Source organism: Brachyistius frenatus, unplaced genomic scaffold (genome assembly GCF_029030835.1).
Source record: "Brachyistius frenatus isolate BFR_SWC_R1_liver_20210118 unplaced genomic scaffold, ASM2903083v1 Contig_40, whole genome shotgun sequence".
Taxonomy (NCBI): Eukaryota; Metazoa; Chordata; class Actinopteri; family Embiotocidae; genus Brachyistius; species Brachyistius frenatus.
Window position 1 is genome coordinate 2,632,391 of NW_027210639.1, and position 72,089 is coordinate 2,704,479.

A 72,089-nucleotide genomic window follows, 5' to 3' on the forward strand; every position below is an offset into this window, starting at 1 on the left:
GGACCAGGACCGGTTTACAAACTGGTTGTGATGCCACAGTTGTCGCTGAGTTCAGCAAAGCTTTCCGCTTTCAGCAGGACAATTTGAAAACAGGCGTCTGAACAGGCATCACTCTGCACACTAAAGCTCAAACATCAGAGTAACACTGACTTAAACATTTTTTGAGTGAAGGATCTGAATACTTCTACCACAGCTGCATCTACTCCTACCATACGTCCAATATCAGTCTGCAGCAGGGAACTGCTTGCGCACACGCACACGCACACACACTGCCCAGAGTTTTATATCTGTTCATTTACACAGAGCCTTGCCAATGGGCAGAACTGTTATCTGCAAGTTCGTGATATTTCTAGTAGCATGACTTGCAGTGACATGGAGTCAGTGCTTTTTAAATGTCAGGAAGAGAGTGACCCTCCCATTAGAAATCTTTATTTATTAAGTCACATCAATATGGAATGACACAGCATCTTCACTTTGTCCTTAAGGACTCACATGAAATGTTAAAAGTCATCAAAGCTGCTCTTTATATACAAATAAGTAAAATTAAATACAGTAGCTTTTGAAAAGTAAAATAATCATTATAAATACAAAAAATGTACAAACTATTTCCCCCTTTTTCTATTCCCTGTTAGTTACTGAATGTACAAGTTGAGGTTTTTCACTAGTGTTGATCAGTTGTGTGTTAATCTCCTCCCCCGGTTGTGTTCTCACGTCTTGATCAGGCCCTCCAGAAAGTCTTTCTCCACCATCTCCTCGATGTTCTGCCGCGCTCGACTCCAGAACACCTTCTGGCTCTCCAGCTTGTGGCCCTCCTTGTGGCCGGGGAAGGAGGCGTCTGTGGGGTTGTGGGCGTAGGCGGGACCTGAGCGGCAGCTGGCCTTGCTGTTGAACACCTGGCTGAGCAGGTTGAAGAAGGGCAGCAGCTGCTCCATGCTGCGGATCACGTAGAGGGTGAGCATCAGGTGACCCGGCTCCCAGGACAGGGTTCTGGTGGAGCAGTCCTCCTCTGGGTTTTTCTATGGGAGGAGGAAACAAATACCATTTCAGTGAAGTAGAAAAGGTTCTTTAATGAGCGTATCCCTGAACGCACTCTTTGTGAGAGGCAGTCATGTGTCTCCATCATGTAATGACCTCATGCAGACGGAGGGCGGGTGAGATACCTTGGCTCGTTTCCTCAGTAGCTTCACTAGTCGGACCACGTAGGGCTTAAACTCTCTCTGATGAGTCCCCTGGCGTCGCACTTCCAACCCTGAATCGTCTGAAGCCTCTGGGATGAAGGCCCAGCGGTACCTGTAATGAGGCAGGGCTCGGTCACAAAGAGCACCCTTTTCATCTATTTATATAAACAATATGCCTGAGAACAAGCGATTCGTCTTAAAACTGTTATCACAGTGTAGCCACACATCCCAAGAAATAGCACACGGTCATGTCGGTTAGTGACTCTCTGACCCTCTCATCCCTATCACATGCAGCCTGTTGTGACCCCGGTTTATCTGCACTGACATCTGGAACTGAGGCAGGCTCTCGGGAGGCAGGGCCAACGCCAGATCCAGCAGCTTGCAGGCGGAGAGATAGAGGTTGAGCCAGCGCTGGCTGTTGTAGGAGGTGGAGAAGCCGTTCCCTCCAGAGTAGGTGGTCTCCAACCCAGCCACAGACGGCCCCGACGTCCTGGAGGAGAACGGGGAGGAGGAACCATTAAAGGAAGACAGGAGGGAGTCGTTGATGATGTTCATTTATCGCTTGGATTCGATTTCAACGCATAATGTACCTTGATATGTCTTCATCTGCTGTCAGCTCCTGCTCCATCAGTAGAAACACTTGAACCTGGAGGTATGAGTGAAGAGTGTCAGTGGGTCACAAAGAAAGAAACACATGTACTGTGAGAAAGAGTCTGTCGATGGATCGCGTGGCGCTCACCAGCTCGGTGATCATGGTGGGCCACAGGGAGGTGAGGTGCTGAGGTGACATGCGCAGCAGCAGCACTCTGAAGAACAGGAACACCTGAGCGTGAAGGATGGGCACCTGAGGCAGACGCAGGCTCTCCACCAGACGCTCTGAACACGCACAAATAAAAACCTGCTTGATTAAAGTGTTAAAACATGCAGGATATACTACAACTGCTGTAAGAACTTGCTCTGTCAGTGTGGCTGCGTGATACGAGGCTGTCAGGTGGTGGATATGATGTGAGCAGCGACTGAGTAGAGCCATCAAACCTCGTCCACACCTGATCCAGGTGATCAGGTTTTTCTGGGTTAAATGGTCTCCCGAAGCCACAATGTCACCTGAGGCTGCATGTCTGTGTAAAATGATCCCCGCTGTGTGTGTGTGTGTGTGTGTGTGTGTGTGTGTGTGTGTGTGTGTGTGTGTGTGTGTGTGTGTGTGTGTGTGTGTGTGTGTGTGTGTGTACCTTGGATGTCTGGCAGGTATTTCTGGTACTGGTCGACCTCACTGCTGTAGATGGTGAAGGCCAGGCGTTTGAGCAGCATGGCCCTCTGCTCCAGCTCAGCGTCTCTGTTGGTGAACAGACTCAGAGAGCTGCTCTGGGCGACAGCCACCCGGGCTGAAGGGAGAAACACACACACACACACACACACACACACACACACACACACACACACACACACACACACACACACACACACACACACACACACACACACACACACACACACACACACACACACACACACACACACACACGTTATTAGTCTACTTGCCACTGTCTTTTACCTTTCAATATCTGTATCATTAAAGCATTTTTTTTTGCAAGTTAAGAGGGATACAGACTTAATCTGGGTGAAACTGTAAGCCGACAATGATAAAAAAAAATTTAAAAAAAAGACTTTGCTGGATGCAGGTTTAATTCTGCCTGAGAATAAAGATGGAGCTCTGTGAGTGTCAGCTCGGAAAAACTCATCCGGTAAATGATCTGTGGCCGCAGCCAGAGTCTTTTAATAAATCAAACTTTAATAAGGAATCGTGAAGCTCACTCATGAGGTCTCTGAATGTGGTCTTGTCATGAGTCATCAGGTGGTCAATGATCGCTCTCCAGCTGGAAAAGGAGGAACATAATGTTAGACTTACACTCCATAAACAGAGACAAATTAACAAACTCAGCCCTCATATGTCCCTGAAGTTCTCTTTCAACGACTGTTAGAGGACTCTTGACTATTAATATACTTTACTTTAAAATGGACAGCAAACACAGTGTGGCTTCTTTTCATGCACATATATAAAAATACAATTTGATCAAAGACATTAACATTTCAACTTTTCATTGGACAACAAATGGCTGGATTTGTAGGTGTTACAACATTAAACCAAAAGCTAGAGAAAAATAAAAGGAAATACTGTTGATGAGTGTGATTTTCTTCTATATAAAATACTTTTTTTGTGTGGTTCAGTTGTTTGCAAGAAAAAAATACAACTGCAGTCTCTAACTGCTTTGGATGGTGTTGCCAACTTCACTTCTGCTGAAACCAAACTATAGCAGACGTAATCGCTGACTTTTCATTTTGGGGTGAAGTACTGCTTTAAAACGTAGTTTTTACTTCCAACTGTGAAACTGGTGCGAGTGTCGGGGTCTTCAGCGCATCTTGAGTTACTGTGTTTTGATCTCCGTCTCATCCTTTGCTGTAAATGTTCCTCCACACACACACTGAAGTGTCCTCATCTACTCACTGGCTGACGCAGGACGAGTCCATCTGGAAGAAGGTGTGGTCCATGAAGAGGTCGAAGGCCTCCTTCTTCCAGGCACGCCGGGTGTATTGGTACCCACTTAGACTGCTCAGCAGTTGGATACAGGCCCGGTAGCTGGGGGCGTTGTGAGCGCTGCCCGGAGAAACAGGAAGCAGAACACTTTCGTGTAAAACACACAGACACAGCTCAGTTTCACACTTAATCATTAATAATCCTTTTTAAAATAATAAGTTGAATTTGTTTTGATTTACTTGACATTTTAATGTGGTTTACTTCATATTTCATTTTTTGCAAAGTGAAGAGAAACATACAGAAGGATCGTTTGTTTATTACCGTCATTCCAGAGTTTAAATGTCACTGAGAACAAAGAGGTTCATTCACACCTGTGGTTGCGGAGGTAGGGCACGACGTAGTGCATGATATTAACCAGCAGTGGGATGACCTTCTCCTTCTCGTCACTGTAGAACACCATGTCCAACAGATGAGCCAGCACCTGACGAGGAAGTCCGCGTTCATGATGTCACACTTACGTCACATGGTTTCAGTAAACATGGCAACCGTGAGAGACGTTCTTCAAAAATTCAAATTAGTCCTGAAATATTAGGCTTCATTGATTCCACTGCACAGAGCAACGGTTTGACAAACAGCACTGCAGCATAAAACCCATTACTCTACAAGCACAGGCAACATCTGCATAATTAGCTCCAACACTGAGCAAAAACAGGCGAGATGGAAGAAGGCTGCCGCTGATTCATTTGTCCACTTCTACCACAGAACAACACTACAGCCACCAGATGGATTTATTGGTTTACTAATAATGACAGAGGACTTAGTGGACAGGGAGTTAGTGGACTGTCGGGTAAACACTGCTGGTCAGTGTGAGTGAGAGCAGCTTGAGACATAATCCAGAGGGACAATAGAAATAAGTGGGCGAGCCACTGACGGAGGGGTGTTTTACCTCGGCCAGCAGTGTGAGGGCGTGAACGCTGTATACTGATGGAGTGAAGCTGGAGGCCTCCATCACTGTGAGCATTAAATCTACAAAACACACATAAACCAACATTAGCAGCAGCTTCATCACAGATTATTAGACTGCCATGCTGGAGCATCCAAAACCTATTCAGAGGTCACATGCATTTTTTTTTGGAGCAGCTGGTATGTAAACAGAAGAATCAAAGTGCCCTTTTTTTTTTTTAACTGTGTTGCACCTAAATTTAGTGTCTAACATTCAGATTAAAGGTGGACTATGTTAATCCCTGACAGTGACAATGAGATTTGACCTTGAAATGGTCCATATGGCCTTCAGTCAGCTGCTAAGCATTTGTGTCATTAGGTGCTTTTACGACTGGGCTACGTGTGATTTCACTGTTATCACGCAGAAAGGAAGGTGACAAAATGTGTCACATGACACTAAATAAATCATAAATGTTACATGCGGAGCCTAAAATTAGCCGTCAGATTAGTATCAACAAGCTTTTGTACAGCAAAATCCAGCGACGCTGCTATCAGCCTTTACAGGCACTTTTTACAGTGCAGTTATAAAGTTCAAGCAGTGAGTTTGTGTATGCAGCGCACCTTCTACGTCAGCTTCCAGGTTGGCTCCATCCACGACGATCTGAGGAGAAGCCTTCACCTCCAGGTTTCTCCTCAGCCACGTGGTTTGCTCCAAAGAAGAGCCAGCGATCGTCCCGATGGCCTCCACCACTTTATGGGTCACGTCCTGAATACACACATCATGTTACTCCAGCATGATATCGTGTCCAATGTAATCATTTTACTGCGGTTCATTTTATCATCCTGCATGGCTGCAATGTATGAACCTAAAGTTAAACGTGTCATTGAGATGACAAATTTACACAATAACCAACAGAAAGGACGACATAATAGAAACAGTTGAGAGTTGAACAGGAGTCAAGAGTGTTTACAGTAACTACCTGCAGCTCTCGCTGGTCCTTCTTACTCTCCAGATTGGGATTCTTTAAAATAAACTCATTCAGAACTCTGGAGAGAAAAACAAAGGAAGAGTCATGATAAATGTGGAAGTGGGAGAGGGTGAAGTCGGACTGACTTATTCAGATCCACTAACATCCATCAACTGACAAATGCAAGTTTCACTGCGTTTCCCCTGATGTTGTGAGGATAAACAGATGCCTGTATGTTAATGACAGAAAGAGAAAGAAGAGAAACCAACCCCAGTATGAGAAACTGTCCCGGGGCAGGAAGGCCTAACTGAACAGCGTCCTTCAGCAGCGCCAGCAGCGACGGCCAGCTATCAACTAAACTGGAAACAGGGATCCTAGGAGGGAGGGAGGGAGAGACAGGGAGAGAGAGAGGGGGGGGGGGGCATCATCATAAATACAGAAAGGTGGCTGTAAGGTTCTGCACAAAGAGGACCTTGATAGAAAGCTTTGCATTAAATCGTAAAAGCTCTGTATTGTAAATATAAAGTGATGTTGGGAAGCAGCGCTCTCACCTCTGGACGTATGCGTAGAAGAACTGCAGCATGCAGACCTCCAGAGACAGGTGCTTCTGCAGAACAGTGAAAATATAATATCAATGTAATGAAGAACTGTGGACACCATCGTTGAATAAAAATCAAAGGACTACAATCAAACATGAATTATAATGCATTTAAAGAGGGAACGCATGACAACAGCCAACATATATTTCAGGTAACCGTTTCCTGTTTTCTTAAATGAATCATGGTCATGATATTGATGATTGTGTTCTCGTCCTTGCATTGTAATGCAAAATCAAAACCTGGTGCTTTGGTTTTGTTGTGATGTCATCATAAACAGACAGCAACTCTTACAGCCTTTCAGTGTGTTACGCTGAGGGAGAAGAAGATGAAGATAAAACCGTTTAAGCTAATGAATAATCAAGAATAGAATTAAAAATTATTTTTGCTGACTTATAAAGCTCTTCATGACCAGGCTCCATCGTATCTCGGAGATCTTATAGAACCATATAACCCTGACAGATCTTATAGAACCACATCATCCTGACAGAGATCTTCTCTCTCAGCCTGCTTGTGGTTCCCAGAGTTTAAAGAAGTAGAATGGGAGGCAGAGCTTCAGTTTTCAGGCTCCTCCCCTGTGGAACCAACCAGCTCCCAGTTTGTGTTCGAGGAGCAGAAACCCTCTCTAGCTTTAAGGTTAGACTCAAAACTTTTCTTTTTGATAAAGCTTATAGTTAGGGCTGCTCAGGTGGACCTGAACCAACCTGCAGTTATGCTGTTAAAAGCCGAGGCTGCTGGGGGACCTCGTGATGTGCTGAGCTTCTTATCTCTCAATCTTTAACTCTCTATAGACTCATATCTCACCATCACATCTCATTAACTTCATGCTTTTTCTCTCATAGTTTATGCTTATTGTCTGTTGCCTCTACATTCAGTTCTCTCGCTCACGTAGTTTCTGTTCTTTCTTTTGCAGATGGATCTGCATGTCTCTGCTCTGTGATTGTTGGCCCCACCAGCAGTTCTTCTCTTGTATCTCTATGCTGTCCTTTTCTCTCTCTGCTCACCCCAGTCTGAGCCTGGTTCTGTCGGAGGTTTCTTCCTGTTAAAGGGAGTTTTTCCTTCCCTCTGCTGGAGGTTTTTCTCCCGTCTGGCTTATGTGGGAATTGTTGAATTGTTGGGTTTCTCTATATAAAATTGTAAAGTCTTGCTGTAAGGACTTTAAATGTGTTAAGTGCCATGAAATAACCTTTGTTGTGACTTGGCCGCTATATAAATAAAATTGAATTGAATTGAATGGACTTCAGCAGCAGACACGTAAACACCAACCTTGTCCTTGGCGATGGCAGGCGGCTGTTTCAGGACCTCTTTGACTGTCTGCATCACAGTCTCGGTGCGCATGGCGCTCACCGACCGAACCAGCTCCACCAGCAGCAGCTGCTCTTCACTAGCGACAGGAATCACCTGAGAGACATCATCAACACTCAATAAGAGAAATACAAAGATTTACTATTTATTTATTGCACTCAAACGGAGACAAACTGCAGTCCGGGGATCTCCTGAAAGAAACGCAAAGAGAGAGACCAGAAATGTGGCATCATGTTTTACTAACAACACATTTATGCTCTGATTGCTTCTAGAAATGACTGCAACTGGCTGCTCACTATATTGAACAGAATGTAAACAAAGTATGGTTTAAACAATGAATGCAGGCATCGAGGCAGTAACAGATAAAAACAATCAAACTGTGTGTGGACTCTTTATTTTAATTTTTTTTTTACCTTATTTCTGACTGGAGTCTTGACCTGTTTCCTCTCATTCCAAACATAAGCTATTGCTGCCATGAAATGAGCCCCGTGGTTCATGGAGATCGGACCGAGCAGCTCCAGGATTTGCTGTCGGAGGTTCTGCAGAACCGATGGAAGCAAAGAAGGAAGATCAACTGACTAATCATGCAAGTAATTGAATCCATACTGTCACTAACGTCATACAGCAAGTAAAGGTAAACACCTTTCAGTGTTGTGTTAGCAACAACACAACTGCATGTAAGAAATAAATAAAATAGTGTTATTTCCAAAAACGTTTGGGGAGACATTTCATTCTCAGATATACAGTATGTCACATTTAACATATTAAGTGACACAAATAAATTGTCAGACAACATTTGATCAGGTTTAGTACAGCTCTTAATTATGACAGTAAATACAGTACTGAGTCTTTGATGGAAGAACTGTGATGTAACACTGATGTACCTTAGTGGAGCCCAGGTTGATGTTGGAGGTGGAGGCAGCAGAAGCAGCAGCTGGTTTGTCAGAGCTGTCGGCCTGGTGGAGGACGCTCCACAGCAGGGTGACAGAAGACATGATGGTGTGGAGGATGGACAGGATGCCTGAGCGAGCATCAGCCAGGTGCTTCTGGTCAACACTCACTTGTAACTGAATAGCAGAAGATGCAACGAGACACTCAGAACAGGTGTACGGGTAAGTATTGTACTAAACTGAAAATAATCCAATATATTAAAATATAGATCAACCTTACAAACGTATCAAATGAAGATGTACATGTCTAACATACAACCCGAGGCCTACATTTAGAATTGGTGCATATGAACAGGTGTATTTAAAGGACTGTGGACATTCATTGAGGTGTGAAAATGCAATCTGCTGCAATTGTGTGGTTCACAGCGCCCTCACCTGGTGGTACTGGGAAGTAGGATCCAGCAGACAGTAATGGATGATGGCTGTTACCCCCTCCAGCACAGTCAGAATGAGGTCAGGAGGGATGCACAGAGCCATCCACTGTGGCCTAGAAGATAGACGGAGAAGATGTAGCTTAAACGATACACATTTTTGAATGTATATATATATTTCATCATGTCAACGTAAACATGAATAATTTTACACTCTAAGCATGCTTGGCACATTAGGCGGCAGAATGATGTAGGAGTATGCCATTTCATCTGATGGTCAAGGGTGCCCTCTGGTGACCAAGCCTTGCTATGTCATCTCATTACACTGTACTGTCAGAGTGTTCAGTTTTTAATCAGATCCATGCCGACATTAATACCTGGTGTCAATTATCCCGGACTCGTAGCGGTACTGCTGGAGAAGATTATCCAGGTTCCTGCAGAGCTGCAGAGTGACTGAGGCCACCACCCTCCTCAGCACTCGGCCCATGTACGGCAGGGTGGCTGTGATGAGTCCGATCCACTGGGGATGCATCTTACACGCATGGTGCTGATGCAGCGCCCTGATCACTGCACACAGGAACATTCCCTGTGCCGTTAGCGGCTGTCCGTGGAGGTACTGCAGTGATGTCATTGGCTGCTGAGGGTTGACGTGCTCCACTTCCCCACCCAGGATCTCGAACCCTGCCCCAGGGCCGCCGCCTCCCGTCCCTCCACCTCCCGCCCCTCCTCCCACAGGACCTCCTTCTCCTCCCTCGTCGGCCGGCACCAGGACCCTGTGCTCCAGTACGACGAGACTCTGCAGCAGTCTGAGCAACTGAGACTGGACGGCGCTGCAGCTGTCGATCTGGTCCTCTGACAGGTTGATGACACTGTCCTCTGAGAGACCCTCCTCCACCGAGGCCACGTTGACGCCCGCCACCCGTTGCTCGTGCCACTTCTGGGCGCTGAATATGGAAGACAGCAGGCAGTGAAGAACCACCTTCTGAACTTTGCACTTGGAGAGGACATCGCTGATGAAACTAGCGAAGCCCTTAGCTGAGCCCCCGGTGGCTTTGGCGAGCTCACTGAAAAGGAGAGTCAAGACCTCGACACTGGTCAGCTGCATGGCCCGGTTCCCCGCCAAGTCCTGAGGGCCTGCTGCCACATGCACAGAGTAGTAGCTTCTCAGGAAGTAGAGGCAGAGCGAGATGATGATCTCCAGGTACATGGCGCTGCGGAACGAGTGGGAGTGGGAGTCCTGGGGGATGGGGCAGTAAAAGTCTTTTCCCATGACGGAGACCCTGTGACGGGCCAGGAGGTTCTGGAGCAGAGACAGCTGTGGAGTGTAGGTGTTGTTGATGCTGGTGGTGGAGATAGCACTGACAAACCCTGAGGGAGCTGCTCTGAGCATGGCTGCGATGGCTGACAGGGCGTGGAGGGAGCGGGAGGAGTCGTACAGCTGGAGGTAGAGCAGGACGTGCTGGTAGAGCGGATGGATGTTAAAGCGAGGCGGCGAAGAGGATGACCTGCATCCCGTGACACTGACACCCCCGACAGTCCCTCCAGAGCCCCCGCTGGGTGAGCCCGTGTCACTCTCGATCTCCGATACCTCACCTTCGCCGCAGCTGTACCAGTTCTCCAGATCCAGACTGTCCCCGAAGAAAATACTGGGTGGCCGCAGTTTGTTCGCTTGAATTGCTGCCTTTCTCTGCCTCTCCTCCTCTTTCCTCTTCGTCTTTTTGATCTTGGGCTTTGCCCCTGGAGACTTGTCTGCCAGCCTCTCCAAGATCTTCCCTTTAAGGCTGAGCTGGGTGCTGCTATGGCTACGTTTGCGGGCCTGAGGGTCGTCCACCTGCAGGTTGTGGTCTGGGGTGGCTGGGTCGGAGCTGTCTGGCAACGTGACGATGGAAGGTGATGAACTATGGCGGGTGATGCCCTCTTTGTGCTCCTCCTCTGCTGCCATATCAGCCGGTGTGACAGAGAAGAACTCCAGCGTGCCTCCGGCTAATATCTCCGGCACAGTCTGGTGGTTGGAAATATGAGGAGGGCCGATATCCAGCCGGGGAGCGGTGGAGTTATCTGAGGACATGCTGTCAGTGTCCGTTTGGGGCCAGTTTTCAGGTGGAAATGAGACCTCAAGAGCTCCCTCATCCACTAAACTCAGAACCCTGTCGATGAGCTCTTTTATAACACTGGACACAACTTCCTCTATAGATTCCTCCGACAAGTCATCTGAGGAACCAGGCTGTCGCTCTGAGCCATTTACGGTGCTGCTGACCCCCTCTGGTTCCTCGAAGCTGCCATTTTCCACTGGAGATGAATGGGAACCACTGGAGTCTGAGCTCTGGGGCTCCCCCTTCTGGTCAGCTGGCTGATATTCACCAGCTAGTTGCAAGTTCTCACTGCTCAGGCTCAGTATAGACAGGCTGTCACTCAAGGGGTTAACAGTCAGGCAGAACGGCTCCATGTCGCCCAGTGCAAGACCTCGGAGCTCCTCCCGTCCAACCCTGTCACCTGGGATCTGACTGAAGTCTAATGAAAAGAAAGAGGAGAGAAGAAATGTTTATATGAAGTGATGCAAAACATGTTCTTACCATAATTATTCTAAGTCACAAGAGAGTTAATGCAAGTGCTCACTGTCTGAGAAGCCACAGTCTCTGGTGTAGATGGGTTCTGATGGGTCCTGTTCATGCGGGTCAGGGAAGACCTGGGCCCAGTGGCGCTGTGCCTGGACCCTCTGAATGGAGACTCTGTGGGTCTTGGGGTGAAGCAAAAGGAGGAGGAGAGGTTCGAGGACCCGGGCGATGTCGTGTCTCTGCAGGACCTGATTCAGCCAAGCCCGACCAACCGCACTCGTACACGGGTCCCAATAACTCAGGCTGTCTAGCATGATGAAAAGAGATCTGGGGGACAAAGTGAGAGGAGGTGTGGAGAGGCGAACAGTGTGGATAACAGAAGGGGGAAATTAAAAATCAAGGGAAAAGACAGTTGATGGTAACAACTTTAGTAATGGTGAAACCCGAAGAAAACATTTCCACATGCTCGACAGATCCCAACATACCTGTCAAATGTGCGACTAAAAGGGGAAGACTTGGTGATGTTCAGATCTCGTGTTAAATGCCACAGCACAGAAAACTTGACGTGGGCCTCCAGACGAATTCTCTGAAGGAAAAATGTACTTTATCAGGGATTTCATGGAGAGTTTATGTGCGTTAACTAAAAAAAGTCGGTGAGTTCTTGTATGATTCTGTCTTAAGAGGGACGGTGTCTGCTTTGCTGACCTTGTCACTATGCATGAGTTGCTGGCTGATGACGTCCTCACAGATGCTGGAGGAGGGACCCAGGTTGTGAAGCTGATAGAAGAGCTCCACGCTGCGCTGATGGTGCTGAGGGGTTCCCTCACTTAGTTGGTCCCACAAGATAAGAGCCACACTCTGAGCGAGAGGTTGGAGATCAAACAAGGTCAAGAGTGTTGAATAAATGTTTTGAACAATATCTCTGCGGTGCCCTGAATCAACATCTCTACCTTGAAGAAGTCTGTCTTGTCAGCGATGTACTTCAGGATTCCCTGGGTGAGTGGTGGCCTGATGACCACAGCCACTCGACCCTGGCTGGGGCTCATTGGCTGGGCGGACTCCGAGCTGCCGCCAGATGCCTCACTCTCTGCGGTCACCATGGCAACTGACTGGGTAAGTCCCACTAGGTCCATGAGCAGGGAGATGGCTACACCCTGCAGGCTGAAGTCACTGGCCAGGCAACAGGAGTCCATCAGGGTCTGAAGCCACACTGGAGGTCTGACCTGCTCACTGTCTGTATGGAGGCAGACGGGTGTAAAGCAGGACATCTTTATTATGCTCTTAGAGGGTTTAAACAAACTCCAAATATTCAAATGATATCTCAAGTACTCACAGCAATAACACGCATATTGTAAAGGACTTGGTGAAAGACAGAGGTTGCCTTCATCACTTACCAGATGGCTCCTCCTGTGTGGGGGAGGACTTGAGGTTGCCCTCTGCGATGTAGACGGGGAAACTGGAACACTCTAGGAAAAGCTGGCAGGTAGCAGTGAAGGCAGCAACACACTCTCTCTGGACCATCCCGGATCCTGAGCACGATGACTCCTGATGATCACTGTGCTGGGGATCCTCTGGAACCAGGGTCCCCGAGTGCAGGACCTCTCCTCTCGGGCCCTCGGCTTTGTCCACCGGCCCAGGGACAATGTACAAGGTGATGAGGCGGGAGAGGAACTGCTGGAAGTGCTCCAGGCAGCACTGCATGACCGGTTTGTCCAGAGGTTTGGTCTGGGATGGGCCCGAGGAGCGACGGCCCGTTTTGAGCGCAGGGTGGGGATGAGGGGGCCGTTCGGTGTCCTCTGGCCCGTCTCCCTGGTACTGGACAAATTCTGTGAAGCCGCTTTCAGAGGAACGACCGCTGGGAGGATTCTCTCCATCCTCGAACACATCCCCGCTGCCAGGTACCTCCAGAGTGGAAGGGAGAGTCTGTCAAGCAGAGTGGAGAAGGCAAAGAGGAAAAAAATAAAATGATGTGTTGCTCAATGCAATGAAAATATAGCAAGTATGCAGATTTTGTACATTTAAAAAAAAAAATGTCTCTGTTGCCACTGTTTTTCTGAGTCTGACTTTTAGTTTCCAAATGCTTTTTAAACAGAACACAGTAACAACACGCTGCATCCTTAACTGAAGTGCAAGTGTGGTTCTACTAATACTAATTACAATGCAATGTTGTTTACTTTGTGTATTTAAGTCTCACTGTTTTTGGATCTACCAAAGAATACTCCTTTAAAAAGAGCTCAGTTTAAACACTCAACACATTCACGCTTCTTTAGCTTCTCATGCCATTGGCAGCTAAACATGCATCTAGTCATCCAAAGTGGAAAGATGAATTGTAAGAGATGTAAACAAACTACTGATCATACAACCGAGTTCCTCTACGTTAAAACAGAAAACAAGAAAGGCATTAAACTACTGTTCAAACGAAGTGTAATAAATAAATAATAATTAGAATAAGTAACTTTATTTCAGTGAGAAATGGTTGCCATCATTTTTGCAGTCTGGAGTTGAGTGTTATGTTCAATAAATCTTGAAATGCTCTTCACGCCCACACAGATGTTGTCAGTGACCCGGCCGATCAGACTTGTACTCCGGGTAAAGTTAGGGGGCCTGAACGGGAAACTGTGTGATGTCACAAAACGTACACAGGAGAGTGGAGGAGATGCCTGTTCACTACAGTGTGTGCACGCTCCGACAGTCCTGAGTAGAGGTCGAACCAGGCAACACAAGTGGAAACACGTTTTAAAGGTCCACTCATGGACATTTTGTCACATCTTTACTAGTCAGAGCATGTAAAGCACAGGTTTAACTGATCAGCCTGGTGAAGGCTCACTCCAGTGAACGTCTTTCACCTGAATGGACTGGAGCCTTTTATAAAGTTATTAAATACAACTGTGCTTTTTCTGAGTGGCTTATTAAAATACCTATAGCTGTAAAAAGAATTGCCTGGTGATCAAACAAAAGGCTAAACCTACAACAGGTTTGCAACCTGCGTAAGCTGATTGAGGGGTGATTTAATGGAAGGATGACACAGTGGCTGTCTAGTTCATTAATGTTGAGCACCATAGAAATGTTGCACTACTATAAACTCATCTATCCCTATAATATATTTGACTGTATAATACACCGCAGGCAGTAATGCAGGACACTTTATGGCAATTTATATGGCGGTACTGAATTTAGAAGATTTCTGAATCGAGCTTCATTTCAAACCTGATGCAGTATGTTGATTTGTCAGGTATTTAATTCTTCTTTCTATAAAACGCAATTCATCACAACACATACTGATATTTGTTATACTTCATCCATAATCCATACACCTGGAACACCTAGAATTTATTCAGTCAAACATTTGTACTCTGTTTAGGCACTATTCAGTGTGTGTGTCTAATGATTAGTTTAATGGTGGCTGTCTCCCAATAGACACACAGCGCTGTGTACACCGGCCTTCACACAGTACGAGCTGAATACACAGCTGCTGGGTCTGACCGGAGGGACGTGTGCAGACCGAACTGTACACCAGGGAGGCATCCTGCTGCAGACAGACCGACAGACTTCGGTTCTTACAATTCTTTGTCCCAGTCATCCTTTGGGGGCCTCGGGGCTTCCTGCGGTACATTTTGATCGAGGCAGCGTGCACATTCTGGAGCCTGGACTCAGATGGCACGTTCCCTATACGCCCCTCAGGGCGGGGGCGGCGGCGTTATCGTATTCAGTGGATGTATGCAGGATGTTTTCCACTCTGATGGGTACGGCACACCCTGGAGGCATCTCAGACTAGTTTACTCCTCTACTTCCCAAAGAGAAAAAAGGCTGATGGGCTCAGCTGCTGGATAACCATCTTCTGTCTTTCTACTCGTCCTCTCTGCTGCCCCTCTCGGGTCTCCCTCCAGCCATCCTGCCCAGATATCCATCTATCTCTGGGCAGAGGACTGACTGACTGAACTTTCAATCACAGCTCACTGCGCTCTTTCACTTAAACAACCAGGTTGTTGGACGGGGACCAGGAGGACCAGGACAGCCAAACGAAGCATTTGTTCGGAACAAGTCTTCAAATGCCTCGTGTCGAGGGAGTGTAGGACGGCAGGGCCACCCAGCCAACTGCAGTACAGGCCAGGAGGCAACAGGAGGCCCTGCTCAGGGACCAGGACACACCATCAGAGCCTGAACTGAAGGGTTTCTGGGCAGTAACTTGTAGGGTAAGTGGGTCGAGTAGGTCAAACAAGGATTTGATCTGTCTATGGGAACAACGGGGCTTTTGATAAAAGATTTGAAAGGATCAAAGACAGAACAGAATTCATCTGGCAACACTCGTCAAAGTCAGAGGTTGGCATAGCAGTGTTTTTGTTTTGATGCTTGTAAAAAAAAAACTAAAAAACTTACATTTCTGACTGGCAACTCATAAACTGATACTCTAAACTTATCATTGTTAAAGTGGCAGAAAACAACCGAATTAATATCTGCGCCTGATAAAAAGCCACATTGACCTTTCACTCTCATGAAACATCTGGAACCACTTCACTCACCCGTTTGTCCTCCATGTCTCTGCTTTTGTCACTTGCTGAGTTCGAGGAGCCGGTGGAGCTGGAGAGGCCCTGAACCTGGGGGCCCGGGGGCAGGGCCAGAGGAGACACCAGCGGAGGCTGCACTTTGCTGAGGATCTTGGAGCAGAGACGAAGGCAGTGGGTGAGCTCCCCGAGGCCGAGGGCCTGCAGGTGACAGGTCAGAGCCGCCATCATCCGCAGCAGCAGCTGAGGGAGATGCTCTGTCTGGATCTCGATGTACGTCTCCTAGACATGTTGAAAATTCAAAAACAACAAACTCAGAACTGAGTTGAAGAATTTAAAGTCTAATTACTGGGCATTAGGAAGGTGCACATGATATAATAGTATTAAGGCTGTTAGCTAAGGCTGATGATGGGCTTTTATTTAAATCTTCAAAATAGTTTGCTTGATTAAATGTCATTAAATTCACATTCACGGGTAGAACTGACTTGTTCTTTCTTCTCCCTCTGATTCTCAAAGTGGAAATCTAACAAATGTATTGTATTCTTTAAACATATACTGATTAATTTAATGTTTTATGGTTTCAGCAAAGATTTTCAATATTTTCATGTAGCGAAATCGCAGAGGGTCTTTTACTAAAGAGCTTATCTAAAAGTGTTAAAATTTTACAGATATAAAATATCCGGAAAAAACACTATTAGCTCCTTTTAATTCAATTTTAAATATATCAATATTTTAAAAACCCAACAATGTTAATGTGCCCATTTGCTGCTGTTAAACATTATGTGAGACGTTTTGTCTTAAGACACCTCTCTCTTCATGTGAATTTGTTTTTATCTGGTTAAAACAAAAAATCATGTTTTATTGAAAATAAGAAGTCTCTTTGGGTTTAGGTCAAACTGAAGTACCTAATTATAGATTGGATTTAGTAGTCTATACGGATTACAAAGTAATTTTACTGAATGAGCAAAACACATTTTTATGAAACAAAAAATGCAAAAATAACACCAACATGATAAAATAAGCATTAAATCATGCGCTAAATTAAAACAGTCATATTTCTTAAAAATATGAGCACTGCAGTGGCAGAGAACTGCATGCATGATGAACAAAAGCAAGTACACACTGGGCGGAGATTTCATTTTCACAAGATCCACACCAAACAGCCGGGTCAGTTTTCAGCATGTTATGATGACTGTTACAATCCTTTGGGCTCATGTTGTTGTTTTGGCAGTAAAATATGACAACAAGGGAGTCACTCTGAACTGATCACTCAAAGTGGGGAAAGGAACATAGAAAGGCCAGAGGGATGTTGGCAGGACGTTGCAGAAATGTTATCGTAGCCTCAGTGAAGCAGGGCGAGGTGAAAAAGCAGGAAAGAGCAGTACTTTACCTGGCAGATTACCCTCATGCTTCTAGTAGGCTTCAAGGAGAAAGAGCAGATAGTTTGAACAGAGAGGAGCAAGCAGAGCACAGGCCACACAACACTTTGTTTGCACACACACACACACACACACACACACACACACACACACACACACACACACACACACACACTCTCTCTCTCTCTCTCTCTCTCTCTCTCTCTCTCAAGCATTTAAACAGGGTAATAATAGAGTGAGGGATTTCCAAACTATTCAGATTGGAAATACAGTCTGGACGAGCAAATTTCTAAGACGCAAACAATGTTTTTGGCAGGGAGTTAAAACACAGGTGTTTGGAACCTGTGTAGGGACTGCACACATAAAACACACAGACACAGAACTGACAGGAGGAACGTACACACACCCTAATGGTGGCCGTAACATCCCAACACTGAACCCAGAAACTGAGTTGGAGGACAAATCTGTCAACATGGATGTCAAATTGTGAATGTTTGTGAAGGTACTTGCAGGGAACAGTGGATTTAAGAAGGAGGTGAGTGAGATTGAGACTGAGATTGAAAGCCCAAGCAGGGGTGACAAAAGACTGGAGGAGAGAAAGGATGTGGTAGAGCTGGAAAATCAAGAAAGGAAAATTGTGAGCAAACAGAAACCCATAAAGGGAAATAAAGGACAGGAAGAAAGGATGAACAGCGCAGAGAGGGGATGTCACACCAAACAATATGTTTGTGTTAAGTGGATGCAATAATTCTGGAAACATGAAGCAGTAATAGGAGATACAGGACAATAATACCATCATGTGAAATAGCAGACCGCATTAGAATATATAAACACTTCAAACTGTCCAAATCCTGTAAAGTTCCTGCTATTGTTTGTGAGACAGTTAGTAACTGTTGTGGTGATCCACACACAACATTCAAAGAGGCTAACCTTCTGTTGTCCAGGCTAACGTAGCGATAGCTCATAACGTGAGATCAGAGCTGCTCATAACATTAATTGGCTATCGTCATTACACTTCAGTGGAAGTATAATGTTGGACATGCATGTGTGTTTGTGTGTGTTAGCACATCATGAGAGCAGCAGGGTTTTTTTTAATAAAAACGTTTGTGTGATAAATATTGATTTGAATGGGGGGGTTTTTTGGTACACAACTTGATATTGACCATGATGTCATTTCAATGTTACAAACTACAACATTTCTGGTGTCGTGACATCCCGAGACAGCAAATGAAATGCAGAACAAAAAATAAACCTCCAAAAGACAAATAAACAAAGAGAATAATTACAATAGGGCCTAATAACAGTAATAAGAACAGCAAGAAGGTGTGATGGAATATGAATGCAAGAAGTTTTAACAGATTTTAATAGTAAATGATAGTCAAAGTGAAGTTAAAGTGAAGAGATGGAAAGAAAGTAAAAGGGAAAGAAACATACAGATGGAGACAGAAAAAGGAAAGAAGGAAGGAAGGAAGGAAGGAAGAAAGAAAGAAAGAAAGAAAGAAAGAAAGAAAGAAAGAAAGAAAGAAAGAAAGAAAGAAAGAAAGAAAGAAAGAAAGAAAGAAAGAAAGAAAGAAAGAAAGAAAGAAAGAAAGAAAGAAAGAAAGAAAGAAAGAAAGAAAGAAAGAAAGGAAAGAAAGAAAGGAGGAAAGAAGGAAAGTCTCACCAAGGAAACAATATCGAGCAGAAAGTCCACCAGCTGACAGAACTCCACCAGAGAGAGTTCAGGAGGATCTGAGCTTCCAGCTCGTGTGCTGCTGTTCACTGTCCTCCTGCAACACAGGAAGGTTTTACATTATTCTCACTGGAATGCAAAGTGGGGAAAGTCTATTGGAACATATTCCCTGATACCAGCAGAGCAATGTTTCAACACCACAATGGTCCGAAACAAGAGCAGCAGAGCAGCAGCCGCTCTTCTACTCTTCATGATGAAGAAACCTCCAGCTGCATCTCAAAGTTGCTCCAGAACCGGAACAGCAACTTTAGTCTTTCCAACATTTACACCATAACTCTCATGTGTCTGTATGTGTGCATATGTACACGTTTATTTAACATACAGACCTGCAGCACTCCTCAAACCAGCGAGCGATGTAGTCCCACATGTAGTACGGCTCAAATGAATTGAACAGGAGATTGGCTGTTTTAATCAGTTCTGCCGTTTTCTTGTTCTCTCGAAGTTTACTACGAAAAAAAGGAGCATGAGCATCATTGTGTTTGTGTTTCTCCTGCACAACACAGTATGTCACAGCTCACAGTATCAGATAAGTGACAGAATAAATACTAAAAAAAAATTGTTTTACCCGTCTTCGTGCCCAATTTGTTGTAGTCTTAATTCAATGTTTCTCTCATTGTACAATATTTCAAATACTGTAATTCTGGACACATTTGACAACGTTTGTCTTATGGAACACGTCATACAGGGATCAGCTCCTCTTCTCAGGTAGTTTGTAACACAAGAACAACCTCGTATCAGTTCCCAGGAGGAGTAGCAAGTGCTTTAAGTCAATTCGTGTCGTGTATAGTATTAATCTTATATTCTGTTTTCAGGGTGACTCTGTAACATCTATCCCAGGATGAGATTGATCTGTTTATGTTTTATAATATCTCCTGTGTAAATAGAAACAGCCCGGACGGGTGAGTAGCGGACCGGACAGACCTGCTGAGGTGTGTGTGATCTTTGCTGAATGGACTCTGGTTCTGGAGGTCCAGCTCGGTTCTGCACTGTGTGTAAAGAGTCCGAAACACCTCAATCAGAACATCCTCCAGGATGGCCGGTCCTGCAGACACACAGACAGAACAGTACGTGACATTCAGAACACAGAGGATGGATACACAGTTCAGTTTATGTGGCCGGCTGCTTGTATGACTCGTACTATATTTACGAGTCTGTTTTATCTACACGTTGACAAACTGGTTACCAAGCTCTGGTTTGTCCAGCAGACTGATCAGGATGCGAAATGGCTTAAGGTCATGCATGAGAATGCTCTCCTCTTCTCCGCCTCGGGCCTTGCCCTGCAGGATCCCCACCATCGCCTGAAAACACAACGACACACACACACACACACACACACACACACACACACACACACACACACACACACACACACACACACACACACACACACACACACACACACACCTCTATTACAATCGAGATAAGAACATATCTGTGAACTCCAGAGTTACCTCGGACACAGTGGAGGACATTTGCTTTTCATCTTTTTATCTAATTCACTTTTTTCACAATAGCAGAACCAATTTCATATCTGCATAGACGCTCTTTCAATTTCTGCTCTTTCTGTGTGCGTGTTTCACGCTTCGTCAGCCACATAATTGGTTGGACCATGGAACAGACGGTCCCTGTAGTACCAACCTTCTCCCTATAGGGGAGCTCCTATAACCATCTCTGAGCAGATGGCAGCAGAGGAGCAACAAAAAAGAAACATATCAAAAATACAAAACAAAAACAAATCCCCCCCCCCCCCTCCCCGTTCCAACCCCTGGAGTACCAGAGCGGATCACGTGCCAGGAGGGCTGGAGCTGTTTTGAGTGTGACAGGACAGATGACACAAGAACTGAGAACCGTCTTCAAAGCTCGGGCTGCTGGGAATAGGAGCAAAAAGCAGCAGGACGTACAGTATATGCTCCCCCAGAGAGGAGGTGAGGGAACAGAAGGATGAAAGGGGATCGACAAAAGATCTGCTAAATTCAGGACAAACCCCAACCAACAGTCAGTAAACGCTTCCCCATCCCACATGTATACGCGTCCAATCACAAGAGACGTCGTTTGGGGATTATTTGGGAAGCCAGTTTTACACATAGGAAGCATGTTTCTTTGGTGACCTGGATATGTGAGTAGCTTGAAAGCTCACCTGGACCAGCATGTCCTTGGAGAAGGTGTTGAAGTAGTGGCTAGCGTGCTCCTCTGGGTTGCTCTGTCGAGTGCTGCGGGGACCTATTTTCACCCCATTGTTGTCAAAGCCTTTAAAGAATAAAGACACAGATGTACATCGAGCACGTTCAAGGACAAGGAAAGATGCGACACACTTATCCAGAGAGGAACACATGGAGATTGACTCCACTGAGATGAACTATTTGTGTGATCGGACATTTCTGTTATACACGACTTCTTTTACAGTTAATCATCTTCTTTTTCTTCTTCTTCTTCCTGCTTTTTAAACTCCTGATGGCCGTCGGCAGCGTAAGTAAGATTTCAGCTGTGGTACAGTAAAGGATGTCTTAGCCTGCTTCTCACTAGACGGCGGACCACATTCAGACCAGGCTGCTCAATATGTAATGAACAGTTAAACAAAATACCAACAAACTGCTAGTCATGAGGCCATTCACCCCACAGGACAATGAGTAGCCTTCATTGTGAAAACCAAACTCTGGCTGATCTAGTGTCTGACTGACAGATACAGGTACAGTCAAACTGTTCTGTGCATCTCAGCTTCAGACCCTGACCCGATTTGTTCCTTCTTATTTCTGCTGATGCAGAAATTTGATATATTCTAGTTATTTGAATGAAAGAGCTTGACACATTCAGTGTCCATCTTTTAGCCATACTGACACTTACCAGTGTGTTCACCCACAGTGAGTTGCAGAAAAGAGAAAATAAAGTAAGACAAAGGCAACAGCAGATACAAGCCTACTGTCTGCTCCGAAGAACAGAAACACAAGTCACAGAACAGAACAATGTGTTTGTGTGTCAGCGTTCCTGTTATTTTCTATAAGTCCTGTTCTATATGAATCAAAGTTGCTTCAAGATCTTACATTATTAATGCTAAAACAGAAAACAGGTTAACAAATGAGTGAAGGTAACAATTCTCAAAAACCTTACGCTTTCCCAAATGAAAGTTTGCGTTACACTAGTTTGCAGAAATGATTAAAAAGCACCTGTGTGATTCCATAATATTCCACAAATTACACGATGGGTAGGAACACTCATATATCAGCTTGTCAGTACTGTGTGTGTGTGTGTGTGTGTGTGTGTGTGTGTGTGTGTGTGTGTGTGTGTGTGTGTGTGTGTGTGTGTGTGTGTGTGTGTGTGTGTGTGTGTGTGTGTGTGTGTGTGTGTGTGTGTGTGTGTGTGTGTGTGTGTGTGTGTGTGTGTGTTTTCGCACCCAGCAGCCAGGCGTAGAGTCTACGATTGAGGGACATGTCTCTTCTCAGAACCACATGCAAAGCTGCACACAGGATCCGGATCATGTCAGGGCGAGTCGCCTGAACACAACACATCAGAACATTTGTGACCGTGTCCCTTTCAGACACACACACACACACACACACACACACACACACACACACACACACACACACACACACACACACACACACACACACACACACACACACACACACACACACACACACACACATTAAGGACGGAGGACTGCAGATGTCAGATAGGAGCTGCGTCCCGGTTCTGACAGGTCCAGAAATGTCTTGAGGCGAAGGATTTAACAAGCAGCCAGCATGAGTCACCAAGCTGACTGCCTCAGAGGTCTCATCATGATCACACAGAAAGAGACAGCGACACACATACACCATGTTCATATCAGAATATATATCAATATTATATGGATGTTTTGGTCTCAAAAACTGATCATCATTATCATACTGCAGACACCACACAGGCAGGAAGTTTCCCCTTCTCAACACACCCACACACACACACACACACACACACACACACACACACACACACACACACACACACACACACACACACACACACACACACACACACACACACACACACACACACACACACACACACACACACACACACAGTGTCCATTACCTGGCTCATATGGAAGGGGAAGCAGAAGAGGATCAGGTCCAGAGTGCTCCTCTGCACCAAAACACTGGAGTCCTGGACTGAGGTACTGACCGCCTCCACCTGGTGGAAACACAAACATGTCATTGTGCATAAAAGCCGACAGATTCAGATCCATTAAGTGACCCAGGTTAAACCTGTGCTAAAAGTCAATCTGATTTAAAGAGTAACGACGTGTCAAACACTACTTAAACATGGTTATCATTTCATGTGAAGAGGTGGTGAGCTGAACACGTTCAGGCTGCTCCTAATGAAACACTTTCTCATACTTCCATTGAGTGAGTGTGACTCTTTATGTCTGCTGATTCATCCGGCGGCTGCCGGCACCTCGTGCTCGATGGTACAAACTGCACACATTTCAGACTTTTTTGTGTAAATCAAGTGTTTAATCGTGATTCTTACACAAAGCGTGCATGTTGACACAAAAATCAAACACTAAACCTGATGGAAAAAAGAACTGCTGCTTAAATAAACCAAAGCAGCAAAACATCAGCATTCATTTTCCAATAAAGCGGTATAGTGTATTTTGTACATTAGCGCCATCACTGAAAAAGTCAACAAGGATATTCTGTCACGTACCATGAGCTCGATGTCACTGCCCATGACGTAGAGCTGGTCCTCCATGGACAGCTTGCGGTTGAGGTGCAGCAGAACAAAGGACACCCCAGGGAGCCGCACAGCAGGGCTGGTCAGGATGCTGCCCCACAAGGCACTGTAGAAGGCCGACTGCTCCACCGCTGCAGCTACCTTCTCCAACAAGGTGTTGGTTCTACAGGAAACGCACACAGGACACGGTGACCAGCCTTATTAGTACACGTCAGCATTTACCTCCAACCACACTGGCACTGCTAATGATGCAAAGCTGTTACTGTGAGAAACACTGAGACTAAAAGAAGCTGAAATCTGCAGGAAGAAAGCGGTTTATATTGGCAAATTCCACCTTGGACATCATCGTGGCAACTGAGATGATGAAAGGTGGCTGTTACGTTTGCATACTGGGGTTTCTGAGAAATATATGCATTCATCTGGCTGCATTTGTCTTGAGAATTTCACTTGCATATGTTATTGTCCAAGGTCGACATGTTCGTTTCTAAGGAGGTTTTTCAGACAGTCTGAGCTGAGCACTCAACTGAAAAAGAGCTGAAATAATGTGATCAGTGTCGTGGGATGAGCACCATGGAGCTCGGCTCTTAAATGCACCAGTTGTAAAATATTTCAGTAAACAATAATCCAAGAAGCTGAATCAACTTCTCAGAATAAACTTTTGTATAAAATGAGTGGAAACTGAATTCGTTAAACAGCAAACAGTAACAATTAATATTTAATAATACCAGCATTAATGCACACATAAATAAGCTTCTTTTTTTTATATAACAGACCATTTGAAAAGTTATAGCAGAGAAAGCACAGGTGTTTTTAATAATAGTAATTACAGTCAGTATTACCTGCTGAGAACCTTTGATTTGATTTGATTTGATTTTATAGAAACTAAAGCAGGTTAAAGGATCTACTATGATGCTCACCCTCTGGACCAACTGTGGCACCATGATTTAACTGAAACTACAGTGCCCTCTAGCTTTAGATGGGATGAATCATTTCCTGAATGTCTGGGATATCATTCACAACTAAATCTACAAATAATTGTCTGAGGGAATAAATTCAATGAATGAATAATATGCTTCCAGTTTGTAGAACAGTTATCTTGGTCTAGTACTTGTGCAAAATTTTCTGTGGATTATTGTCATGTGCAACACAAGAACAGTGTTGGTTTGAGAAGTCTACACTAGTATTTAGTGTGGACAGACAGAAGCCTGAGGCGTGGAAAATATTCATCTCATATATCTCATGTATCATTAATTCAATCTGCAATCATTTCCTTTCCACATAATGCAATAAAGTGCTTTCTCCTAATGGCCTGTACCAACAGCCACGTTACATTATCCCATGACGTCCTCTCTCCCTTCATGTTCTCCTTACCTGTCGTAGTACTCCGAACCCTCCTCCAGTCCAGGCAGGACCCCTGTCAGCAGCCCCTGCAGGCCTGGCTTCAGAGTCTTCCCCAGGGGCAGGTAGTAGGTCTCATAGAGCCCCAGCAGCACAGGCTTCACAGACATAGCAGCATTGGAGAGTAAGGGGAAGAGCCCAGAGCTGCAGGGATAGGGAAGACACAGCAAATGTTAAGACCTCATAACAGATAAAAAAAATAAAAAAAAAAAAAATTCTTTGCTGGCTCTTGAACGTGGCAGAGCAATATTACCTGTAAAGAAAGAGGTCTTTGGCCAGCCTCTTGGGTCCGATGATCTTGAAGATGATCTCATAGGTCTCCAAAGCCTTGCGGTGGACTCCGCTGGGCAGGGCAGGGTGGAGGCACTGGGCCAGCCGTTTTCCTATCGTCAGCTTCTTGGGAACCACGTGGTATTTTGCATTGTTCTGCAAAACCTGAGACATAATTGTTTAATAAGAGACATGCAGACAGACATTGTGACAACTAGAATGATCATCTGTTCAGTTCCTACAAGCAATACAATTGTAGTGCAGAGAAAGCCAAGCTGTGGCCAGTGTTATTCTTACCTTGTTGAGCTTGCCCAGTGCAGAGATGAGATCTGCCCACTCACTGGAGTACTCAAAGTTCTTGAGGGCTTTGTCCACTGCTGCCACATAGTTCCTGTACTTGGAGTCACTGAGCAGCTCCACTTCCTCTGCATTCATTCTCCTGGGTGGTTGTTATGCTAAAGTACAACACCAGCCGCACACATGTACATCACACCTGAAACACAGAAAACAGAAGGACGTGAGACAAAGGAGGTCCGAGATTGTAAGCTGAGGTTTAGTCATCTTTATGCTTAACCATGAAATAAAAAGCCCGAAACTATCAATCAAAACCCGAGTGGAGCTGATGCCATTTTAATAGACCGAGTGATGTCTGACCTGGGTAGCTATTACAATATTTGATTGTTGTGTTTGGGACTGAAACATGACAGCTGACACATTGAATCACAGAATGACTTCCCTAAAAACAAGCAAGGAGAAGAGGAGTCTTAACTTCACCACAACGTTGTTGTCGTCTCTCCTTTCAGGAAAACAACTATTTTAAAGGAAAGGAATTTCACAGTGAGCTATTTGTATTGTATGAGTTTCTAATTTAAGTGGGACTAAAAGAGATCCACGTATATTTGCAGATTTTTCACGAACACTTTCACTTGTCAGAGAAGGAAAGGTGGAACTAACAGCATTAACTGTGACTCGGTACCAATTTATGGAAAGCCGGGAAAACATGTCAGTGAGTCATCGTGCTCAATGCTGCCAGAGGTGAAAGAAAATATCGATATACTTGACTATCACGATATTGGGTTTTGTGATACTGCATTGGTTGTCAAAGATACTGTATTGATTTTAATTAGTAGTTTACATGCAAAGGTTCGTTTTGTGTTTATACCCAAACACTAGATAGCAGCTGTTGAAACCTCTCTTCAGCCATTTGACCCGAACAATTTAAACTGAAACAGGAAACGGCATACGGACACACGCATAACATGTATACAATAACAGATTTGCTCAAATTAAAGTTTTTAAATATCACAGTATTGTCTTTTGCAATTTACGTCACACCGTTACGCGGCACCGTGGTGACGTAACGGTGTGGTCATCGCCTCAATAATCATCATTATGACATTAATATGATCGTGGACAATAGGACACTATTATGATCGTGGACAATAGGACATGGGACACTATCGTATCACGACACCCATCTCACCGCCTCCGTTAACGTTATTCACCTCACCTGTGGTGTCATGTCAAAATGTCCGCCGTGTAAAACGCCGGTGTCCTACAGATGTGTGACATCAGCCTGGGGACATGTTTATTCAAACGTCCTCTCAGACTGAAGCAGCACAATGGTGGAAAATACAGAGAAATGCAACGTGAGAAGTTAGTTTGTGACAGCGGGCACTTCCGCTCTGAAACTTGAGGCTGTCACGTGTCAACAATAACACAGTAACGGCGCCGCTCAGGTGTGTTTACCTTCCTCGGGGGGGACATAAATCACGACAAAACGCACCTTCACAGGTGGAAATATGACCGAAATGTAACGTCGCTGCTGTGAATGTTTGTGAGGTGACTGTTACAGGAGCACGTCAGCTAGCCGCCACCTCTCCACGGGCTGGGTGAGGTTATCCCAGCTGACGGAGGTTTTTACCTGAGACACGAAGACTCACGGAGCTTACCGTCAGAGTGACTTCATTCAATCATGTCGACGGTAAAATAAATAAATAAATACAAAAAAAAAACGGCTGACAACGTCAAGAAGGGGACTCGCGGGCTCGCTGCTGTCAGGCAGGCCGGTTTGAACGGAGGGCCGCTCGGACGATCAGAGAAGGACGACCGTGATCTTCTACATGTTCTCGTTTCCTCTTTGCCTTTTCCAGCTCCGTGTAAATAAAGGTCCGTCAGTCGCTCCCAGTTGCCGGAGACACAAAGCTAAACGATTGACAGCTCCCAGACTGCACTGCAGATTAGCTCACCGTCCAACCAGTCTTCCGCTTGGACGTCTTCCGCCTCTCCGCCCTCGTCCCCCCCTCCCTCTCCTGACGTCACGTCAAACCGTGTCGGAAATGGTGGACTCCGTCTTCAAAATAAAAGCTGAATATTTGAAAACTTTTTTTTTTTTTTTTTTTTTTTTTTTGTGGAAAGTTGCTCTTTCACTTGAGTAACTACAGCGTGCCAATGTTCTGTTTCAGTGTTATAGTTCATGAAACGTGAAAAAAAAAATATGCTTTTACGTCTTCGGAGACTTTTTCCAGACTGTTTCCAATCTGTGAAGGAATAAACTCTTCCAACGACTTGGGTCACTTGTGCAGTCTAATAAAATGCAATCGCCCTTAAAACCTACTCTTATAAAGTTTATACGTCCTCCATTTTAGTTTGCGTATTCAGAGCGATGATGACTCTACTTTGTGTCTTTTATTGAGGTTGTAGTGGATTACTTTGCTGCATTGTATTGAAAAGTGCATCTGAAAACTCATTCCTGCTGGAGGCTCCCAGGGTTTACAATGTTAACTACCCTCTTACAATATTTTTCTTTTTTCTTTTACTATCTTTTTTTCTTTCTCTTTTTGGTGTTGATTTTAACAAAAGTGAACTTTATGTAAATTGAGTCAGTGTTCTGTGACCCCCTTTCTTTCAGTGATGGTGGGTTATTATGGAAATGTTGTAATAATCAATCCATTGAAAGTGTCACAAAATATGTGTTGAGTTGAATGCTTCCTAATAACGACATCTGTTCATGCCCCAAATTAGCCCAGTTTGTGCAGACCCAAATTCATTACATAATCACAGTGAATAAAACTGAAGCTGTGCACATTAGTCTGGCAAAGCCAGGCTAGCCCCAGATTTAAGCAGTTTAAGATTTTGAGGGAGGCTTACGCCTTGTCTCACGAATTCATAGACAAATGCAATGAAATGTCCTAAATTACTTCATCTTAACCCCACTGTTTGTGCATATGTGTTTAAAAATACAGGAAAAACATTTACATAGATGATGCTGCACCAGTTCTCAAAACAAATTCAGATTCGTCTCTCTAATGTAGACAAAATAGAAAAGGGGAATAATGCTTAAATTAAATAGGTTGTTTTTTGATCAAGCATTAAAATAGCCTCAAAGTTTGGGTAGTGTGTAAACATGTTTTACATAGGGATTCACTTTATTTAGTGTAAAGTATCATGTCTATTTTGTTTTTCAATTGAATGTAATTATGAGTGTCTGCAAGCAATAACACCACGATGTGTGCAATGTTCTTTTCTGCCCTGTTTGAAGCTCGGTTGATATATATCACATATACAGTAGGCCTGAGTATTATTTTTTTCCCATACCATTTTTCTGAATTACAAGGGCTGCTTGAAAATGATGAAACCTTTGATGTTAATAGCTGCGTTCAAGATGAATAATGGAGTTTATTAACGTAAACTGCTTGAACATTGCACATTTTATTTTCTTACAGGATCATCCAAATCAAACCCGAAATGGATGTTTTACTCTAAAACGTAAACAGTAGCTCATAATAAAAACGCGTTCAAGGCGAATAGCGAATTTCGAAGCTCGCACAGACAGACCTTTATTTTGAAATATCGAACCGGATGTTCTGCTGTAACTATGAATATCTTTACATCTGCGCCGGATTTATTTGGTCTTCTTTTCTAAACATCCCGCTGTGTGAACGCCAGAGGAGATGCCGGCCAGGACACATGGAGTCGGGGTGTTCATGGAGCTGAGAAAGAGGCTCCAGAGCGGACTGCTTATTGTCGGGTAACTCACCACCAGAGAGCAACGGAGTTAGCATCGGCGGGTTTCTTAAGCTGCAGGCGAGCGTTAGCTTAGCTTAGCTTAGCTTAGCCTGGCTAATGAAGTGACGTGTTGTTATCAAACTCAAATTATTGTTTGAATGTCAAAATGAACGCTAATAACAACGAGTTTACGTGACAAAGACAACACATTGTACTGAATGAATTGAACGTGTTCAATTAAGCGAAATGAAGGACAAGAGTGCAAAAAAAAAACCCTAGACTTACAACAAGTTACACACAGTGCTCTGTTTAATGACGCGTTTCTCTTTCACTGTGTTGGTTTCTCTTCTGTTGTCACAGTTTCAATGCAGAATCTTTCAGTTCGGACACAAAGCTGGTTTCTCGTGGATGGACACGTGGATGGACACGTGGGTGGACCATAAGTGCAACAAGCAGTAATACTTGAAGGGGTAGTTTAGTGGCAAAGCAAATACAGTTTGGTGTATTTACTACACTGCCTATGGATAAGTACCTCACACAGACACCTGGCTGTATTTAAAGCTTCCAGGTCTGACAAATGAGGCCAATGTGGAAGTGCCGTGAACTGTAATACCACCGAGGGCCACTAGGGGGCGGGCTCCCCCCCAAAAAGGCCCCGGCTCTATAGACTCCCATTCAACTTCTATCATGAAATCAGTCTATCAGTCAATAGATTTGTTTTCCAGAAGTTCTTCTGGTGTTGTTAGCTAAAGTCACTCTTTCTTATTAGTTGTCTAGCGGCTAATGGGAAAACAATCCCATCATTAATTAGATATTAAGCATCAAAATGCCATATTTTTGGGCGTCCGCCTGATTGACAGCCCTGTGGTGCAGTCAGGTTTCCGCTATCGGTGGGCGGGATGTGACGTCATCTGGTTTCCAATCAGATTGAGTCAGATCCACCGCTTCCTCCTCCCCAGCTCGTCCAAATATGGTCACTTCTGACTCCAAACCGCCCGAACCAGCAGGATGGCGACGGCCAAAAAGCCAAACTCAAGGCCTCATAACGGCAGTTCACAAACCAACGGGTGACATCACTGTTGGTTGCCGCTTGACAGCCACACTTAATATATACAAATAAGAACTATCCCTTTTAGATATTCCCCACAACAATTTTCTATTTCTCTGAAGGTTCTCTTCATACAAGATAAGGATCTTTTTAAGGCGGCAAAACATAAATTATTTAGTTTAAAACATTCAAAAAACAACCAAAACTGAACACAGAATGAGAAGAGAGCAGTGTTGATGCTTTGACTGTGTATTATGTTGCATAAATAGATACTGAAGTTAGAACGATAATGAGCTCGCCCTGGCCCGTCCCGTCTCATAATACCACCCCGAACCACAACAGACGATAGTGAGTCACAACAGCATCCAGCGTACCTGCAGTCCAACATGAGAGGAAGAAGAAGTACCGTTGTAACCCCTTAATAGAGCAATAAACAGAACCATGGCTGAAACTGTTAGAATAGGAAACAATTGAATTGAAGCAAGAGATAACATTGCCGCTGCTTTCCCCCGCTGGAGACGTCTCTTGGCGAGTTAATTAATGAAAATAACAGTGTGTAGAATTTAGGTAGGTTAAAAAATTTCCCCTCGGGGATTAATAAAATAAATACCTACCTACCTACCTAGAATTTAGTGGCATCAAGCCACTTTGTTGGAAATACTTTTATGCAAGTTTGAATGCAAGGTAGACATTTTTATTAAATCACATAAGCAAATAAATAACATCAAAGGTAATGTATAAAAACATTGTAATATTCATTTATGATGTGTAAATATATAACTGAGGATGAAATAATAGAAGACTTGCATATATTAAAACATAAATCAGCAAGAAACTGCTCTTGGTGGACAAATTATGTCAGAGAAGTCATATAATATCAATTTAAACATTTTTGGAACACATTGATGCTGTAGACAATCAAGATGCTGTTAAAGTGACTGCAAATGAAATAAGTGCCAGATTTATTCTCATTATTAGCATCCATATTACACACCAGAACAAAGAACAACACAAACATAGCCCTCTGTACTGTTTATTCTGCTGCGTCAGCTATAAACAGAGGTGTGCTCTGCTGCATCTGTACTGCACTCATTGAGGATCTGTTGTTAAGAAACCTCAGGAGCTCTCTGACATTTAAGAAAATTATGTTTCAATGATGTCCAAAATTTCCACTTGCAGCAGTTTGATAAATGTGGGCTCAGAGAGGTGCTCACTGAAAGCATGTAGTACCACTTTAACATCACTAGATGGGGTTGATAGGCTTTGAAATGCAACTTCATGAGCCCTGGTTCTTTGCTCTCTCTGTTCAAAGCGCTCAGTTTATAGTAGAGAGGTAGCTCTGCACACCACTATCACATATAACTACATTTTCTTCAGTTGCACAGTTCTGTGGTAACTCACAGTAGAACAGCACACTGTCCAAAGTTGCAATAAAACTAAATGTAATAAAATATCTCGAAATAGATCCCCATGACCAGAGGGAGTGTTCAGCTGGTTTCTCTCAGATAGTGGTCTTGATATACGCAGTCATTATTCACTACTTTCTTTAGCTGAGACACCAGCATCCAGTAGGAGCTACAAGGTGGTGTTTATGGTTGTAGCAGTGTTATTTGTAACAGTCCTTTATTGTATTATTTCATATTTTCACTCGGACATGACAGAGAAAAAACAACTGGTTTTGTTGTGATGCCGAAGCTGCGTCATTAATCACTGGGCTGCACTTTGACTAATTACAGACTGTCCTGAATGCCTATGTTTTTGGAAAAAGGAACAAATGCATTTACAGAACGGCAAGATCCGACCTCTTTAGTAGCACAGGTTATATACCGCTGAAATGATCAGTCCATTACCCAGTTGAATGATAGAAGATCTTTCTGCACCTATTTTAATAATCAGCAAATCATTTCAGCCATTTTCCAGGTTAAAAAGCTGAAGCAGTTACAGCTTGCTTTTCTCTCTCACATCTCATCAACTGAATGTTTGTTGGACATTTGGTTGTAGGAAGACAAGAATGTGATGGACCTGTTTTTTATTATTATATGACATTTTATAGACAAAATTTAGAAGCAGCAGATTAATTGTCAATCAACATGATTATTAGTCGCAGTCTTTGTTACAACACTCCTGAATACACTCGCTTGGAGCAGCTTTAGAAACCAAATAAGTACTTTTGGTCAGAGAGCTGCTGAAATGATTGGTCTATGAGTGTTGCACAGATATTGGATTTGGATTTATGTATTGAGTAATCTTTACAAAATAATCTCTGACTCAACATAGTGAAACTACACTTTATTTTTATTATCATTTCTGCAGATTATTTTCTCAATTGATTGTTTTTACTTTTAAAAATGTCGGGGGACAGTAAAGAATGCTCCTAATAAGTTTGTCACTGCTGATGCTATTGTGTGCAGATGGTTTGTTTTATTTATTTAAAATCTTTAAATGACTGATGGCACAGAAATCATTACATCTTCACATTGGAGGAGCTGAAACAAGCTGTTTAGCTTTTCACTTCTAAATTGACGATTAATCAGTTATGAAACATTGCACATTAATGTTGTTGCAGCTCCATTGAAGTGCCTAATATGGGGCGCTGAAGTGATGGATGTACAGAGATGATTGTAGTGCTCCATAGGAGCTCATCTGACCACTGGTGTAAACATAATGTGTGTGAAAAGCTTCTGCTTCATCTGCTCTCCAGGACCGATGTGGCCAGAAGTCCCACCGACGTGGTCGTGACAGGCGGTGATTCCTCCCTCCACATCCGGACTCCCAGAGGTGAGCTGAGCCTGACTTTACCAGCAGGAGTCACCTTCCAGCAGGAATCCTGCATCCCGACACCCGCGGGAGATTCCTGCGGAGAGGAGCTGCACTTCAGACTGCGCATCAATGTCGGGCGAAGAGCCGATGAAGGTAAATGTCCTGTGTGGGAACACATCCAGACACGTGCAGCCTCCCTCTGCGCTGCGCTGCTCCTCTGTGCCAGGACTAGAACAAAGTCTTTTAGTAGCTATTTGCAGCTTGCTGTCTATTCTGAATTAATTGGACTGAGTCACTTGGTCATCGGAGACAGCGAAGGTGTAAATTTTACTCTGAGGATCCTCAGCGGCCCACAAGCGGCCAATCATGAGCCGTGAGAAAACTCCCTTTAAGTGGTTTGAACTGACTTCATCTGAAGTATACGCTTGAGTCATTGCATAACATCCCCAAACCCCATCTTTTGGCATTTCCTGGGACTGTTTATGCCACTGCCATCGTAACAGAAAGTTACAGCTGAGGACAGTCACTGACAGTCCAATCAAAATCAGATTGATTGTTCGCTCCCGAACCAAGCCACATTCGCCACCCTGTACGTTATCGATTTCATGCTCAGTAGTAGAAGGTTACTTCCCTTTGGCCGAATTCGCCTCATTTGTTTGTTTGCCTTTGGCCCTCCACAGAGACTTCTGACAGCGTGATGGAGACGCTCCAGGCCAAAGAGACTTATTGCTTCCACTGCCAGAGCTGCATGACCAGGCTGCTCGAGGACAGGTGAGCAGCAGACGGGCCGAGGAAGAGAATCAGCAGCAACGGGTTTTCATCTACACCCTCCTCCGCCGGAAGAGCAGGGACTGTGTATTGATGGTGAAACCCAGTGATAGTCAGGGGAAAGAGAAATTGATGGATGGAGTCTCAGCGGAGTCCACAATTGTGGGCCTGACTGGGTTAGAGTTATTGAGTCTGTGTCTGCGCTACCATTAAAAAAACAATTGTTATGTACCTCAAGGTGGTTCAGCTGGACAAGTGGTATTGTTCTTTTTCTGGTCAGCAATGTGACATGCTGAAAATTGCAATAGCTGCATTATGGGGATCCTTGGCCTCCGGCTATGTTTCTCAACAGTAACCCACTAAAAGTTATTTTTTTTGTTTTCAACGAGGGCTATGAGAAGTAGAAAGATCAGAAGTGCTCGCAGCAAAGTAAAAAGTTGTAATTTCCACTATGTTATGCCTCATTATGTTTTGTAACAAATAGTCCAGTTTTATATGGCTGCTCTGAGATAATAATGATTGCTTTGTAACCATCAGAAATGGCCCTCTGAAGCACCTCTTTGTGTTGCCTAAAAAACAGCATCCTGGGAATGCATGATAATATTGACATTGGCCTGAAATGAACACTGATGCCAACATGACTGGCTGATAAAATGAGTCTGAAATTATGTCTAAATGTTCAATAATATGTCCCTGGTACGAGGGTGCTCTCGCAACTCTTGAGTGAAAAAGGAAGCAACAATATGTCTGAATGAGTGTCCAGAATGAATTAAGAACTTCCTATTTCAAATGATTGCGAGCATCAGTCATGTGAGGAGGATCCACTTTGCCGTCCTTCCACATGACAAATTTAATTGCACTTCTTCATACCAATCATCACAACGAATTAGTGAAGAACAAAGAGAATATGTGTGTATCAGCATTGGCAATCAGCCAAAAGAGTTGGAGGGGAAAAAGGCATATCAGATATCAGCCAAATTTTTTGCATCCCTACTGCATGCTGAATGCTTTGCTTTCTTGCAGAAGTTTGTAAATTAACAAAAACACCATATGTAGGAAGTCTTTTATTTTGAATGATAAGTATTAGTTTTATTGTTATGCTTACTTTAAAGTAAGTATTGTGTTAAAGCTGCACCAATAAATGTTTTTATTTTAACAACTCACTACATGTAATGATGAAAGAGCTGCTATGAGTGATAATCTCCCTGAAATCCTTCACACAGTCCCCCAAAACTCTGCACAGCGTTTTAGCTTCTTTCAGCTCATATAATAATATGAATGTAATGTTCTTGTTTCAGAGCGTTTAAGCGAGTTCTTCCTCTCCCGAACGGCAACTGGAACGCCATCGTGGACGAATGGTGCTGCCACCCGGATCCGTTCGCCAACAGGAAGCTGGTGCCCCGAGCAGAGGATTGTTTACTGGGCGACACCTTCATCCTCGTAGCCCGAGACGGCAGCTGTGCACAGACCCTGAGCGAGGAAGTGAGTCCTGTCGGCCCAGAGGACCGTCAGGACCCGAAGGTGAGGGAGGTGGAACGATAATGGAATAGATGTTTATAGAGTTCCTACAGAACAAAGGATCTTTGAAGAAAGTGAAGATTTGTTGATGAGCTGGATTGATTGTATCGTCTGGTATACTCCCCCACGCAGACACTCTCTCCTCCTCGGACGGCCGCATCAGCAAACTGTAGCGCTGCGTAGCCGAGGTTTGATCTCGCTATTCTTCCATTAGTCATTCTCCACACGAGGGGCACTCTGCATGACTGGAACAGAGAGGAACAGAGAGCCTGCTGTACATCTGTCTGTCTCTCCTCCTCTTCTGTCTTCCTCCCTGGTTCTATCAGCTGTTGATGACAGCTTTTAAACTTCTAAAGACAGATGTGTGCTGTGGTGATCCGCTTGTGGTTTTTACCTGTGGTGTGTACAGAAAGCCTGCCGCAGACTGAAACTCATCTCCTGTACGAGCTGTTCATTAGTGCTGGGAGAGGCCGTCGCACCAGGTACGCACCTTTCTAACAGATTCCTTAGAAATAAACATAAGATTCATCATCATGTGAGCCTTTTCTTATTGTTTCTTACAGAGAGCCTGAAACTGTACATCACGCAGGTGGTGGTGGAGCGTGCTGTGGGAGACAGAAAGCCAGAAGTTTCACTTAACAGGCAGGTTTTTATCCGAGCTTCTGCTGGAGCACACGTTTTCATGGGGGAAATAAAAGTGTTGTATGCAGGTAAAGTAGGAGGAAAACATACAAGTCTTTTTAGGTTAATCATTGTGACTGCTGTTGTATATTTTTAGGCCCACAATAAAAAAAAATCAGTGCAGAGACTATAAATCAGTTCAGCTTCATTTGGGTGTTTGTCTCAAATATCTGACACTGCTGATTGGATTCTGCTGAAACTTTGGGAAATGAGGCATATCAGCTCTGGGTTCAGACTGTTTCACAAATAATTACTGTGTTACAAATGAATTAAACATTTTAATAACCATATTTTCTCCTGTGAGATTCTGAATCATTTGAAAATCTACAAGCGTCTGTCTCTCTGTCTTTACGACCATCTGTTTTAAAGCTACCGTCTTTCCTTATTATCTGCTGTCTCGTGATATCATTTAAGAAAAACAATTTGTTCTGGATCTACTTTCACATAACTTGAACAGGAAATGTTACCTATAAACCAATGAACGTTGTCTCTCTTGGACAGATCCGTCTTCCTGGAGAGGACAGTCGCGGCCAGGCTGCTGCAGCTGTCCAACTCAATGAGCACCTTCCACTTCTCAGTCCAGACTCCTGACGGAAAAGCCTTCTTGTTGGTAAGAAGCAGCCAGCGTAATCAGAGAAATACATGACATGTCAGTAAAAATAGACTCTGTTGTTGGAGAAATGAAGGAGGCTGGTGTGGCAGACTCTTAAGGACACACAAGGGGCTGATTGACTTTGATTTTAGAGTTGTTGAGCTTATTTCCAGGATTTTAGCTCCTTTTAAATCACCTACAAGTGGATAATTACAGGTGGCCCATTGTAACACAAGAGTAACACACCACTGCAGCACAAAGAGATTACAATTTGTTCATTTGAGTTTGTCTACTTTCGACTGTAGAATTGTGTATCTTTAGAAGTGCTTCTGAAAATCTCATTAATCCATTGACACACAAACATCACTCGAATGCTCTAATTCCAACTTCTTTTTGGATTTAGTGTCTTGCCCGGGAACACCTTGACATGTCGACGAGTTTATGATGAAAATATTATTATAAGTACGGTTTTGCGGATGTCTGACCATTTGCACAGTTAAAACGTCTCGGAAGTACTACATTGTTATGATTGTGTTCTTGTCAGACTTTTAAACTGCAGGACCACGATTCAGTGATGGAGTCTACTACATTATAATCAGGCATTCAACATGTACACACTAAGAAAGCTCCAGGATTTCCCACATAAAAATGCGCAAGATTTTGTTTCGCAAATACCGGCAGAGCTGTAGCCTTAAAGTGAGAGGCTGAAACGGGCGTCTCAAACCTGAAGACAATAGGTTTGAGACGCCCGTTTCAGCCTCTCGCGCTGCCCAAGCTGAAGTCACGCCAAGTAAGAAAAACAGTGATGCATGTTAAATTGGATTTTTTTTTTTCTGCACGCATGACAAACTCTGGAGGTTTTTCTCACATTTCAGCACCAATATTTTCCATAAACATCACACAGAGAAAAAGTCCCCGTTTGACTGAAGGGAGACGTACCCAGACACTCGGTCACCTTTGATGTTTTTATTCACATTGTTCTTCAATGTCACATAAACCCTGATACAACTTTGCAGTATCAGGTTGGATTAATGAGACTCATCAGTGATGTAGTCCAGGTGTTGACAAAACTAAAGCTGTGTTTGTTGTTTCCAGCTGTTTGAAGGATTTCTTAATGTGAGTTATTAAATACCTGCAGCTTCACGCAGCAGCAGCAGCAGCAGGCGTCTCCGCAGTGAGAAAGGTGTGCACATTTAGGCACGTGGCACAACAGCAGTAACTTCATTAATTACTCATAATTATAAATGATCCCCGACACGGAGACAGAATTGATCAGTCACAATGACATGTGTAGCCCACTTTTCTTCACCTCAGGCAGGAGAGCTGTCACACAGTCACAGTTTCTCAACTGCTGTTAAATTATTATTCCACAGCGTCCGTCTTCAGGCTGAGTATTGATCACCGCTATCGGGATGTTTTTATTTTAATGCCAGTAAGTCTGATCTGTTTACTAAAGGCGAGGTCATTTTATTCATGTGTTTTATTGCAGAGATTTTTCCGTTTCACAGCAGGATACTCGCAGCAGTGACATTACTGTGTGTATAGATTATTGATAGAAGGTGACTTCTCTAATCAATAAAGTAGCCTAACTACCAAAATATGGCAGCGGGTAGCTGAGTAACAATAAAACACACTTAGTAGACTAACAGTAGTTGCTGTAGTTATTTAAATGATCATGCACATGGACAGAGGGAATCATAAATAAACCATTTGATCAGATCCACAAACAGCAGATTGGAGCTGATAAAGATTATTGATGTATTTTGGGTCCTCCTGTTATTGTGTTATGAGACTTTAGAGGTGAACTTTTTCCCCTCAAATACACCACGGCATCTCTAACAAACTCTTAAAAGGACTATTAATTATTTAAATTAGTATTAATAACCTCCACCTACCTATCCTAACCGGGTCTCATTGATAAAACCGTTCTTTGATTTTAAAACAGTACCCTTAGTGTATGTTGTTTCGTTATTTATCTTTTCTGCGTTTAATCATTGATCTTTTAATTATAAAATTAAAAAAAGAAAGAAAGTGGGTTTCTGCAGTGGGAAGTGGTGCTTGGGAAATTCAGTTTTGGTACATTATGGTAGATGATCTTAACAATAGAATTAATCTCATGTGACGTTGGACACTAATGGACCACATTCCTCAATAAATATCAATGCAGGACCCTACTTTCAAAATCAAATACTTATTTTTTATTCCCTCAGACCTCAATGATCCCTGAAATGAAGAAAAGTATTAACATTATAATTTGTAACACTTGGTTACAAAGTGGAGTTACAAAAATAGTAGATCATAAAGCATTGTTCTTTCACCCAATGAAACTTTTTTAGTCTGAGCTGCACATAAACAATCAACATCTCTAGGACTGAATACAAAATTATCATAATAATCCTCATGGATGGAGGATGTATTGCTGGGCTATTGTATTATACTTGATGCTTCACAGGGTTCGACACAACTGACGGCCCGGGGCCAGTAAAAGTTTATGGAGGGCAAGTTGGCTGTCAGCGGCCTGTTTGGGCCAGTAGTGACCAATCCACGGTGTGAGCACGTTTAAGATGCGTCAGGATTTGCTCGTGATTTTCTGAAACACACCGGTGAAGTGCGGCAGCGCGGTACACACACCAACCAGGTGTACAGACGTATGATTTTGAACACCTGTCCTGAATGCAGTATTATTTTCCAAGAGTTTATTACTAAGGCCATCCATACTGAAATGTTATGATCATTAAGCGTTATTTTTAAAAAAAAAATGTTGGCTGCCAGGTTAGATAACATTTACAAGCGCTAGTAAAACTCAGATGTACTGGCCAAAGGGGCCGGTGGGAACATTATTTGCGTTGAACCCTGCTTTACCTGTCAGTGGTTTTGGGTGTATATTTCCAAACAAAGACAAAGACATGTAGAATATATATATATATATATATATATATATATAGACATGTAGAAAGACATGTAGAATATATATATATATATATATAATTATTATTATACAATATTACCCTACAGCATATTAAAAAGCACCACAGATTTACATAATATGGAACTCCATTGTATTTCTAAAGTGTTAGAGGTGAGATTATTAATTTTCTTCATTAGACATCAAACAGGTCGCAAGCAATAAAAGCAATTTTCATAATAGCATAAATCATGAATAAAAGCAAAAAGATGTTGAGTATGTTTTTTCAGCTTCCCTCTAACCCCACGGTGCTCTCGCAGTGAGTTTATGTGATGCGTGTTAAGTGACCTGTCTGCTCCTGCAGCTCTGGCTGCTGAACAGCGACTCCATCATCGCGTCGACCCCTCAGACGAGTGTCGGGGCTGAGAGGTCCATCAGCTCCGCCGCTCTTCACAGTCCATCACCCAGAGCTGCCGGAGCCCTGAAACTCCTCTACGTCAACTGCTCCGACACAGGCACCCAGCAGAGAGAGTAAGCAAGCACCACATCCTCACCACATCCCCTTCAATCTTTGTTTTCCTCTTTTAAAAAAAGAAAAGAAATCGTATCCTTTCATCTTTCCTACGCACGCTCTCCGTCGCCGCCTGTGTCGGCTCACTGCGCGGGATGAAAGACAACTTTGTTGGTGAACAGATTTTAAGTCTTAAAAGCACACTTGGCAGGGTCCTCGCTCAGACATAATTGTCTATTATTTTGAGAATGATCATTCCATCAAAAGCTGTCTCCGAGTTGTCAGTTGCATAAGCTGCAGTGGGGATTGTTGCACACACTGTGTAGGGATGTTGTTTTGACTGGAGCGAGGTTCTGCGTACCTTGCTGTGATGCATTAGAGAGGTGTAGGTGGATGTGCTGCGTGCGGGTCTTCATGTTCAGTACAGCAGCACCCCACTGGAAGAGCCTTCCACCCTCATTATTTTCAACTGAATCAGCACTCTGCGGTTTCTTTCTTTTTTTTCCCTCCCTCCTCCTCTTCCTCCCTGTAGCCGGGAGGAGTGAAGGCAGAACAGAGTGTTTTTTATTGTTTCTACCATTTTGACAAGGCTGACTGACGGAGAAAAAGGGTAATCAGGGACAAAGCTCACGCAAACGGAGAACGAAGGAGAGTCTGCTCAGTCGGAGCAGTAAGACTGAAGTTGAACGACATGATGAACTGAGCGGTGCACGAGAACTCTCTCACTATAGATGCATGCTGGGAGATGTTCTGGTGAATCCAGCTGTGGCAGCAACTTTTGACTGGAGTACTGCTGTTTATGTCAAATCTCAATAAGAGACTTCTGGCTTTTTTAGTTATTGTATCGCTGACAGGATGTAATACTGCAGAGGCAACGTTAACATCTGCTGCTCCACAACTGAACTGACTCATCTGACAGCTGTTAGTTATTAGAGCACGATCGATATTAGCTGGCAGATTTTATTGGCCGATATCGACCAATCACAGAATTCCTTTTTATCCAGTATATATATTTAAGAAACGGCCACTGCATCGATATCAGAATGTTTTTACTCCCTAATATTGGTGTCGTTATCGGCCCCAAAAACCCAGCATCAGTTGGGCTCTGTTATTCATTTATTGTAACATATCAACTTTCAACAAAAATACTCATTACAGATGTGATATATTACAAGAAGAATGATAGTCAATACGAAATTTTTTTTTAACAATAATTAAAAGCAATAATTACATTGCTCATATACACAGTACCCTGTGCCTTCTCTAACATGTTGCTCAATTAATGGGCTCTATTCATTTTCAAAGCTCGACTGATGCTAGTTTTTACAGAATGATATCAATATTACAAAATACTATTTTAAATAGTTAAAAAAATAATATTTACATTTTCACATGTAAATTAAGGCTGTCCCAGCTGATCTCTAGGATTGGTATCAGAGTATATTTCAATGAATTGGTATCAAAATGGGATCCTTTCTATACTGTACTTTGTTGTTTCTTCCCTGTCCTCTGCTGTGACCACCGCAGCCTGCCTGTGTTGCAGCGCAGCCCTGCAGGGGTGATAAAAATACACAAACATCACATTGTAATGCCGCTGTGGAAACACATTTCTTTTTATTTCTGTTGTTTTAACAACTGCAACACAATCTCTGTAGATGATCCCTTTACTTCAGTTTAAGCGATCACATTTTTCGACTTTAACTTCCATTCATATTGTATCAATACATTTTAATAAGGGCAAAATTAAGAAGGCTAAATCAGTTATTTCAATGTGTCACGCATATTTTATCAACATTTTTTAGTAGATAAAGGTATCGGTTCTCACTTTGTTTGTAGAGACCAAATAATTCAGGATCAGGGCCAAAAACCAGCTGACAACCCTGGACATCATATTTCTGCCACAAGCAAATGTCGGCCCAGCGATCTTAACAGTCTATCTCCATTTCTTTTTGGTTAAAACCTACAGTAAACTGATCCCTGACATCTCGTCTCTTACAAAATAAATTTCACATCAGAGTTTTGGCCGCTCGGCATTTCACATTTCAGCAACTGCTTTTTTTTAATTTCACTTGTTTCTGACATTTTTCCAAAGTCTGGCGAAGCTAAAAGCTGGTGTTACTCACACTTCCATTTCCTCCCACATAATTTACCATTCATCCTCCATCACTCATCTCTGACATTTTTAAATTAAATGTTATGCCTGGGGAGCCGAACTCCCAGGTTGATGGCCCTCTTATTCAGGATACAGTCGGTTACAGTCGGCTGCAGCAAGAGGTTGAGGTGTGCGTTGTTAAAAGTGCCAATAATTGGCTGGAGAATCAGTGAGCCAGTGCCTAAGTGGATTATGTTTGTCACTAATGGCGGCGACTTGATTACGAGTTGAATGAAAGTCGGAAGCACCATCACAGTCCAGTACAATGGGAAAGAGAAGGTCTCATACATGTGGGGATTGAAATTGTATGCACTTTTCTATAGAATCAGTTCTGATATTTGAGTAATCAAATCCTATTTTAGATGATATAAGCTACATTTAGCACAAAGAATGAACTAGATTTACGATGTAAACAGTTCAACCTGATTGAGACGCTAATCTTGAGACACTTTTTCATGCATTTATGAACATATCCATTGATGTAACAGTGGTGTTTCTGCTGTGGACTTTCAGCTTCAACTGCCAAAACTTGGAGAAGACTTTACCCTCTGAGGAAGTGCACAGATGGCTAAATGTCACCCAAACAAACTGTATCAGCACCTCACACTGACACAGCATCCATCTTTCTTCTCTCAATCACTCTTCCTCTTCTCAGTCCCCTCTTCTATTTGTCTCTCACACCCCCTCCCATGAGGCTCATAGACATACAGTCTATTACACCACACACACACATGCTCACAATCAATCCACTTTTATGTATCCCTCGTTATCTAGTTCACTTTAAAAACTACTTGATTAAAAGTGGCAGCGCGAATGCTTCAACATGAGATTTACAGCAGCTATTCTGGGCATCATCTCGGTTGTAGAATGCCACAGCAGTCACCATAAATCACTCCGTCTGTGTGTGTTTTCAGGATTGTTACCAGTTGGGAGGTCAATGCCATAGGACATCCTGTGGTGCTGCCACTGAAGGTGTGTGAGGAGCTGCTGCGAGTGATAGATGACAGCAACTGTGCGCTTCCTGCGTCGATGCGTTGCATGAGATCCTACGAGGTGAGACATTCTCTGTGTACTGCGAAGCAACAGATGGTGACTGAGGCGTGAGGCTGCTAGTCACTGATTATTTTGATGTCCCTAAAGCCTTTTACGCTGATACTGTGTGATGTAAGCAAAGAGACGCTGAAATTCATCTTCATCTTTTGTGAGGAGCTGTAGTAGCAGCAGAGCCTGCTCTGTTTTAGCACTTATTTCTCTCACTTTTTACTTCCAGCACCTTGTTTTTCCATTATTCAGTAGTGCTTGACAGTGTTTTCCACCGCCTTCATTAATTTCATGATTCACAGCTTTCAGTTAACAGCCTTGCTTTAGGGATTATGTGGGTCAAATGAAAGATTTAAGTTTTGTCAGCCTCATTCCTGCTTCTTATACACCTGTAATTGTGCCAATTGTGTATATTTAGCCTGAGTTGGAAAGGAACCGCCTTTGACTAGAAAATAGGAGGTGTTAACTTGGCTGACAGCTCTATTCTGTACCCGTTTAAAAAGGGTGACAGCGGTAATTAGCCCCATTATCCTCCACTTCCTGCTCACAAAGTTTGGGAAGTGACTCCTCCCGCTTAAACAAGTTTTCCATCAGCTAAAAAAAAAAAATGCAAGAGCTGGATTTAACTTTCTATGTCTACACTGAAGAGAGAATACTTTCTGGCAATGGAAAAGTAACATTATTCAAACATATGGATATTTTTTAGTTTTGTTTAAAAATGTTACGTTGATAACTCATTCAGTGTTTAATAGTGAAAGAGAACACACACATGAGCCCCGTAGGTAACAGAGAGGTCATAGACGTTTGTTTTTAAAGTAAAAGTGTGCAAGAGGAACTACAAGACTCAAAGGAAATGTTTTCTTCATGTTTAGGGACATCTTTACTGTTTTTATTCAATGCAAATCTAGAATTAAAAAAAAAAAAAGACAATAAACCAGTCTGCATGCTAACTGGCAGCCAGCAAAGATGCTAACTTTTTATTTTGCCGGGGATAGCTTTAACCTCAGTTATTTAGCATGATATCCTTTATGCAGCCGTTTGTACAAAATGGAAGACCCTTTTACAGTGTTCTCGTTTTAAATCAACTTTAAAATATAGAAGAAACGGCCAAAGATGCCGTTTCAAGCCCACCTCATGGTGCTAAATTAAGTTTAGCTTAATTAGTTCAATTTTATTGCTCAGGTCGTGCTCTCAGCCGGCAGAATTGAAATATCCTCCTATATTCAAATGAAGTACTTGTCGTTTTAGGAGAGTACTTTGAATTTTGAGTGGTAAATCAGCCACCACTATCATTGTGAACTGATGGTGTTAAAAGAAAGGTTGACATAGCAACAATAGCTTATGGGGACAATCATAACAAGGTTTAATTGTTGAACCTGTAACTTTACACACTCAGAGGACTTTCACACTGATGTAGACCTAAATTAGTGTAATGTCACTAGTAGTATTGGGATCACGGTGTTTCCACCTGTATTAGACTGCTTTTCTAATAGTGTCACCTATGACAAGCTCCTGTCCTGTTTTATAGGTATTGTGCCTCTGACCTTAAAAATCCGTTCCACAGCATTGCTTTCCCTCCACCATCCCTGAGGATGATAAACCAATGTTCCTCTGTTTTTCTCCTCCTCGTTGGTGAGATATGAAGAGCAGTGTTGCTGCTTTCTGAGGTGACAACGTGACAGTGGCGGGTGGAGGGGGTGGAAATTAGGCTCCGCTGTAATGGAGAAGGCGGCAGATAGAGCGACCCAGACACGGGACGCAGTATCTGTCTGGTGGTGGAAGTGGTTACAGCCCTAAAAAGAGTGTGATAAATTGACACACTTGAACACTTCCTGATAGTCGAAGCCCGGTGCGCTATAGGCGACAGAGGACGGGATGGTAATGTGATCAGAGGGCCATCTAGAGTTACCAGAGATGGACTATTTGAAACACTGTGTGAAAACCACTCGCGAGCATCAGAGGGGGAGGAGCAGCATGCAGCGTGATGGCAGCCAGGGAGATTATAATGATCTGAAGAGTTAAGTCTTCTCGACGTGATGAGAAGAAGATGTGAGGGAGAGAGAAACCAAAAGGCGGGAGGGTGCGGTGAGCTACGGTATTTTGGTCTTTAAAGGCTCAAGCGAGCAAAAGGCTTCTTAAGACGAACGAATGTCTGTCGCAAACACTTTCACCTCATGTGTTCAAGCTTTAAAGTTAGAACAACTAAATCCCTGTTGGTGGAAGTGAAAATGAAGGAGACGTTAAAGGCCACCAAACTTCATTCACTAACTGACCTTTTCAACGGCAGACATCCTGACAGGTCACAGCTGCACACGCACAGATTTCTGACTAGTGGCAGAAATGTTTTGTTCGTACCTGATTACTGTCATGCTGAAAACAATAGAGCCATTATTACTGTTACCAGATACACTTTGTCATGCTGACATTTTGATTAATAAGTAGATATGAAATTAAAGTTGTCAGCTCTTGCTCGGCACCAGACTTGGATACTTTTATGGCCTAAAATAGCCTTGTCATTTGGTACCAAATTTTGACAGATTTTTTTTTTTTTTTACCTTGACGAGATCCACACTGACACATTTTTGTTTTATAACGCATAAGTTTGTTTGCACAGGTGTGAATCTCATCAGCAGCAGTGAGCCACAGCATTCACCTGGTCTCTACTTTGGTGGCCCACGTAGATCAAATCGGTCCGTTTCAACTGAGCTACATTTTACAGTAGGATGCCCTTATTTCACTTTTTTCAAGCAAATTTTATTAGCTGGCTGCTTCTCTGAGCGCAGCTGTTAACTGTTGCTACAAAAAACAACCTTGGTTGAAACCTCTTCTGCTCTCAAACCTAAAAAGTTGTACCAGAGTAGATGATGATGTAATTTTCTTCTCCCAAAACAGATTTCCCTAAATTGGTAATGAAAAGAAATATTCTTGAAGTGGTTCCTTAAGAATATCGCAGGCATGGAATCGGTATGAAACATCTTTAAAGAAAGCCCATCTCTGTTGTCAGCACAGAGGATTTACTCAGCTGATGATGCCAAACTGCAGCTGTGGTCATAAGTGCCCAGGTGAGCTAGTCAGCCAGTACTGTTTGCACAATAGGCCAACAAAGACTTTAACATATCCCAATGGGAAAACCCAGAGTGCTTCAGTTTTGGGATCCTGGTATTGACCCTCTGTCACCCCGTCAAGGTTAACTGGGATACTTGAATAGAACAGAGTTATTGTTATAACACCACTTTTCCTGCTTTGACAAGCCAAGTGTCTGCTGTGAAAAAGCAGCCCTGGAAGTGACTCACCAGATGGAAAGCAGCTGTTATTGTTATGAAATACACCAGTGGGTTTTCTACTATGATGTGAAACGTGCTGGTGTTGCATGATAAAACTGCATATTTTAGAGTGGCCTGGGCAATATTCATGTTGTTTAATCTCTGTCAGGTGGATGGATTATCACAGATAAAACAGATTACAACAACTTTGTGGGGAAAATAAATGTGGGAGAAATAAATCTTCCGAATAGAAAATAGAGGAAGTCTTGGATCCTTTACTTCAACTTATAAAACATACCAAACTGCATGACATACACTGACTGGCCAATACACGGTTTTGTACGAGTGCCACCAACCACAACAGCCGAGCCCAACAACTATCGCAGCAGTGTGACATTGTTTGCAGGCGACTGCGTCGAGCTGGTTGTGTGTCTATATGTGTGTTTTCTTGTTTAATTTCAGCCCCTGTGAGTAGATCAAAGTGTTGCAACATAACTCGGCCTGTTATTATGCTGCACGTGGAATGTGTGTGCTGCTGCGTTCCCCGCCCTCCGTCCCGAGGCCTGCCAGTGTAATGGGGTGTAAAGTAGATCCAGCTCCGTGTCACTCTTCAGCCCGGGAACAGACAACACCCCCTCCTCCCTCCCCTTTACTTCATTAATCTCCTCTTCACTCCCACAGAGACGGTGTGGTGTAGGTTAGACAGAAAGCGATCCAAAAAACGGCTCCAACGTTTTACAATGGAGAGCTGAGCGGTATCGATCGTACATCGCCTCAGTCTTTCTGCAGCCCACACAGCGTCACACCAGGAACGTCGAAATGAATTACTTCCCCGAGATGCGCACGTCTGGATTAATTTCACGTGGTCCAATACACGAGAAGAGGAATTTATCAACAGAGCGGGAGGCCTGTGATGCTGTTCTGCGTCAGTGTTTACATCAGGACTGGACCAATATCTGATAGAAATGAGCCTCGACTGTAACAGGAGCGATGCACTTTGTTGAATTTAATTTTTGGTGGATGAGGGATTCATACTGTGTTTGTTGTGCACTAAAGGGACATTTTGTACAAGACAAGTTTTATACACATCGATAATAGACCAACATGTCTCATCTGATGTCCCCCGTTAAGTTTCCCCTTCAGTGACTCAACATGATCCAAATGCATCAATGTCACTTTGTTTCAAAGTAGATTTGAAATAATAGAAGGAAAATGTGGATCCTTTCTTTCATGCAGTTAAATTGTCGGTGTTTATGTCCGTTAGGTCAAATTTGAATTCCTGCTGGATTTTTCAACCATTGATGTGTTACTGTAGTATCCAGTACTTGTATCTACTGCTGCCTTTAAAAGGACCTCGTGAGCTCATGGTCACGACGTTAGAAGTCATGTGCACGGTGCGCTTTCCATGTCTAGTGGTGAAGTCTGGAGAACACCGCCAAACACATCTGAAGTACGGACCGGTGCTTTTACGTTGAAGAGACCTTTTTAGACTCATAATGACCGCATTTTAACATTAGTTATACTCTGATCGTAATAAACTCTCTGACATCTGTAGGGACGGCATTACAGTTTTGAAGCTGCAACTGAGAAAGTGTTTTGATCAAATGTTGTCATTCTACATAGCAGTTCCTGGTATTCATCTACTTTCTCCATAACAGCAAACTGTTTCACTCAGTCATCAATTACTTTTAGCCTACGATGTCAACGTTGAAACAAATTTTAGTAACAATTGCTCAGCTCCATCAAGTATCCCAGTGGACAGTACCAGGACCCTAAAACTCGCTCTGTGATTGTGTGTTTTAGACTGGTTGAGTTACTCTTAGTGTTACAGTCAGAGTGGCTCTCGCCCGTTAAGAATTTACATTTTTCTTTGTCAATAGTCCTCTCCTAACTAACCGCATGGAAATGCAGTGGATGGCAGATAAGAGTGCTGCTCATTAATCATGTATGCAACAACTATGAAACAACATTCAGGCTAATAATAACTTGATGGCAGCAGCGTTTACTGACTGTTTGAGAGGATCCAAAGCAGGAACAGAAAATGTTGACTTCTCAGCGAGTTCATGTTTCCCCGGTTTGGGGACGAGTTGTTGAGGTTCCTTTGTTTTGGATTTGGATCGCGTCCTTAAGGTTGGGTGGAGACACACCCACGGATGATAATAACGGCATTGCATCATTATATGGGACAGTAGCTTTGTTTATTTTACCAGGAGTATCAGTGTGTCAGTTATCTGTTGAACTCTCACCATGTTTCCTTCATTATGTTTTACTTCTTCACACCTCTTCCAGTCTGTCTATTCACGTGTGAAGACATTGCCTCCGTGCTGCTTGCCAACTTTGGAGTGTTTTGATAACAGCTCTGGCACGGAGCATCAAAGAGTACGTGTTTGCTCAAAAGACGTCCTCGTCATTGTCTCAGTGCGTTTAACAGCCAGACATTACCTGCTGTTCTGTAAAGAAAGCCCTTGAACTAAAGAGCTGTTGTGTGGAGATGGAGTATAAAACTAGCAGAGGTAATATCATGCTGCAGCCAGATGTATTACTGAGAAGGCTTTGCGGTGATATTTTATATTTCAATGAATTCCAATGAGATCAAAGAACTGCGACACCGTTAAGAACATTATAGTTGAGTGTTGTGGGCAGACCTGCTGTCAGCATCCCGAAATACCCTCGTAGAACTATTAACACTGAAATACAAGCTATCTGAGAACCTTTTTAGACAGCTTCTTAGAATCTAAACAGCTCATTTATAAAAAGTTCAGTCTATTCATCAGTGGAAGTACGTTTGCTTGTTGCCACCGTCGGCCTTTTCATCCAGACCCTAAACCAGCTGCAGGTTGGAGTTCACAGTTCATGTTGCAGAAGAACAACCACGTCGGGTCCAACAACGGCCCTGATGGCAGCTTACCTTTGTTATCCGTATATTAGCACATACAGAGGAAACCAGAGGAATCCGTCTGACTGCATTGGACAGATGTGCTGGATTTTCTGCCTTTCTGTGGACTGAACATCGTAAGAATGTCAAGCAGGGTCTGAATAATACCGGAGTTCCCTGGATGATACATGAGAGAATACTTTGAGCTTTTCCTCTTTTTAACATCAGTTTATTATAGAGAGTGAGCTGCAACTACAGAATATTCATTACCAGTTAATAAGCTGATTTGTTTATCGATTAATAATTTGCAAATTTGTGAGAAAATAAAGTAACTGTTTCCCAAAGCCCAGTTTACTTAAATTGCCTGTTTTTGTCTGTACAAAACTTAAAATGATTTAATTTAGAGTTCTGCATTTTTGCTTTAAAAAAAAAAAAAAAAAAAAGTCTTCTAGATTAATCATTTGTCAAAATAGTGGCTTTTTTTTTTTTTTTTTTTTTAAACTGATTGGCCAATCAGTTTCACTTCAAATGAATTATACAATTTTGTCTTGGTTTTGAGTCATGAAGCAGTAGTGTTTGCCTCAGTGTCCTTCTTTGGCTTTGTGCCCGACCGATTTATCAGCGATATCTGCATATATGTTGTCCAAGATGGAAACTCTTTTTTTTTATAGAACGTAATTCAGAAAATGATGCAAGAGGTAGTTTAGAAATTGTTCTTTGTGTGTGTGTGTTTTTTTATTTATAGTTATAATTACATTGCAATTGAAGTTCACTGTTTTAATGCACCAGTGTCATTTGGAGAAAAAAATTTGGCGTTAAAATGTAAAAGTATCATGACTATCACATATCTTTGCCATAGGTGTTTGATACCCATATATCGTTTGATATATTGACATCCATTTTTTTTTTTATCCCCTAAATATCAGTATCAACATCAGCCCCAAAATCCAGTCTATGGTGCATAAGCTCAAATTATTCAAAAAATAGCCCCAAAGAAGTTATACATTCATGCATCTATATACAAGTTTTTAATGGGAGAATATACTTTTCTGTAAACACCCTGCAAACCTTTTTTTTTTTTTTTTTTTTTTTCCCCTTTTCGATCCGTTCCTTGCTCTGAGAGGTCGGTCCTCCAATCACCAGACCGCCTCTCTGCTCCGTCCAGACTCCCGTTGCCGAGGCTCCTTATCACATTTTCTCTTCTCTTTCTGGGACTCGGAGCTGCGTTAACAGCAGCTCACCTCTAGTTGCCGTTCCTTATCATTTGTATGAATTACCATTGATGCGCTTGAGCGGTGAGCAGACATTGGCATGGGGACGGAGAAGACGGGGCCTTGAGTGGGGCAAATGCCCTCATCCATCATCCCAATATAGAGCCCTCAGTGGAGCGCAACCGTTGTCTGCAGCAGGCAAACACCCAGGAATAGCAGATGGAGGAGAGAGAGAGGGAGAGAGGACGGGGCTGAGCCGATATGTTTTCTGAGCTCCTTGTTTATGTGATTGTGTGTTTTTGAAGTTGATTAAATCTCCACCACCTGTGGTGTTTTTTGTTGTTTGAAGACAGTAATTGCAGATAATGTGTTGCTGTGCTGATTAGTAGACTGCAGAGATCTGTGCTTGGGGGAATACAAAAAAAAAAATCCTCAGTGCACTTTGCAAACTGGAGTTTAGTGAAATGCTAAAGTTAAACTAATTTTGATTTTACTCTGAACCTTATCTAAACTTTTTCCTGTTGTTCCCAGGTGGCGTACCTGAGACTGTAACATCACGGGTCAGAAGGAAGCAGGTCACGACTCCGCTCGCCTTCTTCGGTGGGGAATTCAAGCAGCTGAGGGAGGAACTTTCTCGGACGTGTACTGTGTTTCTATGAGTTCAAGTAAAATCCTGCACGGATTTCAGTGAGAATGGAGTTTACTGCAGGAGGAAATGCAGCAAGCGTGCAATAGCTTGTTCAAGATGTCAAGTTGTGGTTTCTGGTTGCTCTCAAGAAACTGTTTGGTAGTGTGTCATCATCAAACAGATTCATGTTGAAACAGGAAGCTGCCCAGCCACAAAACACCAACATATCCAGTAAATGCAAAATTGTGGGAACCTCTGGATCATTTTTCATAGACAAGATAGTCTTTCATCTTTTTCATACTTAATGTGTAATTATGCAAAAATGTATCATGGTGGTTCAAAAGTTTGTGTGTCCACATTGTACAATTGTCTTTTTTTTTTACAAATTACTCAACAAACCAACAATTAAACTGTTGTGTTTTTGAAAGAATCATCTCTTTTTTTGTGTCTGCTGGAGACCACTGCCGGTCGATACATGGGACATTGTTCTTGAGTTGGCTCTTGATGAAAGCTTATTATAGAGACACTTCAGCCTCAGGGCACAGCAGCGCATCCTCCACTGTGCAGAGTGTAATTACAGCTTGTGGAGATCAGTGACTTTTTGTCTAGTTGTGGGTTTATTTGAAAGTGTGTGTCAATGATGGATGGTATTTATGTAACATGCGTGGTAACAAGAATCATTGTGAAAATGTATGCTTAAGTCCTGAACATGGCCCTTTCCATTTGAAATATCACACACTCTTCACCTTCATCACGATGATGGTCAAGTAGTTCTCCGAGGGTGTTGATATGGAGTACTTCAAGTCACTTTGCGCTGTGGAACTAAAGGGATGGTAATGTTGGCCTGGCATTAAGTCATTTCACTGCTTTGGTGCAGGCTAAAATATCTCAAAAACTACTGGATGGATTGCCATGAAACAGACATTCATGGTTTCCAGTGGATGAATCTTTGGTGATCCTCTGACTCTTCCTGTGGCATCAGCATCACGTTGACTCTTTGGTTTGGACTAAAATGTTTCTATAGCAGGCAGATTATCATGAATTTAAATACAAACATTCATGGTCGGCAGAGGTTAAATTCTGTACCTCTTTAGTTTTTAACCAAATACCTGCAAAGGTCAGGACACTTCCCATCCCATCCCATCCCATCAGCCTCAGCTCGACTTTATGTTTAGTTCTAATTAGCAAAGATTAGCATGCTAACATGCTAAACTAAGGCTGTGAACATAAACATAATATCTGATGAACGTCAGGACATCAGTGTTAACATCCTCATTTTGAGCATGTTGACGTGCAAACGATGATGAGTTCGAAGTGGTGCCGTGTGTTACAGCTTCACTGAGCGGATAGCATGATTGTTGACCCTTCGTCTTACTTCTGTTTGCGAAAAGTATTTTAATAATCTAATATGGCAGTCCATCATCATTCTCCAGCAGCAAATAGTGTGTTTCTGTCAAGGCTGCTGGCGTCGAAGAGACATGCAAAAGGCGACCTTTGGTGTTCGCACCGTGACGACGGGGTCAAAGAAGAAGCTCGTGACGGAGTAGAAACGGTGAGAAAGTCCATGTTGAGATGAAGTTGGTGGTTGAACAAAACCAACACGGGACTTCCAGACAGGAGACGGTGTTCAAGTCCTCGAGAAAGCAAAAGTCAACGTGTACATCTTTGACATATGTTTCCCTATTTATGTAAAATGACCTCTTCTAACCCAAACCGTGACCTTTACTTAACCCTAAGTACGTGATTATTGGTACCTAAACCTGATGCAGAGACTCCGGACGGCTGTGACCAAACCGCAGTTTTTTACGCTCTGGGATGAGAACCGTTTAAATATTTTTATACAGACATTTAAATGTATTCTGTGATCAGTGTGGCATCTGAAGTCTTTAATTATTACTGTAACTAAAGATGGAACTATTTCTGTGTTTACCAGCAAAACTGCCTGCAGAGCCCAGCCAGCTGAGTGAAGCTCAATGATCTGTTACAGATTACCACTGGAGCTTGTTATACCCACACCTCTTCTTCATGGCTCCTCAGCACAGCATCCAGTCTGCATAGGTTATCTCTGACCAGCAGTGCAGCAGAATATCTGCCTGCATATCTATTTTTACAAGCTCCTAGTAGGGACGAGGGGACTTTTTTTTTTTTTTTTTTTTTTTTTCTACTCCTGACTGCATGCCTGGATCTGCTGAATGCTGATGCGGCAAGTGACAATTACTTTTAAAAATACAAAGAGTTATTGTGCCCACTGAGGCGGCAAAGCAGAGAGTGAATTGGCTAATTAAATACATCCAACGCTGAACCGTCAAGGGGTTCTCATTTCCTTTCTGCCCTTTCTCCACAAGTGCAAATGAAGTAGGCTCTAAATAACCCATTTGTTTCAAGCCCGCTGAGCAGGAGCTCCTCCACATTACTGGCTGCTGCTGTTTTGAACACACCGACAGACACAGTCACCCACAAGCCTTGAGGAGTTGCAGGAGCTCTTCGTCTTTCTTCCCTTGATGATAGACAATGGAAGTGTCAAATTAAAAGTTTTTTGGCCGATACACTGCCGCCTGTTGACACTGTGCACCTCATTAGCCATTTCAGACATTCATCTCATGAAAAATATCAGTCTGAACAAAGGTCTGCTACATATTCTGCCTGGTAATTACTGGTCCATGGTTGGAGGGTAGTTTTTGTTTCTTTTGCATATGCCGCTAATGTGCAATCTATTTAAGCAAAAACAGAGATGATACTCAATAGCAGCTCGCATGAATGGTGATAGACTGACACTGGTGTGCAGTGCTCCAGATTTCCTTTGTTGAGGACGGTAATCATGTCCCAAGGCTGTGTGATTCAACCTGAAGATCCATCCTTGGGGCTTATGACAAACATTTTAGAGCTTTAATTTAAAAAAACAGGAGTGCTTTGAGCCAAATGCTATTGTCCGCATTGCAGTCCAGACTCACGGTGACTATGTTAACATGCTAATGTTTAGCAGGTATAAGGTTTACAGTACTAATCATCTCAAATGTTAACAGCTAGTTAGACGTGTCATTAGTTTTGCTAATGTTTGCTCACAAACCAAAGTACCGAGCAAATAAAGGTTTTGGCCTAATGATGGCGCTACATAAAAAGGTAGCATCAAAGTTGTTAGAATTCATCCCGAGGAGCACATACGAGAGTCAAGAGCAAATATTTGTTGTGTTCTTATATTTGACTTTCCATCTGTGACGCAACCCTTCTATCCTCCAGCGCTTGGACTGGTACGTAACAGTCCAACTTTATGGACTTGTTCACCTAGAGCTGCTCCCTCTACGACTTCTCTCCCGTCAGAGATAAATGCTCAGTAAAACCACATGTGACATCACTCATATGGAATGATCAAGTCTACGAGCACCACAGTATGAATTTCAAATTGGATTTTCCAGGCCTTTGCCTTTGCTAATGTGTTTGATATTATTTTCAGATTAAGCGAGACAGCGATGTGTGAGATTACAACGTTGCCACTGTAAAAAGGAAGAGATCCTTTTGGGAGGGGTCAAGCCACAAAGCTTGTCTCATCTCTGAGAGGAAATGAGGCATTAGATTGAGTTCCCGTTTTAGTCACCCAATCCTAATGGGTCATCTATCCTGAGTGTCGGAGTTGTTCTGGGAAAGGGATCAAAGAATCTTTGGTCTTTGCTTCTTTTCCTGAGTCACTCTGAAGGTGTAAAATAGAGACAAAAAAAACATCATGACAGTCAACTTTTCTTCTAGCTATAGTTTTAATGGGATTGCAAAGGGATAATGAGCTGTCCATGGATTTGAGACTATGCCACCATGACCCGACTCTGCCCTGTAGATCATCCAATTTGTCCAGTTACTGTATCCATTTCATTCATTGCTTTCCACTTTAGAGGCTCAACTGATGTCCCTGTATGACTTTCTATTGTAAACAATTATAAACAAACCAGATATCAAGTTACCCTGGTATTACCAGACCCAAATGAACTGTGTCAATGTATGTATCTGATTACAATCCACTGAGGACTGTTTCGTATTGTTGCATTTTAATGGGCGTAGATCTCGGGTTGATTTTGGAACTATTGAATCAGCCTTTAACCGGTCGGCATCGACCAGCACTTTACCATCATCGCCATTGTTGGGACGACCTCAACATCATGGCCCTTAGCCACCCCCACTGGTTGCTGATTGGTCGGCCCTTCAGAGTGGCAGTGCAAACCTTAATGCGACAGACTATAATCACTGCGCAGACTGAAGCTGTTAGCAATGGGCAGAGACAGTGTCAAGTCCTGTTCAAAGAAATAGCACGTATGCATCAAAAGCCATTTTGTTGGACCATTATATGGCTGAAATAACTTTATTTTATATGGATGTTCATGGTCCAAGGAGGATGAATACTAACGACTTGTGTCTAATGCCACTAGCTGACCAAAGTTTTTACTTATCTGCCGGATGTAACATGGTTTGTCTTTGTGGTTCTTGAATGGTGTGTCCAAATGACCAACTGATCAACTGACTTTCCTTTTATCACCATGGCATTGATTTGAGTGAGATGTCTCAACACTTATTAGATGGACTCGCATACAATGGTACAGTGATTCATGCACATGAAAAGATGATGTGGAATAACTTGAGTGAACATTTAATTTGTCCAGTATTTTGGTTTCTGACCAAACACCTGCCAGACTTTCACTCTCCGCTCCACTTTGTGTTAAATGCTAATTAGCAACTGTTCCAAAGTCGTACTGTCTTTCCCTCCGGCTTCCCCCACTTTCCCCGTAACTTTAACAACCGCCCCACCCCCCGCACCCATGCCCCTCCCTCTGCAGCTCCCCCATCCTGGCGTCCTAACAAAACCATGGGGCATATCCGGGAGCCTCTGGGGGCTCATTAGTTTGTCCATTGGTTTCAACGAGCCTCAGTGGGCAACCTTGGAGCAAACCCACATCGAGCCTTCGAGCAGGCAAAGGCCACAGAGTCAACCTGCTCCTGGGGAAGAAGAGCACAGTTTCCTCAGCGAGCACGGCGCGAAAAACAACTCAACACAGACATCCAGAAAGTACTTATGAAACTAGTAATGCTTGTGACAGCTCAATGACAGACGGAAAACTGCTTACTGTTGTGAATCACTGGTCTAATGTGGGAATACAGTGGTGAGAGTGACACTCGTCAGATACATCAGCAATATTTCTGTTGTTTAGTTGCCAGGATGCACATCAGCTTTTTGATTTTTACCTTTTACATTTGTAACTTTGGGAAAGAGAGTGCGGTGGTGCAGGCAGACATGGATTGAGTTGAAAGCTCCGGTCTGACGGGCAGGAGACATTTTGACCTGACAGCTGACAGAGGAGATGGAAGTCCTGCTGGAAGTGGGAAGTTAGGAAGCTGGTTTTTTTTTGTTTTGTTTTGTTTTGTTTTGCCGCTGCTGCAGCTTGATATCTCCTCCGGCCCGAGGGAAGATGAATCGGCTGCTTTGTCTCAGTCTGGAGATAGAGGAGGTTTTGCCTCGCTGTCGGGTGGGAAAAATGCTTATCAGCGGTTATGTTTGTAATGTATTATGGAAAAATAAGCAGTTAAATTTCTTGTTGCTGCTAATCTGCACTCCAGGGGAAGATGCATAATGTGTGTTACAAAAATCTGTTTTTCAAAAGGAACCACATGTTTGTTGTACAGATAGAAATTGGGCCTAAAATGTGGCCAGTGGCCGATGATGCAGAGATTTAATGGGTCACATCTGATTCCAGACAATTGTTCCAAAATTTAGATCTTCCTAGTATTTAGCAGCGGTTGATCATTCAGCTGTGGCCTCTGAATGAGATGACAGTTATATGGACTGCTGCTGCAGGGAGGATCTAAATGAGGGATGGATAGATTTGGGAACAGGAAGAGGGGGATGTTAACAACAGGGCAATCTGTCAGCACTCATGGCGAAGACAAAATGGTCCAATCTACACAGACTCAAGTCTTCTGTGCATGCCTCATGGATGCAGTCACTGCAGCTGCTGTGTGGCTTTTACCATTTTGGACCCTCGTACAAAGAATACATTATTTAAACAAGATCTGATCTTGTGGTAACATCAGACAACAGATAAGTAGTATATTCATATGATAGAGATTATGTAGAACTTGACAAAGGTACAGGTGTTAGAAAGTTCTTGCTATTTATTGATAATTATAATCATGATAATCTTCTGTGTTTCAGATGAAAACAGAAAGCAAAGTTTCGCCAAACATCATTCACGGAACTCTTGCCGTAGTTTCGCGTTGATTCACCTCATACAGTTGTACAATCGGTACAGATGTTTGTGATAGGCCAGCCTGTAATGAACACACTGATTGTATTAAAGTGTGGTTGATATGTGTGTCTCCGTAGCAGCTCAGCCTTAATTTCCATCACTCATTACAATATTGAAATTATAGTCAATCAAAATGCCCCATAAGTCTACCACATCTCAAGTTTGAACACATGGTAAGAGTCCTCTTCTATGCTCATGAGGCTGCACAGTGGTGACCGTGGACGGCATTCAAAAATTAACTAAGTCTGGGTTGTAAAAATACAGCTGATGTAGAAGTGTCTTAAACAATATTACTGAGGGCCACTAGGGGCTGGAACCAAGAAACTTCTGGCTCTAATAGACTTCCATTCAAAAATCATCAATTCCTCTCATGAAATACTAAGTAAGTACAGTTTTTCCACAAGTCATTATGTTGTCATTAGTGTAATTCAGTCCTTCTAATCAGTGTTCTGGTGGTCCCTCTGAAAATACCTTGTAATTATTTAGTATTAGGCCTCAAAGAGATGTTGTTTGGGTACGTGCCTGCTTTCACTGGCGTGCCTGGGGTGCATAGGTGGAGTTAGTGTCCTCGGGTTTTCAGACTGAGAACAGTCACATCCATACCCTCACTGCTCCCCATCTTGTCCAAATATCGTCACTTGTGGTGCCAAAAAAGCAAGATGGCTACTGCTGAAATGTCAAACTTGAGCCTTCAAAATGGCTGTTTACAAACCAATGGGTGTTGTCATGGTGGTTTTGCCACTTGTGTTTCCTTGTGATAAATGCAAAAGTTAACATTACAATGACAATGCTGATATGCATATGAATGTCAGGCAGGTAAAATGTTTTCATGCTGAGAATGCTGGTTTAGCATATTAGCATGCTAACATGCTAAGTATAAGTAGAGCAATGGCAAACGAAATGTCATTCGTTTTGCAGGTCATAAACCAAAGGATTGGAGAAACTGACCTGATAACTGCCTAAAATGAAAAGTGCGGAACTCCAAAGATATTACAATCGAATCTGAGACATAATGATATTTCATTGAAATCCATTCATTTTTTAGATATTTTACTCACAACCTGAACTGTTAACCTCGTATAGTTGTTTAGATATCTCAGTCTTGACCAATGGACCGATGTTGCCATCCACAGGGCCATGTACCATGGCACTGAGACAAATATAGATGTTTTTCTCCCCATGAAAAAACAGTAGTCAAAATTAAAGCGTTCATCTTTGCAGCATTTCTAGGACACATAAAAACCTGAAGCCAGGGAGAGGAAGAAGAAAAGAGGGCACACAGAAAATTGCAATATTCCTGAGCACATTTCTCTGCTCTGCTCCCCCTCGCTTTCTCCAAGAGCTGATTGTAGCCTCAGGATGCAGAGGCCTTGTGTTTATGTGGTGGACTTGATCTCTGGAACCCTACAGCAGCACATCCTTCACATGATAAACCCAAGAAAAGGGGAAACCTGGAACCGAAGCAAATAATAGGCAGAGACACATTCCCACTGGCCAACCAGGACTGTCTCCACGGCATCTGTGTGCATTCATGACAGTTTGTGTGTTACCCATTGCCTCTTGCCAAAGTGAGGCCCTTTTGTCTGTTCCAATATATTTCCATGAATCTATCTTTAGATGGGATTCATGGTGCTGAGACTGAGTCCAGTTTTTCTGAATGGTTCCAGGACTGAGCGCATTGTGAGTCTCTTGGGGCACTGATGTTTTTTGAGGTAGGAGAGTCCCATTTCCTGGAGCTTCTCCCAAAGTATAGTTCCCTCTGCACGCAGGTGTCCTCGGCAGCCTGATCCCTTAAAGAGAAGCCTTTATTCAGTGGAGGGTTTACCGCTGAGACAGAACAAAGGGCCTCGCTATCCCACAGAGGCGACAGGTGGAGGGGAGGACGTTTTGACAAGCTGAGAGCATCATCTCATCTACTTTCTCAACAAAGTGTCCTTTCTCTGCTGCAACGTCGTCCCACAACTCAGAGAAAAGATGAGTGTTACATTTATTCTTTATTACCTTGACGTAGTGGAAGAAGTTTCAATAATGGACATTTCAAAATGTTCAATACTCATAAAAAAATTAAAATAAAAGCTAGAAACCATTCTGGAAACACTGCTGTGATATTCATGTGTTAAAAGCCTAAACCTGCTTGTCTTCACTGTTTCTAATCTATAAGAAGAATGGGGTGGCACAGTGGTGCAGTGGTTAGCATTGTCACCTCACAGGGAAAAGGTTCCAGGTTCAAATCTGGGACTTTCTGTGCGTAGTTTGCATGTTCTCCCTGTACCTGTGTGGGTTCTCTCCAGGTACTCCGGCTTCCTCCCACCATCCAAAAAACATGCATCTCAGGTTAGTTGGCAATCCTACAAATTGCCCTTATGTGTGAATAAGAGGGTGAATGGTCTTTGTTTCCATCTGTCTCTACATGTTGGCCCTGTGATGGACTGGTGACCTGGCCAGGTGCATGCACCCTGCCCTTGCCCAAAGTGAGCTGGGATAGGCTCCACCCCCACCCCGTGATCCCACTCAGGATAAACCTGGTATGGATGGATGGAAGAAGAATTCATCGTCACGACGCCTCTGGCTGCAGGTCTGGCAACTGTTGACTTTAATAGCTTCTGTAACAAAGTTAGGAGATGATTCACTTCAATTTGCTGCAGGCTACATGTGTTGTACTGTGCTCTGCTGTACGCCGAGAGGGTAACACGGTCACGACATGCAGCGTTTAATGTAATTTTTGTGGAGGATAGAGGGAGGGAGACAGGCTTTTATTCTTGTTTTAATTGCAGTGCATGTTATTATCTGCAGGAGTTATCAATTCACCGGCGATGCCTTTGTAATTATGTTATAGTAGTTTTGGCTGTCACCCTTAGCAGTACTGTACTGTGGCTTCTGCACAATTTTATAAAGTGATAGTTTTAGAACAAATAAAAGATAAAAAAGAACCATATCATAAGTCGTAGTAGAAATTTATCTACGCACATGAAGCATAAAAACTCATGTAGAACTGCTTCTTTTCCACCACAATGCTGTTACAAACATGTTTTACTAAAACTTTGTTCAGGTTTAAAGGTCCCTTATTTTATGAATTCAGATTTAATTTTTTTTTTTGAAATTATAAGGCAGGTCAAAGTGCTTTATAAATACTGTCAAAGTGTCAAAACGTTCAGCCCTCTGAGACGTGCACGCAGCCCGTATTCAGCAACTGTGCTGTTTGGACTTCTGTAAATTTGTGATGTCACAAACTCATGCGCACATCATTCGTCTCCGCTCAGCATGGCCCACTGTCTAGCCTATTATGCAAAGTAAAGCACAGCATGGTCATTCTGTTATTCCGAGCTACAAGACCAAGAAAAACTTTTTGTAGGCCTGGGCATACGTCCCTCTGAAATGAGTCAGCCAATCAGAAAAGAGGGTCATTGATATCAATGTGTCTTAAAGGCACAGACACACAACAGCCTGCTGTTGGTAGAGCTGCAGGGAGAAGCTTAAGAGAGATGTAAGACTATATTGAGTTGATTTTTGTAACTTTAAACCACAAAAATATGTTCTTATTGATATCAAGACTGCAAATAAATACCAGAAAAGCGTAAAATATGGGACCTTTAATGGATTTCTCATGTCAAAACCAATCTAATAGTTATAGAGATCCCTATTCAACCAATGAAAAACTTTTTTTTTTATGTGCTCTGTGGTTCACGTAATCCATATGATGTCACTGTGGTTATTGTGGTTCCGAAGATAGTCCAAAATATCTTGTGTCTCACTTTAGCTGTGCTATTGCCTGCCAGTGCCAGTGTGACACTAGTGTCCCTCCTGAGTATTCGTTTGAGCTTGCATAAACAGTCCGTGGTGTGGAGTCTCAAATAAATTGCATTTAAATTAACAATAAGAAGCTGCCTAACACCCTGTCTACACACGAGGCCTAGTGTGAGCAGCAGTATGTCCCATCTGTCTCTGCGCCGGCTGCGTTCAGTTGCAGTATTGAGTGTGGGTCACCCGTGTTTTGGCAGCGCTCACAGTCCCTGTTGTTACATGTGGAAAATGGAGAGAAATGTAGACAAGGTTGCATTGACTCACAGGTAGCAGTGTGAATAGACATGAGCTGGTATAGGGCCTCAATAGAGAGCTTTTAATTAACACGAGATGAGCATGAGATAGGTGACTGAAAAACATGGCTGAAACATCTGAGTAGACACGCTGTGATGTAGAATAAATGGTAAATGGTCTGCACTTATATACCGATTTATTCACCTAGCGGTCTCAAAACGCTTCACAGTTTGCTTCCCATTTACCCATTCACACACACACATACACCAATGGTGCCTAAGCTTCCATGCAAGGTGCTCGCCTGCCATCAGCATCTTTCCCAAGGACATTTTGGCATGTGGGCAGGAGGAACCAGGGATCAAACCATCAACCTTATGATTAGTGGGCAACCCGCTCTACCATCTGAGCCACAGCCTCCTAAAATATAGACTCATATTTTGTAATAGTTTGTGACCATCGCTGAAAGTACAGATATTCGGCATTAACGCACTGTTTAATGTGCCCCTCACATGTCCCTGAACTTGGTGAAAGTGCAAGGCAAAATTGCTGAAATAGCCCTTTTTAACCAAGTCAAAGTAGTTGCCATGACTACACTGGTCTGATAAGATGGTTACGGTGTCGAGGCGACCCGAACGCTGCGCGGTTAGAGCTCCGTACCACATGAAATGCCCTCAACAGCTGATTCCCGTTTGGCCCCTGAACATCCGGACCTTTGCGAATGTCATTTCCCTATTTCCCTACATTTCTTTCTGTCTCTACTGCAGCTGACCAACCAAGGCAAAAGACCAAAAAAAGATTCTTAAAAAAAAAAATTGGTCATTGTGTCCGATTTATAGTGATTAACAGATCATACAATGGCCCCCGACCCATGATACCTTGCTGTTTAAAAAAGCCAAGAAAAAGAAAAGATAAATGACCCATTAATGAGTGGAACAAAGAGGACAGCGTGGAGTCGTCTGTACTTGGGCGTGTCTTTTGGATTCGTCTGTACTTGGGCGTGTCTTTTGGATTGCCGTGTGCAGAAGAGCGCTCTGTGCTCCTATTGATCAACATCACAGAACACGTGGAAGTTTTCCTGTAACATGAGAGAATGTAAAGAAACGTAACTTGTGCTACCTTCACAGTCCGTTTTAGAGTTAACAATCGTCGTTGTCAGCTGTGGTCACATTCATTCTTTTTAACTGGTCTGTGCACATGACATAAATATTTTCCTCATGAAGGAAAGCGAGTTCAACCCACAATCAACCATTTCGGTGTATAATTCCTCAGAACCTTTCAGCAGAGCCGCTGAGATCACGTTTAAATTGCAGCTCTTGTGTGTGAGCCGTTCAGCTGTGTTGTTTTCATACGACTAAATGATGCCTCTCACGGCTGTCAGCGTTTCAAGCAGAGGATGTTATTACAGCAGCCTTTTTCCTCTGATCTTCCTCTGTCTCTGCTTGTTATTGAATAGCTCCTTTATCACTTGAACAGCCCCATCATCACAGAGTGCGGAGTCGCTGCAGAGGAGAGCAGCAGGCCATGAAGCCGGGGCCTGTGTCACTAATGTTATTGAGTGCCACAAGGTTGCGACACGTCTAGAGCACAGTGTGTACACCTCATCAACGCTCCTGGTGAAACCGCGGCTCCTACTGAAGGAGGGAGACTAACTGGCCAGTAGGGACAGTGATGTGATTACAGTGTGTGTGCACGCACAGGCGATCTGTTGTCATTAACATTTTACACTCCTCTTTGTAACATCAGTGTAGCACAGCGTCATTGCCTGTGGCCTTGGCCTGCCTGCAATCCTGCCAGCCTTGTTCAGGATCACCGCTAATGAGAGGAGGATGTTTGAAAACTCACTTAATGGGAACGAGGAGGAAGCGTTTCATTTTCCCACAACAGCTGTCTGTTTGACTTTGTATACACACACACACAAATACACACACCTTTCTTGTCTCTCCCTCACTAATTAAAGTTGGAGTTTACCTGACGTCTGTGAAGGTAAATTAGCTCCCAATCTGCAGTACTTGACTTTCAAAAAGGTTATTTATGAGCCATATACGTGGCTGCACAAGTATTGAAGCACCATCATTACCCTGCTATATGTGCTGTACACACATCACAGCAGCTTTAGAGTTTTTAACCAGATAAAGAAGTGACTGATGTTGCTGCCTTTAGATATCTAAGATGTTTTGTCATGACCTGAATTTCAGGTGATGTCACTATTGAAGAAATACTGTATTCAGATCCTTTTCCTTTAAAGTAGCAGGACAATCATTTACAAATAGCAAAGGAATGTCCCAGCTTCAATTCTCTGCTCATTTTTTGCGTCGCCTGAGGGGACAGTAGGAACGAGTTGCGAACACAGCATTCACATCATCTGCTTTCAATGTTGATATGGTCAACTTGTAAGCAAAACGCTGCCTAATTACACCTTTAACAGTTAGGGAGTAATGTAAGTCTAATAGATCTGTTTTTGGTCTCCACTTTCTTGAGGAGAGCCTGATTTATACGCTGCAAGCTTCCATTCTAAACATACAACATAATATCTAAATGTTTCAATGGACAGATGAGTTACTGAATATGGATCCTGGGTATGACGTCCATCACTGGTCTGGCACATCTGCGAATTCTCTGCACACCTGCAACTTGCTCATCAAAGTTTTTGACAAATTACTGGGGAACAGAAAGAAGCAGCAGGGACACAAATTGGCTCATGAGGCTGTCGGGATGCTGAACTCTCTCCCCTCTCACCCGTTTGACCCATAAAGTCTGAACTTTTGCAATATGGACCCGTATTTGAACCACATCGTACTTATATATACTGCAGTTAAGTGTCACTGTGGTTGTTGTCTGTTTTATTGTTTATAATTGTTACATATTCATACATTTCTTGTTTTATCTTTTTATTTTTCATACCGTGGGACTGTGAGAAACCATTTTCTGATCTGTCTGTATGTCATATGGTGGATTGACGTTGAAGTTGAAGTTGAAATCCAGTGAGAGGAGGTGATGAGCAGCGACAAGTGTGTTGTTTTGGGAGAGAAATTTGTGCATACTTACTCACAAAGGTTGTAGCTCCTCTGAGCTCCTCTGAGCTTCATGTGTCGCGGTGCTGTGCACCGTTCATACACAGCAGGAACAGTCTGTCAATTTGCCGATCCACCCCGTATGTATATTATATGTACCATGTTATTCATTCTTGCATCACTTTTTGTGTTCAAATGTTTGTATAACTGTGGAAAAAATTCTATAAAAACATTTGAATTGTATTGACGAGATAATTAATTCAAGCACTTGCTCATATCATATATTAAAAGCTGAATATCTTCTTCTTTTTTTCAAAGCTGTCTTTCAGCTTTGTATTTACATTCAAATGGATATCAGCTTTTTAACTATATCTGGTGCAATGCTGTGCAAAAAACAAATAAATGTTCAGCTGTCAATCCTCTGTTTGAGTTCTTTTTATTACCTCATTCTATTAAAATTACAAATAAACACTTTGGCCAAACTTACATTTTCCCAAAGTTTATGCTTAATTGACGTGAACTTAACAGTCTGTGCATAGATCAGTGATCAATGCATTTAAAGTGTACTTAAATTAAATGAAACAAACAAACAGTTGAACACAGGCAGAAATGTCAACAATAATTAGAAAGATAATAATATCATGATCACTTAAAAAAAAAAAGAGATCATTTTTTAAATTGTATGACAATAAACATTGCTTTGTGATTATCGGGGGGGGGGGTGAAATTGCAAAACAACTCTGAGAAAAGCACATTATTATGTCAAAACAACTGTGGTTAACACACTTCAATGATCAAGCCTGCTCTTACTGGAGCTACATTTCATGCAAATATAAAAACCAAAGAAGAAAATGATTTTTTTTTTAAAGAGCCTGGAGATCTTCATCAGATGACTGCGGGTTAGTTTAAGGTCACACCTTCAACTGAAACAGACCTGGCCAGATTAGAGAGGAGCAGAAATGAATGTTAACACGGCGCTCGCCTCATTTCTTATGAGCTACATGTTCTCATCAAATCAAAGAAATATTTGTGGAGTAACAATGCCCTATGGACATTATTTCAGAACTGGTTCTGCTTTGGCTGCGATCCAGACATTTCTGATTCACAAGGATTCATCTGAAATAAATTAATCTTTGACAAACGGTATCTCTGCGGGGCAGAGAGGAAAAATAGAAGTTGAGAGAAAGATAAGCGGGAAGGAGGGGGAGAAAGTATCAGGAGACATGACACATTTTGCCTTAGTTTATCCACTCTGAAGACTTTGAAAAACAGTGATTCACCACGTACCTGCATATCATGGGTACTGAACTGACGCCTATTTTGACTGCCTAATCACGGACGTCTAAACCACAGGCCCAGTTGTCAGATCAAGTTTTCTGTTCATGTTCATCCCCACATTGTTATGGGGATTTGTGAGGGAGCATGATAGATTAATCCTTCTTGAGCTGCACTTTTTGTATCCTCCAGTGAATTGCAAGAATTCGGTTTTATCAGGAGAGATTGGATTTAAACTCAAAATGCAGAGTAACGACAATGAACCTGTAAGAAAGGTCTTAACGTGGCGTTTGACCCCACAGAGAAGTAAGGAATATGTGAGCTGGTGTGCAGAGTGGCCAGCACTTTACAAAAGCTAATTGGGTTTTTATCCGTCTCATCTCAGATTGGCTCGTGTACAGCTGGGTAACCGGAGACATCTTAATTGCCCAAAGCGTTGGCTTGTGGACAGTAATAGAGGTATCGTCAAGTACTATCTGATATCTACATATGAAGCTCATGTTACACAGTACTTTAAGAGTACAGCGTGTCATCTGTCGAGGGGGGCTGTCTAAGCTTGCATCTGAAGCCTGTTTCATTATTTCTCCAGTGCTGCTGCCAGACCGCTTTGCTGGCACACAGACTCATCTCATTTCTTACAGAGAATGGAAAATGACAAGATGGAGCGCAAAGAGGCGGAACGACGTTCCTGACAAGCGAGGGCTGAGATTGTAACTGGAGAAATGTGAATGTAAGTATTTCCACATTCAGCGAGGCTCCTGGGAGAGAGGGCTCCGTTTGAGGTCTCGTGTGTTTATACACATGTATGGAATATTAACAAGGTGTGAAGCGCTGAAACCATCGACTGTATGTAACAATGCTGAAACTGACGAAGCGCAGTAAAAAGTCCAAATTATAACTGAATACATCAGTACATTATACTGAGTAAAAATGTACCATTGACATCAAAGCAGTTGGCTTTAAAAAGGAAGCAAAAAAGCTTTTATTTTTTCTTTGCCAGCAACTGAAATGGTTTATTTTATGACTTATTATGCGTTGAGACACCTGGGAATTTTGTTCCCATGTGGGAATGTCCCACAAAATGTTCCCAGAAAATGGGCTCCATTTCTGCTGTCAGAATACAGAAAACCAACAGAGGGTTGAAATGGAGCCTAAGAATTCATTTGTACACTTCTTTGTACAGTACATTTCTAGATGTTTTGATGTACAGCAGTTTTTAACATTTACCACATCTAGCAAACTAGTTCGGCTAACCAAGGCTATTTCACCAGAGCAAGTACATTTCTTCCTTTCATCAAAAACGCTGCCAAGTCAAGTGATGTCCAACCTTCTTTTCAGAGATATGATAAGCCTTCCACTTTTCCAGTGGGATTTTTTTCCCCCCATTTGACAGTCAGAACCTTCCCACTTCTGCTCAGGAGTTTGCACTTGATGATGATGTACATTGTGTTAGTTCTACAAAACATTCCCCATTTTTCTCACTATAAAGGATGTGCAGTGTTGCTGTTGTATTATTGGAGAGATCAGGATGATTGTGTGACTACAGATAGGCCACCTGAAAATACTAATTAATATGTTTATGATTTTTTTTTTAAAATGACAATAGACCTGCCTTGTTTGCAGTTTGAAATGTCTCGTACAGTTTTATAGACGTCTAGTTGATAATTGTGGTCTAAGAGGAAACGTTTTTTTCATATTTCTATGGGTTGCAACTGGGAAAAATTGGAGTTGGAGTTGTACGCAGCTCTCTTCATACATCCACGAAGCCAACACACATACAGTAAGTGTAGCTACTGCTCTGGACGATGTGTGGCAAGCAGCAAAGGTTAAAAAAAAGCTAGCGCGGCGGAGAAGTTCACAGACACCGTGCTGCTTCATCTTCATCTGCAAGTGAACATCTTCATCGAGAAGCTCATTGTAAATAAACTGGAAAATGATCTTTCAGACAACAAAAGTATATTATATAATGTCAGGCTGAAGCTATAGTTTATTGGGTTTATGAATTTTACATGACACATCAAGAGCAAACATCAAACCATTCAAAGAATACAAATTTAAAACAAATACATTTGATTTTTATTGTATTATTCATTAAACCTGTGTTTTAATTTCTTGTTTGTCATGATGCAAAATAAACAAAACTTACAATACAGCAGCAGTACACAATATGTGCAGTCGGTGGCAAATTTAGGTGGGAAACGTGGTGCGGCAAAAACATGTTTTGGAAACATGTAAGACCAGAAAATTATACAATTAGACATAATGCAGACAAGTCGAAAGAGGTGATCCTCCAACTGATCACCTGCCTGCTCTTCTCACCCTGCTGTTATGCTGATTGAGCGGTTTCAGGTGGGGTTATATTGTTTTGCCCCTCCTGCACCTTTCCCTCACATGGCATAATCCAATATGAATATTATGTAAGATCCCCTCTGACATAGTTATGAGGAGAAGAACATGCATGTGTTTCTAAGCTCAGTGGACATAAACGGGACCGGGGAGCTGCAAGTGGTCCGATCTGGCTGCCTTGTGTAAAGAGCCATGAAAAATCAGATCATTTTGGGCAACATAACAAATTCCTGCTCGCTCTGTAAGTGCCTGTAGTCGGGGGACTTGAACCAGCGTCCACTTTAACACCTCTTGTACCGTCAGATTAATGACAGGAACATGGCTTTCATATTTTGTGTGGACCTTGTTAAACTGTTTCTTCAAGGCCTGCTGAGCACTCCAATTTGGGGGGGAAAAAACACTACATGTTTTTAAATAGGGCTTCTGCACCACATGACCTTGTAAAAGAATTGCAGGCTGGCGTGAACAAGCTCCTCCTGGCGCCTTGCTGCCGTGTTGCCGAGGTCATTACTCACTGTGACACCCTTCGCTGATCTACCTCGTATTACCAAGCGTTTAATATTGTTCCCTGCTGCCCATATGGCCTCACAAAACTACCAACAGGACTACCACGCTGTCCTAAATACATCATCAAGACTGTTAAAGTGTTTCCCTCAGCAAATCTTGGTAGATGAGTTATTGATCACCTCCTCTGACGTATTTTCAGAAAATGCAGAGGCTATGCAATACATTCTTTTTTATATTTTACCTACTGAGATGTAAACTGCTCATGACTCAGCATGGCAAACAATACTGCACTACAGTATATCATAAATTGCTTTCCTCTCCTCTTGTCTTCAAACCTCCTTTACACTTCACATCAAAAATGGAGAGAAACTACAGACACTAAAATAAAGTGATGATTTGCTGTCCAAACCCAAGGCAGTTGTGTTTCTCTGCTCTTCTCTGAATGTGATCCGTTTCTCTCCAAGGTGCTACATACTTCAGATTATATAAGAATCACTCAGGTTTTACCAGACGGCAGAAATGTGTTACTAAGCTGTCACGGTTTATTTGGACATGAGGGTAAAAAATTAACACATGCTCCTGGTGCCCTCTGAAATGGTGAGAGATGAAATCTACAGACACACACCACAAAGTTTACTGCACTCTTATTTACTTGGTTACAGATTTTTGTTGTTTTTCTTTTCTGTTGTAAAGCACTTGTTTAGGTTGAAGTGTGTCTGTGTTTAAATGTGAGCGCATGTTCGAGCTGTATCCTGTTTGATTTACAGACAGAAAAACGACTCCAGCATCCTGTTCATTACTTACTGTCTGTATTATTTCAACAAGTTTTGTTCATGTTAGTGAGCACTTCACCTTTGCCAAGATAATCTATCCACTTGACAGGTGTGGAACATCAAGATCCTGATTAAACAGCATGATTATGTCACAATAAAAGGCCACTCTAAATGTGCAGTTTTATCACGCAACAATATCACTGATGTATCAAGTTTTGAAAAAACTTTAATTTGGCGTGCTCACTGCGGGAATGTCCACCGGAGCTGTTTCCAATAACTTGAAAGTTCATTTCACAACCACAAGCATTCTCCAAAGTTTCATCTGAAAATTTGGCTCAACTTCCAACCATAGACCACATGTAACCACGCCCGCCCAGGACTGCCACATCCAGATAACTTATTTTTTAGCCTTTTATTCTGTGAAGTCTTCCTTAAAGGCAGACATGAGCTGTGTTCAAATTGACATACTTCCCTTACAACACTAACATATAGAACTCGTACATATTAGAACTCTTATTTGTGTAGTACACTGCCGTTCTGCCCTTACCGGAAATAACCGTAACATTCTGATGCATCATCCGCCGACATATTGGCCGGCGAGCCTTTAATGAATTAATTGCACACAATAAACATACTGATGGCTTCTGTCCAACAGCAGTATGATGGTACTTATAAAGGTATACTTTTGTGTGTTTTTTTATTCAAGTATAAAAGCAGTTTTGAGAGCAAATTTCTCACATTGCAATCGAAAATCAGGTTTGAAAGTAAAAATATGTGAATTTTAAATATTATTGGGATTGTAAACAAACTCTCCCTCACAGTTCTGTTGGTTTGGGGAAAATTTTGCTTGTCACAAAAAGTTTTGGTTGCAAATTTGACCTCTTTGGTTGCAAGTCACAAACCTTTCATTGCGAGTTGAGTTGGACGTCATGGACTGATGGAGGAGACATGAGTTTTAATTGGTGGGTTCTGACTTGGATCCACAGCACGGCTGCAGACACAAACCTCTCTCCCTCCGTTAGGTAACCACTGTGTGCTGAGCTACATGGTCATTATATTGCTCTTTTCTATTGAAACGCTTTTAAATGTTGCAGCACAACTTTCCCTTCTATGCTGCTAAAAGGTAAATGATCCCAAATGAAATTTGTTCCAAATCTATTTTAATCTTTCCCCCAGGGCAAACATACTGTTTTTCACTTCAGTCAAACTCAAAATGAATTTACATTTTTCAGTCAAAGAATAGCTGCCAGTGTATGGAAGAACATTTGTAAATACAATATGTTGAACATCACAATACAAAAAAGCTAAAAAATAAATAAAAAAAAGAGCAGACATGCATATCTGTACATCAGATGTATTCTTGTATCGTCCATCCTTTGTACAACTTATGCATTGATAATACACGTTATTATTTGTATGTTTGTAGTTATACAACCTAACTGAAATGTTGCACAAATCCTAGTTCTACAAATTAAGTATAAAAGTGATGAAAGTTAAATAACCTGTATAACCAGAGCCATTAAGAGCTGACTCAGCTGTGTGTTATGAGCAAGTATAAACACATAGATGGTGTAACGGGGCAGTAGAGCTCCATGTTTCCGTGAGCTCGGGGCTGAAGGTGCTATCTGGTCCAGATCAGGTTTCCACACAACCAGATCCAAACTGATGGACGCATTTAATCCAGTGATTTGTTGTTTCCTTTCTTTTCCACATGATCGCTGTCTCCGTTCTCTGCACAAACAGTTCACCACACTACTGTCATTAATTCATCCAGCTCTGTGGGAAGAGTGTTGGTTCAATCTTTAACACTCGTCTTTTTGCTTGAATCTGTCAGGATGATAAAGACCAGACACTTTTTATGAAAGTCTTGTGACTTTTTTATGTTACTGTTGTGGGAAATATGACCACAAACATATATTATTCTTGCAATCCGGTAGAACACCAAAGCATTTAATACACCTGTCAGAGGATACCATGTCAGTGTCACACTTTGCCTCACCTACAATCGGCGTTTAAAGGGAGGTATCTGAAGTTTAGGCTTCAAAAGGAACTTGATTAGGGTAAGGAAAAGATTACGGTTTGGATTAAAATAAGGAATTGTATGTAAATAACGTTACATACATCAAGTAAGTTAAACATGTTACATTATGTACGTAACTTACTTATAGACTCGAAGCCTGGTCTTCTGGGTAAAAGTCCAGGGTTTGATTCATCCAACCACCCCAGCCAACTTCCCGACTTGCACTTTATCAGTCTTTGTACTTCGTCACATGGCCTCTGTCATATGACCTCCCTCTTGAACCCATAGACTGTATTTAAAAGTGGACGTAGCTTCCGATTCTGAAAAATTAGGCCAACGTGGAAGTGCCATAAACTGCAATACCACTGAGGGCCACCAAGGGTTGGCTCCAAAAACACTCTGGCTGCATAGACTCCCATTCAACTTCCTTCATGAAATATAAAGTCTATACATTTTTACACAAGTTATCTTGGTATTGTTAGCTTAAC

At 42.7% G+C, this 72,089-nt stretch overlaps 2 protein-coding genes across 5 annotated transcripts; one reads left to right on the top strand and one right to left on the bottom strand.

The window, feature by feature from the left end:
• Nucleotides 1–385: 385 nt before the first annotated feature.
• Nucleotides 386–27,677, bottom strand: dop1a (DOP1 leucine zipper like protein A). 4 transcript variants are annotated; one of them, XM_069702174.1, is made up of 38 exons: nucleotides 27,639–27,677; nucleotides 25,687–25,882; nucleotides 25,373–25,554; nucleotides 25,093–25,263; nucleotides 23,695–23,884; nucleotides 23,080–23,178; nucleotides 22,400–22,499; nucleotides 21,149–21,258; nucleotides 20,195–20,309; nucleotides 19,933–20,053; nucleotides 19,338–19,457; nucleotides 18,943–19,048; nucleotides 17,291–17,320; nucleotides 15,919–16,182; nucleotides 12,793–13,321; nucleotides 12,349–12,632; nucleotides 12,104–12,256; nucleotides 11,884–11,984; nucleotides 11,460–11,725; nucleotides 9,221–11,354; nucleotides 8,848–8,959; nucleotides 8,407–8,589; nucleotides 7,936–8,061; nucleotides 7,484–7,618; nucleotides 6,173–6,228; nucleotides 5,891–5,995; nucleotides 5,634–5,700; nucleotides 5,275–5,419; nucleotides 4,658–4,737; nucleotides 4,083–4,192; nucleotides 3,682–3,831; nucleotides 2,991–3,052; nucleotides 2,408–2,560; nucleotides 1,918–2,054; nucleotides 1,769–1,824; nucleotides 1,504–1,668; nucleotides 1,161–1,290; nucleotides 386–1,016 (listed from the first exon to the last, which is right to left on the bottom strand). In XM_069702174.1, exons 2-38 carry the CDS (start codon nucleotides 25,822–25,824, stop codon nucleotides 708–710), a joined length of 7,494 nt encoding a protein of 2,497 aa, XP_069558275.1. In that variant the 5' UTR covers nucleotides 25,825–25,882; nucleotides 27,639–27,677; the 3' UTR covers nucleotides 386–707. The 4 variants fall into 4 exon arrangements, with proteins under 4 accessions (XP_069558275.1, XP_069558276.1, XP_069558274.1 ...); XM_069702175.1 differs by having other exon boundaries at nucleotides 21,149–21,231; nucleotides 27,342–27,674; XM_069702173.1 differs by having other exon boundaries at nucleotides 27,342–27,674.
• A 1,603-nt stretch (nucleotides 27,678–29,280) lies between these two features.
• On the top strand, nucleotides 29,281–51,776 carry ube3d (ubiquitin protein ligase E3D). Its single transcript, XM_069702190.1, has 10 exons — nucleotides 29,281–29,419; nucleotides 33,147–33,358; nucleotides 33,886–33,976; nucleotides 35,272–35,494; nucleotides 35,901–35,973; nucleotides 36,055–36,133; nucleotides 36,674–36,782; nucleotides 40,034–40,200; nucleotides 43,247–43,385; nucleotides 51,254–51,776. The coding sequence occupies exons 1-10, from the start codon at nucleotides 29,343–29,345 to the stop codon at nucleotides 51,272–51,274; spliced, it is 1,191 nt and encodes a 396-aa protein (XP_069558291.1). The 5' UTR covers nucleotides 29,281–29,342; the 3' UTR covers nucleotides 51,275–51,776.
• Nucleotides 51,777–72,089: the final 20,313 nt, after the last annotated feature.

Excerpts from the sequence above, each read along its gene's own strand:
- dop1a (XM_069702174.1), bottom strand. The coding sequence starts at position 25,824 with ATGAATGCAGAGGAAGTGGAGCTGCTCAGTGACTCCAAGTACAGGAAC. Across the intron at positions 20,054-20,194 it reads GCTGGACAAACCAGAGCTTG|GACCGGCCATCCTGGAGGAT; the intron begins GTAACCAGTTTG and ends GTGTGTCTGCAG. Across the intron at positions 19,049-19,337 it reads TGGTTTGAGGAGTGCTGCAG|GAGGACAGTGAACAGCAGCA; the intron begins GTCTGTATGTTA and ends CCTGTGTTGCAG.
- ube3d (XM_069702190.1), top strand. The coding sequence starts at position 29,343 with ATGCCGGCCAGGACACATGGAGTCGGGGTGTTCATGGAGCTGAGAAAG. Across the intron at positions 40,201-43,246 it reads ACAGGCACCCAGCAGAGAGA|GATTGTTACCAGTTGGGAGG; the intron begins GTAAGCAAGCAC and ends GTGTGTTTTCAG. Across the intron at positions 43,386-51,253 it reads GTTGCATGAGATCCTACGAG|GTGGCGTACCTGAGACTGTA; the intron begins GTGAGACATTCT and ends TGTTGTTCCCAG.